The sequence below is a fragment of the Hippoglossus hippoglossus genome, chromosome 18, assembly GCF_009819705.1.
Source record: "Hippoglossus hippoglossus isolate fHipHip1 chromosome 18, fHipHip1.pri, whole genome shotgun sequence".
NCBI lineage: Eukaryota > Metazoa > Chordata > Actinopteri > Pleuronectiformes > Pleuronectidae > Hippoglossus > Hippoglossus hippoglossus.
In genome coordinates, this window is record NC_047168.1 from 14,946,386 (window position 1) to 15,017,438 (window position 71,053).

General features: G+C 42.5%; 2 protein-coding genes and 1 long non-coding RNA gene across 4 annotated transcripts; 1 reads left to right on the top strand and 2 right to left on the bottom strand.

Annotated features, from left to right (window-relative positions):
* The first annotated feature begins 6,360 nt into the window (after positions 1–6,360).
* si:dkey-172j4.3 (diacylglycerol kinase eta) lies at positions 6,361–49,291 on the top strand. 2 transcript variants are annotated; one of them, XM_034568662.1, is made up of 31 exons: positions 6,361–6,515; positions 7,306–7,591; positions 8,774–8,878; positions 33,885–33,995; positions 34,100–34,180; positions 34,510–34,614; positions 35,359–35,491; positions 35,804–35,910; positions 36,040–36,165; positions 37,016–37,118; positions 37,595–37,754; positions 37,849–37,957; positions 38,393–38,532; positions 38,718–38,805; positions 39,735–39,826; positions 41,101–41,200; positions 41,559–41,624; positions 42,224–42,395; positions 42,483–42,581; positions 42,689–42,773; positions 42,870–42,977; positions 43,343–43,439; positions 43,557–43,664; positions 43,750–43,863; positions 44,205–44,339; positions 44,911–45,074; positions 45,615–45,720; positions 46,166–46,255; positions 46,747–46,860; positions 46,942–47,056; positions 47,375–49,291. In XM_034568662.1, the coding sequence occupies exons 2-31, from the start codon at positions 7,499–7,501 to the stop codon at positions 47,422–47,424; spliced, it is 3,276 nt and encodes a 1,091-aa protein (XP_034424553.1). In that variant the 5' UTR covers positions 6,361–6,515; positions 7,306–7,498; the 3' UTR covers positions 47,425–49,291. The 2 variants fall into 2 exon arrangements, with proteins under 2 accessions (XP_034424553.1, XP_034424554.1); XM_034568663.1 differs by lacking the exons at positions 6,361–6,515; positions 7,306–7,591; positions 8,774–8,878 and adding an exon at positions 28,350–28,764.
* On the bottom strand, positions 21,712–22,155 carry LOC117751775. Its single transcript, XR_004611918.1, has 2 exons — positions 22,028–22,155; positions 21,712–21,959 (listed from the first exon to the last, which is right to left on the bottom strand). It is a non-coding gene; the product is annotated as an uncharacterized LOC117751775 (long non-coding RNA).
* A 15,629-nt stretch (positions 49,292–64,920) lies between the features above and the next one.
* On the bottom strand, positions 64,921–70,411 carry zgc:92429 (uncharacterized protein LOC445063 homolog). The gene is made up of 11 exons (XM_034568673.1): positions 70,195–70,411; positions 69,331–69,380; positions 69,189–69,245; positions 67,631–67,785; positions 67,291–67,394; positions 67,139–67,191; positions 66,651–66,721; positions 66,345–66,447; positions 65,941–66,060; positions 65,678–65,740; positions 64,921–65,545 (listed from the first exon to the last, which is right to left on the bottom strand). Exons 1-11 carry the CDS (start codon positions 70,256–70,258, stop codon positions 65,141–65,143), a joined length of 1,245 nt encoding a protein of 414 aa, XP_034424564.1. The 5' UTR covers positions 70,259–70,411; the 3' UTR covers positions 64,921–65,140.
* Between the last annotated feature and the right edge of the window lie 642 nt (positions 70,412–71,053).

The following is a 71,053-nucleotide window of genomic DNA, read 5'->3' on the forward strand; positions in this document are numbered from 1 at the left end:
TGCACTGACGTCTGGCGCTTGATGCTCAGCACGTTCAAAGCAGGTCGGCTGCATTAGGCCCGACTTTAAATGGCAGATGACTCAAATGTTCCTGATCTATGTATTGTACAGAGATATTTATAGCTTCAATAGATCCCAGAGGGAGGGGGGGGGGGCACTCTCCTGTTTTCCTCTTCTTTCTGTCTCTGTTTGTTTTTTTACTCTATTTCTTTTTTACAGTGGCTTTTTTATGTTTGTGTCATTGAGGCGGAGAAACCGACAGCAGGGGACTCCATCAAGAACAGAAACATTATTCACACATTCGTTAATCGGCTTTGAATGTTGTTTAAATGTTTGTTTTTTAAAGCCAGTGCACAGAAAAAAACGGATATTGAAACATTTACACTTCCCAATAAAGACCAAATTAAATGAGGAAGTGATATGAAGTGAAGGCAGCTGAGCAGCGATCAAATAAACTTTGAGTTGATTCTGTTTTGTCATCTGATGATTTGAAGCTAAAGACTCGACTACACCCCCTCAAGTCCCATAGCCACGTATGAATTTTAAAAAATGTAACGACCTCACTATAAAATCACTGTTTTGCAGATAAAGTATTTTTGAAATGACATAATTTTAGATTTTGTTTTCTCCCATTTAAAGATGTAAAGTAACCATCATGTCTGAAAGCAGCTCTAATGATACAGTGACAATGGAATTGATGAAATTAACTGGTTCCTTCGTTTGCTCCATTCAAACAGAAACGTCAGACGCACACGTCTACAAATGTCAAGTACAGGTGGACGCAGGTGATGACGACAGGACGGACACATGTCGGACAACGTTCTTTAGTCCCTGAATTACAACGTGAAACCAAAATGGATCAAATGGAAACAAAGACACGAGGCTTGGTTCAGACTCTCAGGTGTGAAAACTGTATCTTTAAAGGAAAACAGCTTTTAGAGGTTGAATGTCAGATCTCTGTCTCTCTCTCTCCCTCTCTCTCTCTCTCTCTCTCTCTCTCTCTCTCTTTTCTTACGCTGCCGCTCTACATCTCTCCTTTCCCGACCCTCCTCCCGTCCCTCACCTCATTAGCGTTTCCCAGTGATTAGCCCGTATCACTGATCAAAGGGGGAAATCGCAGACTACACTTAATAATTGATGCTGTCAAACAGCTTATCATTTGACTTCACCCCCGATTATCCCGCCGTCACGAACCGGTCACCGTCTTCTTCCTCTTTCATCATCTCCCTCTCGCTCTCTCTCTCTCTTTTTATTTTTTTAATTGCCTGCTCAGTCTGCGGCTGCACTCTCCAGGATCTGGATGTTTTTTTTAATGGTGGAATTAATCACTAGGTGGCAGCATAGCAGCACACGGTGCATACATTGACAGATTGTACACAGCGGATGAACTGCACTGCATCTTGTGGCCTGCTAATGGCTCAGCACACAGTATTGAGTGTGACAAGGCTGATCCCGGATAAGTGGCCATGTGGAATAACTGCAGCATCTTTTCATCCATCCCCCTCAGATCCTCTCATTGCTCGATCAATGGGCGGAGGGTCGATGGCGGATCAATTGAAATAATGCTCCCCTGACCCATTAGCGACCTTTTACGACCTTTTAAAAGCATGTTGGTGCTTGGCCGAGTCTGTTAACCTTCAGCGTCTCGCGGTCGACGAGGAGCTCGGCTCCAAAACAATTAGGAGACGAGTGTGAGGAGGGAAACAAAAACCTCCTCTGGTGTTTTTAAAATCCTCAAACATAAAAAAAACAACTTTATTCTCCCCGGTGCTGTAATATGCAGAACTCAACACACATGTGTTCCACGTCTACACTGTTTACATCACTGCCATGAAGCAGACTGAGGCTAATCTGTCAGGGTCCACCAGGAGAAATGGTTAAATAATACTTATAAGTTAATTTGAAGTACATCTTCTGCTTGACGACATTATTTGGGATGATATCTGGTTGAATCCCTTATTATACAATGTACAATTCTTTTTATATCATATCATTAGGATCCCAGTGTCTCTCACAGTTGTCTCAGAGACAAACCTTTGCTTTATTCAGTTTCACGTGGACTAAGTTTGACTTTTTGCTTGTTCGGTCCAAAGCTCTTTGACCAGAATCCTGAACAGAAGGATCCAGGAGCAGTAACCACTGTGTTTTGGGAGTTTGTTATATTTGGGCTCGTTAACAGTGTGCAGCTAATGGACCTGAAGAGATTAACTTGTGCGCTGATGGATATAATGAGTTTGAGGCTGCTACAGTATCTGACGTCTGCGGGAGCTTTTTAAATGGCTCATTTTCAAAACTCAGGTTTATTTTAGGATGTGATGTAAGATCCACTGGGGCTGTTTTAGACCATGTGTGTGTGTGGGAGCCCAGTTCGCTTGTGGGTGGTGAGGAGATGAATGGCAGAGGAATCAGGAATCTCACCTCAGCCACAGAATTGGTTTCATGAAAGCAGACGGGCTTCCCTCGCGATGTAGAAGAGGCTTTAATTGACATTTCTAACGTATAGATGGCGGAGTGATGAACCGATAGAGAATCACAGACTGTGTTTAAAGATGGACGACGTCAGACATCAGTGTGATAAGATGTCATCAGTGTGAGGCGGGGTTTGTGGTCTATACTGCCGCCAGCCACCAGGGGGTGATGGAGATATTTTGGCCTCACTTTTGGGTGAAGCGTCGTCGTCCATCTTTGTTTACAGGCTCTGACCTGAATATGCAGCTTCCCTCGGTACTTTAAAAGTCCAGATATTGAGGAGGGATAAAAACGACGGAGCTAAAAGAGCATGAATGTCGGACCTAGAATCCAACGCTCGCTCCGAATGAATGCTAACGTTGCTGGATGTGTATATAACCAACTATTTCCTAACACGTAAACAATTTCCCCATCTTTCCACTGGAAAGATGACATGCCGATGTAATCCTTACAATTTGTTTCCACTGCCGCTAAATTCCTGTTAATCTGTGCGATTACTATATGAATATTAATTCCAGCGGCTTGCCAGCTTAGCTTTGCATACATGTGTTGTTTTTGTACGTTGAATTTAGCTTGGATTAAATGAACAAGGTTGTATTTATGTATTTACGAGCTGTGGGGGGTGTTTAGGTTAAATCCTGGAGCCTCTGGGTCATTCAGCTGCAGACAGGAGAGCGATGTCAATCTCCTCATCTTGGCAGGAAAATGACCGAGGGTACAGTGTTTCCCAAAACTATTTCTTTAACACGTCACATAAGGGACTAATTAAACAAAGAAAAACCTGTTTATTAAAACATAAACGCAGCCAAAAACCAGTGTAAATCGAAAAAGTAGAAAATCAACCATCCGACGAAACTGCAAACGGCTGAAATATTAAATTGATGCAGAGGCACTTCCTGCGGTGTGCAAGCCGCCGATTATCAGAGAGATAAATGCAGGGCTGCGAAGACGAGCGCTGGGGAGAGATTAGCCCCGGATGTGCGGCGGCGGCGGCGGCGTGCTTCTGTTTGCATGATAATAACGCCGGTGCTGTAATTTGCCCTCAGTTTGATACGTAACACAGAGCTGTTAATTATCTCTCTGTTGCTCATTGCTCGGCTCTGATTGCTGCTCCCGCTGTGCGGCGCTTGGATGGGGAGGAGAGGAAATTTGACAACCTGTAAGCATCTCCCCAGGAGAGCTTGTGTGTGTGTGTGTGTGTGTGCGTGTGCATGTGCGTGTGTGTGTGGGAGACGGAGAGAGAGCTTCACTCGTTGTTATTCCTCTTTTCTGCTTTTGTCCTTTACTTTCCTTCCCTCCCACGTAGATTACAAGCCCTTGGCGTGTCGATGAGAACAAAAAAACACAACTAGCGCTCGGCTTATCTCATCTGTGTCTATTTGACAGAAGATTAATGTGATATTATGGCATTTGCATTCATCGTCTGAGCAATTTTTCATGTGCAAAAATGTAAATTCTATCCAATGTGAGGATTTGCTGCGTTTCTCTACTGCAAAGGGATATTTGCAAAACGCTGCATCTGAGGACATCAGGGGAAATGTGATGGACGTTTCTGATTTCAGCTTTATGATATTTCATCATTGATTGCACGTGTTAAAGCTGTGACGCCCGTGAGCTGCAGCGCGACATGTGATCTTTACAAAGCAGTCTTTCATTCATATGTATTCTTTGCCCTTGGTCGTCTTCGTCTCTCCATCCTTTCGCCCTTCCTTCTCCCCGTTGTCAAGGGCAACCGGAGGAAAGAGCTGAATACAGTAACACGATCACCTGATCAGCAGGGGAATCCAGCAGGTGTGTGTGTGTGCGTGCGTGTGTGTGTGTGTGTGTGTGTGTGTGCGTGTGTGCTCACTTGTTACTGTGCATGTCTGTGTTTTCCACGACACTGACCGACAATTAAACAGAAACACACACAAGTACAGGACACACACACACAGTGTAAATTAAATAACTGTTGGCAGGCTCACCGCTAATTCAGCTTGAATAGTTGATTAACTGTAAACACATTACTGTGGCACCAGTGTGTGTGTGTGTGTGTGTGTGTGTGTGTGTGTGTGTCTGCCCTTGTATTCTGTTAGTGTGTTGCACAGAAATCAGTGTGTAGGATTTGTGAGTTTGCTCAAAGCTGCAGTTTGATGAGTGAGAAGTTTCCCCAGCGAGTCTGGACAGAGGATGTGTTGCTGCCTGCAGGAGGAATGTTGTGTCTCCAGGTCTGATCCAGGAACAGAGACTTTTACCCTAATTGCAGTTTATGTCTCCAGTTTGGATTCTGCTCGGATGACGTGCGAGTTTTTCCTTCAGCGATTCTTTCGCTTGTAGGATTTCACAGAAAGCCAGTGAGTTCGAATCATGGGATGCTCGTCCTGAACCCTGAGCTGCTGGGTTTAAATATATTCTGAGATCTGCACGTTCTGTTCTGAAGGTTCAGGATGACGGATCGAGGATTTTTATTTCACTTTCTTTAACATTGCAAGACGGATCGTTATTCGACATTTTCAGACAAATTCAGAATTATGAATCAGATATCATGAGTTTGTGCAGCTTGGTTGAATTTATTGACTGTTGGTCCTTGGTGGAGGTTTGAGCTCTTCTGAAACCTTCTCCCACTGAGCTCCTGACAACATCAAGGCTCTGCACAGTAGATGTGTGTGGTGTTGCAAGTATTGATCTGCAAAGTTAAAAATCAATTAATATCACATTAAGGCGTTTCCTTTCATTGAAGCCGGCAGACTGACTGTCTGCACAGCGGGTTTAAAAGCTCTGCATCTGACCGGAAGAGTGAGTTTGTTGTTATTATATATTATTATCCGTCTGCTCTGTAGAGACTGACGAGCACGGGAAGAAGGAATTCATATTTTGAAGACTCGTTGGGATTCACAGTTAACGCGAAGATAAGGAGCTAATCATCATTTTCATCAAGGTCCATGAAATATTTTCTGCGGAATCAACGAAAATGTCCGAAAACTCTTTAATCTCACAATAATAAAAGTGAAATAAATCCAAGATCCCTGATCCAGATCCACATCTAAACTTAACGAGTTCTTCCTTGACCCATTCCACATCCGTCCACCAGGGTCGAGGTGATCCATCCCATAGTTATTGACTGTTCCTGATAACAAACAAACAAACAAACAAACAAACAAACAGACAGAAGCAATCCATTAGGACGTTTTTTTTTTTTTACATCAAGATCCATTCATCATAACCCCAAACAATTCTTGAAAATACAAAATACTAGTTAACTCCTTTTAAGTTGCGTAAAGATGCAGGCTAACTAACAAACTAACTTTCTGACCCGTAACGTCCTTTTAAAGTTTGGTGGTAATCTGTGGAGAATAGTTTTTAGTGGCGGTAATAACATTGTAATCGCGGTTATTATCGGTAGCAGCCGATATGTTGATGATATCGTCCATGATGCCTTCACTGCCTTTTGTTTTTTCTCAACATCTGTGGGGGAGGAGGGGGGGTGGCGTGCGTGCGTGTTAATTGCTGCCGCCTCGTGTGCGTTATTGTTATTGTTCGGCCAGTGTCTGCCTCGTGCTCGCGCATGCGTGACGTGCGCGCGCCGTTTGCTCTCCGTTTAACCTCAGAGCAGCGTCTCTCTCTCTCTCTCTCTCTCTGTCTCTCTCTCTCACGCACGCTCTCTCTCTCTCTCTCTCTCACGCACGCTCTCTCTCTCTCTCTCTCTCTCTCTCTCTCTGTCTCTCTCTCTCACGCACGCTCTCTCTCTCTCTCTCTCTCTCTCTCTCCATCCTCCCCTCCTCTTCCTACCTGATTCAGATCCGCTCCGACGCGATGCGCACGACCGCGTCTCCCTCTGCGAGCCGAGCACCAGCGCCACCAGCCCCGGTCAGACCCGCACGCTCCTCCCGCTGCTCCTCCTGCTGCTCCTGCCCCCGCTGCTCCTCCCGCCGCTGACCGACCGGCGAGCAGCACGCGACCGCGCCGGCCGAGGAGCGACCCAGGCCGGGCAACAGGAGCGGGAGACACCGCCGCTGGGGGAGCGAGGAGGAGGAAGGAAAGACGGAGGAGGAAACTGACGAGTGGAGGTAAATAATATCCATATTTACCGACGCATGCACACGCACACACGCACGCACGCACACGGTGTGTCTGTGCAGAGGAGGTGGCCGTGCACGTCTGTGATGGACGTTGCCCTTTCGCGAACACGCACGCGTTTAAATTGAATATTGGCATTTGTGTTTCTTATTCTGTCTGTGCGTGATGTGCGTGGAGCGGCGGGGAGCAGCGGCGATGTGCACGGACTGAATCCTGGAGCTGCATCCAATTCCGATGATTCATTCTTATTATGAAAATATTATTAAATTTCCCTGAAAGCTGCACAAACATATCGGAACAGGCTGGAAACGTGCACACACACGCACAGAGGTGGTGTGTGTGTGCAAGTTTGGGGCGTTCGTGGAGTAGGATGCAGACAGGTTTCTGTAACGTGTTGCAATCAAGGAAACACACACACACACACACACACACACACATAGCCCTACATATATATAGAGAGAGATATTTATCACGTGCACTTTTTTGGGTGCGTTCCAGCCTCATCTTCATCTTCATCGTTATACTCGTGGTTGTCCTTGTCATCATCGTCTCAAAGTGTTGTGTGTTCATGTTGTGTTGCTGTCTCACGAGACACTTTGTGATCTGACTTTTTAAAAGTGCTCTAGAAATAAATTTAAGAAACGCTGACCGAGAAACGGGAGCTCCAGAGAAATGACAAATATTTGTAAGAGTTGAGAGATGTTTATATATTTTTTAAAAACCCAAACTCCATTGAGCTTTTCTCTCCCGATCAATAATTCATCCCTCCATCTTTTCCAGAGTTGGCCCTGGATCGGGAAGAGAGGACGAGACTCTCTCTCCTCCTCTGCTTGGTGAAGCGCTCACCACACTTTTACCCCCTCCCTCCATCCCTCCTCCTCCTCCTCCTCCTCTTCTTCTTCAGCAAGTGCCAAACTTTTCCTCCATCTCCACACCTTCCCTTTCTCCCTCTGCCCTTCGCCGTTGACTCATCATGGCGTCCAAGCTGAACCCCAACGTCCTGTACGTGGCGGAGCCGAGGGAGTCGCTGGGGTCGCCCCAAGCCGACGCTGAGAGGACTCTTATCGTGAGTAGGCTCTTAAATCCTTCTCTGAACGACAGAGTGAAATGTGAAGCTGCAGCTGCGTCCGAATGCTCTGTCATGGGCCATCGCAGATTTTACTCTCTCTCTCTGCCGAGGCGTGGTATAGTTTTAACGACACGCCGTCTGAATGTATCTGTGGAGAAAAGAGGAAGTGTGGTGGCAGTTTGCAGAGTTAATGCCCGTTCACACGCATGCAGGAGAAAGTTGCAGGTTAAAGTTCACTAAACTCCGCAGGGAGAAGGGCGACCGCGGCCGCACTCGTGTGACCAGGCTCTCAAAGTCTTCTTTCTACCATCTTCTATGAAACTTGCATGTTAGTTGCACAACTTCTGCCCTGACAACGTAATTTGTAATTTGTCTGCAGCCTCGGAGGAATTTAAAAACTGTTTCTTTTAGATATTTTGAATTTGTGACCTTGGGTAAATATTGGTCCTCCGCATGTAAAGCCTCCACTTATTAGAGCACAATATAATATATAATTAAAGTCTTTTGTGAGAGTCAGTTTGAGCTTTGGGCCTCAGGAGTGTAACTGTTGAACTGGTTTTTCTATCCTACACCTTCCTGGTCCTGCAGCAAGTCTGAACACTTCTCGTCCTGTACACAGCACTTCTGGATTTTAAAGGTTAAGTTCCCTGAGGTTGCTGCAAAAACACATCATTTTATAAAGAACAGGTTTCGAAATAGTCACTACACGACAAGTTCTGTCAAAATAAAAATGAGGGAATCATCGTCGCTCACAGGAGGAGGACGTGAATCTCGAGAGACGTTACCTCCGTTACGAGGAGTTTGTCGTCAGCTCTGTCCGCTGGAGGTTAATTCTGTGTTTATACTCTGAGCATCAGACATCAGGGAAAGTGCTGTTGAAGAAAAGTTATCTTTCTTTCTTTCTGTTTCCTGTTCAACTTGATTTCAGCTGTTTATAAAAACTGTGTTTGCTCAATGCAAATACAGAGTGCCTGGAAATTTGAAGTCATTGTCCTGAGGCTGGTTTGAAAGTCAGGTTTATACGTGGTGGCTTTTTATACCTGTGCATTTTGATTTGGTTTCTGAGAGGTTTAGATAAGTTTCAGTTAATTTGCCCCTCAGGTGTTTTATGTTATTAATGTTTGACCAATATCCGACAAAAGCATCTGTATTTCTTCCTTTTTTACTTGTTGTCTTCAGTCTGGAGAAGCTGGGGAGGAGTCGTCGGACAGCGACGGGGAACAAGAAGAAACGTCCCACAAGCTGATCCGCAAAGTGTCCACCTCGGGACAAATAAGGACCAAGGTAGGGAAGAAGAGTGTGTGTGTGTGTGTCTGGAGGTGGGATTATGACCTCGCTGCTGTTTTATCCATTCATCCCAGTGTTCCCAGTGGGCGAAGAGCTTTGGGAATATTGTGTTTAACACTGGAAAAGTCAGGAAACTGGGAACTCTTGTCGAAGATCGTTTGTTTTCCAGCTATTTGAGAAAGTTGCACCTTATTTTTAAAGTTTATTTGTTTGGCTGAATACACATTAAAATAAGATTAATCTGAGATTAAAACTAATGTTATCAAACCAGGGAGGGATAACATTTTCAGTTTAATGGGTTTAACTCGGGGAGATTTTCATCAGGGAACATCTGAGCTGCTCATTTGTTTAAGAGCTAATTTAAAATGGAAAAAATCTCACCGAAGAATTGATGCGTGTGGATCCAGAGCCGTTTGAAGGACGCCTGCTTTATTAACACACACACACACACACACACACACACACGCACACGACCTTGAACTCCTCAGCTGTTGCCTTCATGCATCAGCCCACTGGAGCATCTTTCACTTCGTCTGTCTTTTCTTAAATCAAACTCTCGTCTCGAGGCGGCTGACTTCCTGCTCAGGCCTCGTCCACTTCCTGTCTGCGTTCTTCTCATCGAGTCATATTCAGATCTCAGATGTAATAGCGCAGTAACAGCTTCCGCTCCGGTCGGGCCTGTGATGGCTGCGTATTGGCCCCTGGACGGTGTTTTATTGGAAGATATTGATGCGGTGAGATTCGCCTCTTACGGGAAAATACTCACATTCACAACTGACTCATTGGTTATTGATGAGCTTGTGTTCACGATGGGAAAATGCTTCGCTTGAAATGGAAACAAACAGATGACACCACTTGCAAGCTCCATAATAATTATCCATTTCCTGTAATTCTTTCCATTAACTGTAAATCGCGTTGGGATCAATAGGAGACGCTTGATACCCGGCAACTCCCGTCGTCACGGGGGCGGCGGCGGCGGCGGTGGCGTGCCGTAATGCCACGCTTGTTCCAGGAGCAGATGATAGTCTTAGATATCAGACTGGTATTGATCGGATAATCTCATCGGGCGCCGCCATAATGTGGCACGTCGAGATGTGATGCGTGAGCCCGTGTGAGGGCAGGAAGGAGAGACAGCAGGGGGTTGCCATGGTTTCAGTTTCGGAGAATTATGGGTTAAAGCCTTGAATGTAAAGTAGATTTTTTTTTCTTTGTCATTTATGTCAAGTTATCCAGAAGAAAATTATATTTTTGAAATGATTTAACTTTTTTAAATTTAAATTTCATTGCAACTAAATTGTTTATAAATGTTAAAAAATGTATGTAATACAGGAGTAATAGTTTTCAAGTATGTAGTTATGACATTAGTTGTGTGTGTATATATATATATATATATATATATATATTAAAAAAATACTTTTATCTCATTATTTTTTCCATAATTTTGTTATAGAAGTTTTTACATTTAATATACTATGACATTTTCAACATTTAGATTTAAATTAATCGTTTTATAACTGAAATGATTAATTGATTTGTTACTCATATACTTTCTGAAATTGATTATTTGTGTTTCTTTGACAGCCAGCAGTCATGTCACATTGTTGTGTGGGAAGTTGTGATTTGTGTTTCTTTGACAGCCAGCAGTCATGTCCCATTGTTGTGTGGGAAGTTGTGAAGGACGTATTTCAACATGTCTGGTGTTTTATAGACTAAAAGATTAAGTTCAGTTGATATTGTTAATAATTGCAGCAGACAGACTTTTTTGGATCCAGGCTCCAGGGATCAGCTCCTTCACCTCTTTGTCCGGGAAGGTTGTGAGAAACCAGCGGGTTCTTGGATCGACTCCCACGATTCCCTTTCATTTGTGTCACTTTTCTTCCTCCTTTGGCTCATATGTCCAGAAACTGGTTCATGCTCACGGTGATCTCCTTCCTTCAGCTACTGTCACTCCTCACTCCTCCTCCTCCTCCTCGCCCCGGCTTCTTTTCCTGTTCAGGTGTAAAGGGACATTCTGTCTATTCACCTTCTCCCTAGTGCTACAACACAAACATGTGGTCATTGGTGGAAGGAATCTTCCGTTGTGTCGCTTCCGCTCGCCAGCTGTCAGTCAAACTCACGCCGCTGTGATTAGTTCAGTCGTGTGTGTCTGTGTGTGTTGATTAGATTGTGTGTGTATCTACTACGTGTGATTTAGATTACGTTCGTCAGGATTATGCTTCACTGACAACGATGGCTTGAGAGGATTAGTGTGTTTCCCTTTGTGTACATGTGGGCGAGTATGTTTGTGTGTTTGGGTGTGTCTGTGTGTGTACTTGCATTGTGATACTTGCAAAAGTGAGGACATGTCTTATTCAGAATAAGGTCAATAGTAGTAATATTGGTGTCAGTGTAAATGTTGTCGAAGTACAAATGTGTGTGTTTGTTGTGTATTGCTCTGCAGCGTAACGGCCTCCCTGCCGCTGCCTCGCCTCATTCTGTCCCCTGCCAGTTAGCGCACTTGTTAGCGCGGCAGTGTGTTGGCGCACTTGTTAAGGAGGTGCTAATTCTCATCAACTCTGACACGACATCCTCGACACCGTTAGATTAATTCAGCTCCTCGCCGCCGAGTCGCTAAACGGCCGTGCGGATGCGGCGCCGCTCCTCGAAGCCCGGCCTCGTCATGTCCATTTCACTGGGGGAAGATGTGGGCGGCGTAATTAAATATCTCTTGGGTTGAGAGATGAACTTCTTTGATAACGGGGCCTCGGCGGAGCAGGTTTCATCTCGCCCAGAGACCGGAGAGTCAAACCTTCTGTTCATTTCACATGTTTTCAAGCTCCACTCACACTCGTTTGATGTTTGATAGTCGGCAACGTCGAAAAACGTGAGTGTGACTCTGGAGATTTGCTAATTGTCTGACTCTGTAGAACTCGGGCTGTCGACTCTACCGATTAGATTGGATTAAAAACCCCAGGAAGGTTGAATTGTGTGTGTTTCTCTCTGAGAATCTTTCTGCTTTTGACCTCAGACTTGCACCAGCTTGTCTGTGCAGAGGTTATAAGAACTCAACTCAACCACCTCTGCTCTCGTGGTTTATTCTCAAGATGGAAAAACATGTTCTCTAGCTGCAGAGACATGTAGCTTGAATGTCCGGTTCAAGTATTTGTCTCGTATCATCTCGTTTCACTTCTGTCTCAACTGTACAATGAATAACTGTCTCTAACTTTGATTTTCAGACGCTTAAAGACAGTGGTCGTGTTACTTTGCAAAGGTCAAATTAGTGTTAGTTTCTAATTTGACTGATATTTATGCATAATTTATCTTTTATAAAAACTGTGTTAGTGCCATATTAGTATTTACTGTAGTGCTAAGACCTGATATTAACAGTCTGGGATCATTATCTTTTGTTTATAGTAGTTTAAGCTCCAAACGCACATCTGCGTGGTCTTATGCCTGTATCCATAAACCCAGAGAACATGTTGCAGCCTGTCGATATCATAGAGTTCATCCAGATATATGAGGTTTTATTATGGTGGAGTGCAGCATAATTCACAGTCCAGCAGAGATGATCAATACAGTGATGCATCCGATCGATGGGGCAATAATCCTGTTTTACCCATTTACCTCCACTCACCATCAAACAACTACTTCTGAGGGACTAAAAGCCCTGAGTGGTAAAATATAAATACAAAGCAAATAATCTGAATGATCCACATTGTGATTATAGAAAGTACGACGTCCTTCTCGTGGCTCCAAACTGTTAAGAGATGCAGAGTGACGATAAAGTCGTGTAAAATGACCACTAAGAGAAACAAAGGGACGATTGAGACAATTTAATGCAACACAATGACTGGGGGGGGGGGGGTCTTATTCAGGACCCTCCGCCTGCACGCCACAGAAACCGTCCTGCCTGATTGAAATGTTGCGTTGTCGCTGAGTCAGTGTTGTTTGTGAAGCAGCAGCTTGTTGAAGCAGTTTAGGGAAGTGGACGCCCTTTTTTTGCTGTGTCACTCCTCGTAGCAGAAGTCTGCAAGTGGTGCGTCCCGCTGATCGTCTTCCTCCGCCTGACCCGTGATTCCCGTCCTTCTCATTGTCTCTTTACCTGCGGGGATTATTTACACTCTTTCTTTTTTCCATCGTCCTCCTCTCGTCGTCGTCCTCCTCATCCTGTTCGCTCTCATTTGTCCTGGAAAATAAAGGAGACGCAGGAAGAAGAATGAGGCCAAAGAGCAAACAAGCTTCTTTGAATTGTGTGTGTGTGTGTCTGTCTGTGTGTGTGATGCGTACACACTCTAATGACCGTGTGAAAGTACACACAAACAAACACACAGAAAAGGGCAGCACCTTCATTGTGGTGCACAATACGTCTCCTTTCCTCCTTCTCTCCATCTTATTCGTCCTCCTCCTCCCATTTCTTGGATTTTCTCTCTTTATTCACTTCTCAGCATGTGTTCCTCTCTCCGGGTTGTAAATCTTCCATTTTGTGTGTTTTCCAACAGTCTCCGGAGAGTTTTTCCTCCCAAACTTGGCTCTTAAAAAAAACGATTAATTCAAGATTTAATTGAAAGCAACACATGCAACCTCTTCTGTCTCGAATCCAGCTTGTTTCTCTGTATCGATCCTAATATTTCTCTGCTTTTTCACATTAGTTTTTTCGCCTTGATGTCATTTTTAGATGTGCGAAATCGATAATTCTTACGTTTTCTCTTCCTCCCAAGCGAACACATTCCCCGTCTAATTTCTAAAATAGCAACACCACCTCAGATTATATAACCAGTCGTATCTCTGGCTGTTTGAGTGGTGACCAACGAGTAACGCTTTGATTTTTCCCGTGGATTTTCCTACACGGTGCTTTAGAATCACACTGGCTATATTTGTACTTTTTTATTTTATCTGCATCTCACTGCTGGTACAGAGATCTGTGTGGGTGTTCACCGCAGTGGTGATGAGGACGAGTTATAGTGTGTGTGTGTGGGACGGTAAACAGAAATGGCTTGAGGAGAGTGTGTGTGGGATGGTCAGCGCTGTGTGTGTGCGCTGTGATTTATGCCCTTGGCTTGATGCGATACAGCTGCTATAGTGTGTGGGTCAATACTGAGAGAGAGAGAGAGATGGAAAGAGATGAGGAGCGAGGGATGGAGGAGAAATAAGTGAGTGGAGGAGAGAGAGAGAGAGAGACGGAGGGGGAATGAGAAAGTAGCTCTAATTCACTTACTCACCGTCAGTCGTGTTGGAGCAAAATTCAAACCGAGGGGTTGAAGTCCGGCTGCTCTCGTCTGTTTCACGTGATAGAAATGTTCAGTTTAATTCTTTGTTCTGATCTTTATTAGCTTCCACAACAGGGTGACTAGTCTCTGACTGTTGAGATGAAATCATTTTAGAATTAAACAATAACACTTCTGAACATTAATGGTTGACATTGCAGTGGATTTGTCGGGTGAGACAAAGGGAGGAGCTTTGAGAAGTAGCTGCTGAGGTCGGGTTTCGTTCACCGTCACAGACGTTGTCTCCGACTTTAAGATATGAATCGAAAACGTTGCTTCCTGTGTTTTTAAAATGTTCTTTGACCTGTTTCTTTTCAAGTTTTGTGTATAAAACACATCTATATATATCAGTTTCACTACATAAATATCGCAGTCTGCAACCAAATTTAATGAATTGAAACCAAATGTGGACAGAAGTGTCATTACCAGAACTCGTTTCTATTTTTGGAGAGACAGTTTACAGTATTTTAAAAAAGAGGAAGCCTTTTCTAAGTGACACGTTCACTTCCTCTCTGTCGTTCTCAGCGTTTTTATCTCTCGTGTCCAGTCTTACTTGGATTCTTCTCGTTTCATTGCTTCCCCCCCCGGTTGTGTTTTATTTCTCCTGCCTTGATCTCTTCGTCCTCTCCGACCTCCATCGTCCTTCATCCCGTCTCTCATATCTACGTCTCTGTTTTTAGTTTCCTGTGACATTAACCTCTTCTCTGTCTCACTTTGTCTCTGTAACTTCTCCCTCACGGCCACGATCAGTCTTACTTACGTCCTTAATTTGAAACTAATCGATATCCTGCAGCAGACCAGGGTGGAACCTGAGAAGAGCCTCTTCTTTCGTACTTTCTTTCTCAGATTTAATACCATTATTTACATTATTTGTGATTAATTTAATCAGTAGAAGATGCATAAAATGAAATGAACGGTCGTGAAAAAATGCCTGAATAATTGTGAATGTGCAACTCCTGGAATAAAGTGAGGAAGTGGATCTTGATTTCACAACGTTCTGTCAGTTGTCAGGAGAATCCGCCCGCCCGGTGCTCCAGGGCGACTAAGAGCTAATTACAAATGCTGCTTTAAATCCAGAAGAATCATATCATTGATCCCGCATCAGTCAATAAAGGCTTTAATTACATGTCAACAAGAGTCCTGGAGCAAAAAGAAGAACTGAAGTCTTTTTCCACCTTTTATTCTCATTGTTGTTGTTTCCATTTTGATTATTTGTCCAAAGAAACTTCAATAATACTTACTCAAATACTCACAGGATCCTTCTTGCTAATTAAACTGGCTGCTTATAATTCAAGAATAAAAAAACCAAGTGGAACATAGTGGATGTTATCTCACTGCAGTAATATAATATATCAGTTTCCGTATCAGTTTTTAAAATCCTGCGTTGGTTCAGTTACATTTTTTTAGTCATTTCTGTCAAAGAGCAAATTAGTTTTGCTCTCTTTTGACACCCACCAAGGAGGTTATGTTTTCACCCCCGTCCATTCGTCAGCAAGATAACGCAAAGGGCTACATGGACAAGTTTCCATGGAACAAGAAAGAACTTAAATTTGTTTTCCGCTTTAATAAACATGGTGAAAATGGATGTGGACTAAAAATAATGGGACGTATTTCGGGGACAGATGTTCACGAGTGTGTTTAACGTGGATCCAAAGGGGCTGCTGGGTTGTGGCGGTGACAGGAGCAGTTACTCTCCGAGATCCTCCAGGCCTCTGTTGTTCTGACCAGGTTGTTTGACCTGTGTCCTGTATATCCTCTGTATCTATTCAGGTTATCTACAGCAAATAAAAGGTTGGGCAAACAATGGCCTGCAACAGGAGATCATCCGAAGGCAAACGACTATGAGGAGTCGGGTGTTTGCACAGCAGCTGAAAACACGTGTCGAGTGTCGAGCGTTTGATTTTGTTCCGGGACGACGAGCTCCCTTGTTTCTCTTCGTCTTTCAAAGTACTTTTTTTTAAACTTTAAAAGAATCAACACCACAGAGATTTCTATCAGCAGCAGGAGGAGGAAGTGACTGGAGGTGAATTTAGCGTCTCTTTCTATTCTTGTCTTTCTCTAATTCTTTCACTCGTCCAGTTTCACCATGCCTGTCTTTTCGTCATCCCTGCATGAGGAGGTTGTGTGTGTGTGTGTGTCTGTGTGTGTGTGACAATGTTGAGTTATCTTTGTGCAACATAGTGACACTCACTGTGGAAATGTGCTAATGACGAGGATACAACAATATCTTGTGTGTGTGTGTGTGTGTTTGTTTGTGTGTAGACTAATGAACCAATGTGTCCTCTCAGTGAGGAACAGCTGTTTGCTGCTTGTGTGTGTGTGTGTGTGTGTTATCACTAATGAGCAAACATGTTTCAGTCTTGACAGGTGTGCGTTTGTTTGTGTGTCAGGCTGCTAACGTGCTAATGTGTGTTATCAATCTGTGTGTGTGTGTGTGTGTGTCTCTCCGTCTGCTGGCTAATGGAAGCTGACAACACAAAGGCTGATTTCTGACGCGTTTGTCTCGAGCTGAAATGTCTTCGTCTGTTTCCGTCACTCAGGTTTTACTTTGTCAAAAATAAACAGCGACGTCAATAACTTTTTTAACGTTTGAACGATTCTGGGGAAACGACAGAATAAATCATTAACTGATCAAAGTTTGACGCTGATCCAGGAATGTTTTATCACTTTCCCAGGGAGTAGTTCATGGATCTTGATGGGGGGGGGGGGATCCGGCACGTTTAGGGAACTCGTTTTCTTTCTTTTATGACTGAATAAGAATAAATAAAAGACAGGAGAAGACTCTGTGAGGTTTGAAGGCTGCAGGTCTTGTGACATCAATGAGACGCGGCGGCCGCAGTGTTTCCTGTGATGCTCGGCTGCTGGCGCCCGGTACGGTGGATCCTGTCGGGGGGGGGGGTGTCGGCCTTCAAAACACCACAACAGGCCGAGAGAGAACCGTTCACACTCGAACTTCCCTCTCTGCTTCGCTCCGTTTGCTGTTGTTTTTGTGCTTTTTTTTTTTTTTTTTTTTTCAGCCCCTCTGTTTTGTTTGTAACGCCTCCGTGCGGCTCGTTGTTATTTTAACCCCGTGAAGCTCTTCAGCTCGTTCCCTCTGCTGCCAAAAATAGACTCACGCTGGGGTTTTTCAGCCCCTCTCTCTGGAAAGCTCTTTAACAGGAAGCAAGAGACTGTCGCCACACACACACACACACACACACACACACACACACACGTTGCTTTTGCAATACTTTTTCTGAGAACGCAGATACATTTTATGATTCAGTTTAGTCTTTGTGACTGCAGCTTGCACAATCAGCAGTGTGAGTTGTGTGTTTATGTATGTGTGTGTGTGTGTTTGCTTGCTTGCGCTGTCACACCCTGTGACTTGACGTACCACATGAAGAGTGACAGCCTGAGTCAGCAAAAGCACATCTGTTAATGCCACTCAATGTAAGAACTCTGCACCCTGTGTGTGTGTGTGTGTGTGTGTGTGTGTGTGTGTGTGTGTGTGTGTGTGTGTGTGTGTGTGTGTGTGTGTGTGTGTGTGTGTGTGTGTGTGTGTCTTTCAGAGAACGAGCAACACCTCTTTTACTGGTATATGCAGGTTTTTTCAAACGGAGGTAAACCCTCTATACTCACCAGTTGTTGTTGTTTTTAGTTCCCAGACCTTTAGCACAAGCCACTTGTTGCCCCGTCACAGTATGTCATCACATTGTGTAGATGTGTGTCCGGGGTCAGAGGAACAGTCGGGGTCGGCTGGTGGGAACAGAAAGCCGCGTGTTTGCGGATGTGATGTGTTCACTGGTTTTCGATGGGTCACATGTTGCTGCTGCCTCAGAAAATCATTGATCGGAGGTCAGAGAAGGTTTGTGACTGGAAACAGTGAAATAACACACTTTGGTTTTATGCCGCAACAAGTGTCTACTCTAGTCTGGATGAGGGATGATAGATGGATGATAGATGGATGGTAGATACAGGATTGATGGATGGATGAGAGAGGACAGATGATAGATAGGCTGACCTCTAATGACCTTTACTGCAGCCAGCCACCAGGGGGCAATCGAGACCCTTTAGCTTCTTTTTTGCTGAGCCGTCATGTCGTCCATCTTTATTTACCGTCTACTTAACGAACAGTCACTTTCTGTCCGTTGGGCTTCCTCGCTTCCTGCCGGCGTCCGTCCTCAACACCTTCGTTTCACAGATGGCGTCCGTCTCGCGTTGATCCAGCTCCACTCTGTGACTCTTTTATCTCACAGATGTCTCCCTGTGTCCAGCTTCTAAACGCCCGAGTGTCCTTTTAACCTCCGCCAGCAGCGCCTCCTCCGTTTTTATCTATCTTTTTTTTTCTAGCGAGCACTTAGCGTAGTTGGCCCGGGAGGCGTTTCCAGGCCCGGAACACGGCTTCTCTCCCCTCTGACTCAGGCCAAGGACGCGACTGGCACAGAAAAAGATGCGGAGAAGACAATTTATAATCATATTAGGAAGAAGCTCTCATCCAGCCCGAAGACGTACGAGCGCCAATTCCTCTCCATTTCCATCTCGCTCCCCTGACTCGGCCTTTTGTCTCTGGCTGCCGCTGCGTCTGCCACTCTCTCTCTCCTTCGTCATCAAGCCGAGCGCCGAGCCAGACCGTGAATCATACTTTTTTTTTATTGGCAACTTATCAGAAAGACAACAACCCCCCCCCCCCACTCCCCAGCTCCTTTTTTTCATTTCTCAGCTTTCCAATCTGGGTAATGAAACCGCCGCACAAACACAAACAAATTGGCCTCACATACTCAGACACACACACACACAAAACACACAGCGTCCAACCTATCACACACACACACACTCGCACACACACACACACACGCACGCTTCAAATGTACAAAGGCTTATTCCAGGAAAGAAACTATTGTTTGCAAGTGCGAAAAAAAAAAAGCCACATCCTACGAAACCCAGAGCAGACGTTGAGTTTTCTAAACACAGATCCGATCGAACGTCGCTGAAAGAAGTGAGAGAGGAAGAGAGAGATTGAGAGAGAGGGGGGGGGGGGGGGGGGTGAGAGAGGTGAAAGAGAAGAAGAAGTGGGTTGAGAGTGTGCGACATGAAAGATGTGTAATGGAGGAGGAAGGTGGCTGACGAGAGGCCTTTGCATTTAAAGTAGGTGTGTGTTTGTTTGTGTGCGTGTGTGTGTGTGTGTTGTTGTTGCAGGATTCCCTTCAGTCTGATGAACAGACGAAGGGAATCAGAGACTCACAGATGGAGTGCTGAGAAAAGACACACACACACACACACACAGAGAGAGACACACACAGTTTGTCATGCTTTGTAACAACTCGGCGAACTCTTTGTAGAAAGTCTATTTCTGTCGTGTGGATGTTTGACAGCAGCCTCTTACTGAATATGGTAAATCCTCTCACTGTGTTTATTCCTCCGCTTCCTTCTCCTTCTTCTCTTTCTCTCTGATTTGTATTTGTTTCTCTCTTTAGCATTTTGACTTTTTGGTGTTTCTCTTCTTCTCTCATACGTCGTTCTTCTCCGTCTTCTTTAGTTTTCTCTCACTTTCTTTTGTCTTTTATCTCACTTTATGTTTAATTTAGCTCATTCTTTCTTTCTTTGTCGTTCTTTCTCCCTCTTTCTATCTTTCTGTCTCCATCTCTTTTTCCTGTGCCCTTCTCTCTCTCTCTCTCTCTGTTCCAGGTCAGTGTGAGTGTTCCTGCTGTGCAGCGTTCTGTTGCCTCACACAGACGAGAGCTGATCATGTTGTTATCACACAGTCACAAACTTGAACACACCTCGTTCTCTCCATCTGCCTCCTTCTTCTGTTCCTCGACCTCTTTGTTTGCAGAAAGTCTCTAAAAAACATCATCTACATAGTTTTTATGGTTTTGTTGGATTTAAAGACACGATTCAGTTTCAATTTAAATTAGAAATTAAAACAGTTTGTGTCAAATGTTCTTTATTATAAAATAGTTGGTAGAAATATAATAAAATGCAATGACATTTATCCAGAATCTGTAAATTTGCACGTATATATTTTGACATTTTATTACAAGACGTTGAAGTTTCTGCTCTGGAGGTTTTATCTTCTCACTGAACCAGAACTGGCTCCAGACCAGTTGTGCTGTCACTATGTTTGCTGGTGCTGCCACTTGTTGAATGTGAAACTCATTCTGGTGTCGTACGTCACAGGAACATTCAGACAAAGACGGAATGAACACGCACGACTAAAAATAATGAGCACACGCCCCACTTTGCATTTGAATGTAAAATGAAAACCAGTCTAATGCAGCTTCGCTTTGCATGTGTTACGAATCACTTCCTCCTGCGGTTACACAACATTGTTCCCAGTTAATGTGACGTGACCATGAAACGCTGATAAGACGCAGAAACCCTCCCAGTTAATATACAGCAGCCGCCCACCCGTGTAAACACCACAGGCTGTGATCCCTCGCCCTCCACACCTCCACTATCGGAGCTGCACACATGCCGCTGGACCCGACCCGTCGGCGGACTTGAGCTCTCGACGCGTTCGGAGCCAGACAACAACAGAGAATGAATAAAAAAAAAAAAGACATGAAATATTCGTGCTGAGTGTCCAGGGGATGACCGCAGATGCTGTTGTTGGTTCCGTCCTCTCCAAACCAGAGACATTTCTGTCGTGGCCACAAGAATGTGGACATGTTCACTGCGAGACGTGACCTCAAACAGATATTATAAGAGTTGCCACAGACACACAAGCGATTGGCTCCATTTTTAGCCTCCGCTGGGACACGGGGTCTAAATTTAGAAGGTCTTTTTGTTAAACAAACACAGCATCAGCACGTTGGAGGATTGTCAAGACACGGCGGCCATGTGTTTCCGTCAGCGCGCGTGTTTATGTATGTTGATTTATCCTCTTGTGGACACTACATGTGCGTGCAGAGCGAGGTTATTTTAACTTTGCGAGTTTTATGTAAACAGTAAAAAAAAAATCCAGAAGGGGAAAAGTAATGGAGGCAGAGAAGGAGCGAGCGGAGAGAGGGAAGAGAGGGATGGAAAAGGTTCTCGAGGGGCAGTTCAGTTTGGTAGTAGTGAAAATGGAAAGCAGAGAAGTGGACGGAGGGATGAGAGAGAGAGAGAGAGAGAGATGTGTGGGAGGAGGAGAGTTGTGTTTCATTAGCAGCTCGGAGAGAAGCCCTCTTGAAACCATGCACAGTAACTGCTCTGCTTGTGTAAGTGTTTCAACAGAGTGCAGCAAAGTTCACTGTTTCATAATGACTCCGCCCGGTGGCTGTGACACAACGACCGGGCGACGTCACGATGCATCGACATTTGCTAACGAGTTAATTAATCCTTAGATGCTCGTTCGCGTTTTCCAAAAAATCGAGTTTGAAAAAAAACAAGCAATGCACTCGAAAGGCCAAGCTGACAGTGAGCGCCCTCTAGAGGAGCTGTATATTCTGTATTCAAGTCATTGCTTTTCAAATATTAACCTCCCCCCACATTTGAATGAATGTTTGTTTTTGTGATACAACTTTGTTATTTTATGAATTTCAAGCAGGCCAACGTTTTCCCAACAGAAAAGCTTTATCGTGCGTATTTTCATCTGGTTTGTTTTTATGTTCTGGGGTCAAACCAGGCGTCCGTCTGATGAAATGTCCCAGTGACCGACAGAAGTGGATAAAACAGTCTCAACTTTGATGAGTATCACACTTGCAGAGCAAAGTTCGGATCAGGAAGAGTGCCGCTAATCCTCTGGGCCAAAGCCCTTTAGACCACCAGACTGTGCAGGATGAATTTTAGTGGGTAAATCACACACAGTGAAAAGAGCAGATTATTATGGTCTAGACAGACCGAGATCTGCTCCGTCCATCACATTACAAAACCTAACAGAGACGGAGGAGAGCGGCGCCGAGCCGGGTCACCTCAAGTCGGCGCGTTTCCTTTTTTTCACGAGACAAATCCTGTAAGTCAGACACAAACTCTTGAGTAATGTTAGACTGACGAGATCCCCGTGGACCAGTTAGTGTAATGGTGGGATGACAAGAAGAGGAAGACAAACTGCCGGTTGAAGGAATGGCGGCGGAAGGGGCGGGCGGTCCAGCGGCTGAATCAAAACCGGCTGAGGACAGTGGGAGGTGAAAAGAGGGTTAAAAGAAAGAAGAAATCAGTGTTTGAAGAAGAGGGCGGAGGAGGAGGAAGAGGAGGCATCGATCTGGCCAGTAAACAGACGGACTGGGCAGAGGAGGAAACGGGCGAAGGGATGAGATGGAAGAGGGATATTGATCCGAGGCAGAGAATGAGAGTTCATGTGCAGGGAGAAGAAAGGAGGGAGCGACAGGAAGTGAGATAAGAGATTAAGTGCGAGGTAGAAACGGGAAGAAAGAAGAAGTGACCAGCGATGTACTGCAGCACACCACTGTGCCACAACAACACACAGTAAAACCACCTCTTTGTGTTAAAATGCATCTTACGTCACAAACACGGCCTCCTCCATGTTAGTGGATAGGACGTGGACCAAACTAATAAGTCAAACCACATGTCAAATTATGGCGACACCCATATTTGGGATATTTTGGCTTCAATTTTGTACAATGGGAGGAAGTGGAGATGCGTCTGACATGATCATTTCTGGCTTCAGAATAAAAGCATTCACACACACACACACTGGCACCCACATGTTGAAACTTGAGCGGAATTATTTCGGAATAGTGTTGAACTTCAGCCTCGTAAACTGGGCCTGTTGCTGCAGTGAGTTCACACTGACGTAAACTGGGTCTCTGCGCACAGGAGCAGCGTGTTCATATCAGTTTTCATCAGCTTATGATTCATGGAAACTTCTCGGGGGTGGTCGTTTTGCCGACCGTCCCTGAAGGTGTCACGTGCACGTCACCGATGTGGGAGCAAACATCTGCAGGTTATAGATTAAACTCTTTTTAATGATATTAAGAAAAGTCTGTTTCCTTAAGTCTATTTACTTTGCATCTGTCATCCCACATCTCATCCTGCAGAATGTGTAAAGAAAGGTTTGAGAATTAAACAAATCTTTATTTCAAATAAGTTTTGAAAGGGTTTCCGTCTCGGCCATCTGCACAGACACAGTTGCCCTCGTGCTGAATCCTTAACTTGATCCAGAGCGACTTGACCCCGGTCTGCCGTCGCCGAGGCCGCGGGCTCCGAGCTACTCTGTCACATTTAGCAGCAGCAGCAGCAGCAGCGGAGGAACTGGAGCTGCACAAACGTTTTTCGAGCCCGGAGCTTTTCTCCGTCGTGCTCGGATCCGTCACTTCTCGCAGCCCGTGTTTATGTAATTGACCCACCGACCAGTTCAAGGCTGAAGGCGCTTTTCTAAAGAGCCCGGCAGAACCTGGTGGTAACGTCCGTCCTGAGAGATCCGACTGCAAGTGGCCGGCGCTAAACACGACAGTTCGGCCCCCGACAACGTGAACAGGCCCCTGGTGATGGTGATGTGTTTACTGTCGGTGGTTACAGTGTGTTCTGAACGCGGCTGTAGGGGAATGAGTCAAGAGGCAGGAAAAGCCCCCCCCCCCCCCCCCCCCCCACAGGTTGCCGTGGAAATCTCCCATGACAACGACTTTGTGCCAATGACCGAGAGAGAGAGAGAAGGAGAGAGAGAGAGAGAGAGAGAGAGAAGGAGTAAGCCTCCATTTCTGTTTGCTTACTGTGTGTGTGTGTGTGTGTGTGTTTGTGTTTGTGGGAAGAGACAAATTACGGCCTGACAGCACAGGGACATGAAAACATTGCAGCGCAAACACACACACACAACTTGATGCATTCACACACACCTACACTGTTTTATTCAGTGTATTTTTTAATGTCTTCAGAATGCATCACAAATTTGTTTTAAAATGCATCGTTTGCACACACACACACACACACAGACACACACACATGTGCACGTGCACGTGAACACACGGGCTTCCACCACATCTGACGTGCGTGAGCGTCGGGAGACGAGATTAAACCGCACTGTGTGATCATCAGGGATAATCACCAGCCACAACACAAACACACACACACTCACATTTCCTCTTCACTTATCTCCTCCCATCTTTCCTCTCCTCTTTCTGCCCCACCTGCAGTACATCCTTTCCTCTCTCCTCCCTTTTATTCCCTATCACCTCCTTTTCCCCCTCTCTTCTCCTTTCCTTTCCTCCCCTCTCTCCTCTCTTCCTCTCCTCCTCCTCCTCCCTTTCACATCGAATCACCTTCTCTCCTCCGTATCAAATGTGAAATCTTTATTTGCAGGATTGTTGCAAACATTTTTAACATGATTAGCATCACAAATCCACGAAGGGGGCGACGCACTAATCACTTCCTCCCACCTCTTTCACGTCTATCTCATTCTGACTGAGACTTATCTCTCCATTCCGCAGCGCTCGTGTGTGTGTGTTTGTGTGTTTGTGTGTGTGTGTGTGTGTGTGTTGAAGGATTACGCAGCATCAGAGCCAGATTTTGTCCGTATGCTCGGAGGCAACCCCACCGCCAGCACAAGCAGCAGATTACACGTCCTTCAGTGCACAAACCTCACAGGCAAAAAACTGGACGGTATTTCAAAAAGCACATTAACATGCAAACTGTGGCTAAACTCGAAGAAGTGTGTGTGCGTCTGTGTGTGTTGCATTTGTGTGTGTGTGTGTTGCATGTGGCTGTCTCTACACATCCGTCCATCTGAAGAATGACAGGGTGTCATCAGATTCTCTCTGGCTGTTTTTACATGTATCTATGTGTGTGTGTGTGTGTGTGTGTGTGTGTGTGTGTGTGTGTGTGTGTGTGTGTGTGTGTGTGTGTGTGTGTGTGTGTGTGTCTATTAATAAACGCACAGAGGTGCATGAGACAGGATGTGGTCGCCATGGTGCAAAGTCCTCCCACGCCGTGTTCTGACTCCGCGCGCACGTGTGTGTGGTCAGGCGTTGTGTGTGTGTACTTGACGGATGAGACAAGCAGTTCCTATTTCAAATGATGCTTCTCGCCGTTACTTGCTGTTTCTTGCAGAACAAGTTTGTCAAGGACACACACAGACACCCACACACACACACACACGCACCCACGCACACACAGACACCCACACACAGGAAGCCTTGTTAACTTCCTGTTTGATGAACAGCACAAAAATATCCAGGTGAAAACGTTGATGAATTCAACTTTGTGTGTGTGTGTTCGTGTCTTACATTGTCAAGCTCAAGGTTGATTTCGAAAGTTGTCACCATGGCAACCCCGCATGCCGTTGCGTTTAAAATGTCAGGAAGCGAAAAGAGAGAAAATTGTGTGTAATTAACGACACACCAGACCTGGGGTCAGCTGTTGTCTGCAAATGAGGTTTCACCCACCTCCGAGCACCAGATGGGGGGGGGGTTTACAGCATCGGGATGAGCCTGTGTGTGGGGGGGGGGGGGGGTAAAGCCCACCTGTGTGAAGTGTTGAAAACAAACAGAAAACTGATAATTTGTAGAACTTTAAAAACCTTAGAGGAACATGGTTTGAACGTAGAGATGGATTCGTGTTTTTCTCTCAGGGAAACCAGTGCACGTTTCTATTTATAAACCTCCACACACACACACACACACACACATCTGACAGTTACTAATGACTGCACCGCTCCATCCTCTCGTCTTCTTTCTCTTTCACTTTACTCACTAGTGTTTTCTCTCCTTCCTCCTCCGTCCCTCGCCCCTCTCTCTCTCCGCCTGCCCTCTGCTGGAGGAAATGAACGTCTGCAGCACTGTTAAAAAAAATAAGAAAAAAACAATCCAAATCACAGCTGGTGACATTGGTCCGAGCCTCGTTTGGCATTCCGACGGCGTCCGTCCGTCCGGGCACGGCGGCGCCTCATGATTACAAAAACACGGCCGTGGCTGAAAGGTCGGGGGGTTCGGTGTCTGCGTCTGTTTTAATTAGCTCCGGCAGAGACGCACCTGAACGTGTCTCTGTCTCCGTGCCGGTTCCAGGAGCTCATGAATAAACAGCTGCTGCCCATTGTTTCAGAAAAACACCGGCTTGGCAACATTTACATTCGGTGACTTCGACGCGGATTGTTTTTGCCGTTAAAACACATTGTTCTGGAGATTTCTCAAGGGAAATGTTTCATAATAACGATTCATTTGGATTCATTTGCCGGCTTTTCAGAATAAGGAACAGAGAGAAGGTAATAAATAAAAAAGAGGAAATATTAAAGGCAACTCCTGTTGGAGATGATGTGATCTAACCCGTGATGGGGTGGGGCGCTCCACATTGAAAGTCGTGCCCCTGTAGGTTCTCAGGCTGGTGCAGGAGAAGGAGACCTGAGGAGGAGGATCTCAGAGGAGGAGGAGGATCTCAGAGGAGGAGGAGGAGGATCTCAGAGGAGGAGGAGGAGGATCTCAGAGGAGGAGGTGTAGAGTTTTGTAAAGGATGCAATATTTCATCAGCAGCCGGTGAAGCTGCAGTGGTGTGGGATGATGTCCTGCCTGAGCTTTGATGACAAGACGTATAAATTCCTCTTTTGAGAATTTCAGCTTCGGCCATTATCGAGAAAAAGTTGTTGAATCTCGTTGTCTTTCCAAGTTGAACCAAAGCAAAGGCTCATCTCTTCTGCGTTGTTTATTCTGTACAGGAGGGGCGTGTCTTTTGAAAAATGTTTCTTTCTTTCTGTCTGATTTTCTAATCCGTCTTCTCTCTATCATATTTCTTTAAAGACAAATTCAATTAAGCAGTTTAACTCCCTTCGCTCCAGTAAAACAATTAGAAATCCCAGTTGCACCTAATTATGTTCTCAGATTCAATGTGGCGAAGCTATACTGATTTTGACATTAGCATAATTAGCTTTCTGGGCTAAGAAACTGACCCTTTTTACCTCTCGGGAGAAAAACAGTGTTTTAATATCGGAGTCAGTTCACATCAGTGACTCCGCTGTCGCTCGTTAAGGCTGCTGATGAAGCTGTGACCTCGTTCATGGATTTAACCAGGAGGAGAGAGAGAGAGAGAGAGAGAGAGAGAGAGAGAGAGACAGACAGACAGAGAGAGAGAGAGAGAGAGAGAGAGAGAGAGAGAGAGAGGTTACGAAGAAGAAGAAGTTGTGGAGAAGAAAGGTGGGAGAAGGAGGAATGAAGGGAGGAGAGAGAGAGGGATGGAGAGACAGACACCGATGAGAGAGAGAGAGTGTGTGTCTGTCTGCAGGGAACAGCATGTTTCTGCTCATTAAAGACACAACGATATGCAGACTGGAAGAACACACACACACACACACTTGTTATAATTTGCCTTGGCAGATGAGACACTGATCTGACATTGAAAACTCTCCGATGACAGTGCGTAGGAAGCAGTGCACACACACACACACACACACAGACACACTAACCTCCCTGAACGTGTGTGTGTGTGTGTGTGTGTGTACTTTTATCTTTGTAGGGGCCGTGTTGAGTATTGACCTGACACAGTGAGGACATTTTGCCGCCCACACTTCGTCGTGTTAACTCCGCTGCGGAGATCCCGTCATTTTGTTCTCATCCAGAATCACCATCGTCGGCTCCTATCGCCACAAACTCTCTCGACTTCTTCGTCCGCGTCTTCACAAACTTTGGAGGCCTGAAGTCTGAGGAACATCCGGAGAATCCGTGTGTCTGGAAGCAGCTTTCCTGTCAGTAACGGTTCCACCCGGTACGAGAGGAGAAAGCCCTGCTCGTACTCTTCGGTGGCGTTCTCTGTAACTAAGCAACTGCACACTATGATCAACGATGACGAAATATGTGTTAGCGTTGAAGGAGATCATCACCGAGCGTGTGGATGGAGATCGTTTCTGTCTTCAAAAGGTGTTTTTAAAACGAAACCATGTTAAATTGGATGTGGTGTTGCTTTAATGGTGGAATTTTAGAGTAAGGTTCAAGGTTCGGGGCTGGGAATGCATTATGTCACTGAGTGTCCTCACTAAGGTAAAAACGTGTCTGTGTGTGTGTGTGGTCAGACTGGTTCTGTGAGTTTTATAAATAGCCTCAAGGAAATGGAGTTGTTCTTACATGACCACACACACACCTCCTCATTTGCATACCACACCTTTGTTTGTGTGTGTGTGTGTGTGTGCGTGCGAGTGTGCGTGCGGGTGTGTGTGTGGGAAAGAGAGAGACACACACACACACACAGACAAAAGAGGTGTGACCTGCAGCACACCTGAGGAGGCGTGGCTTCCTGACTGGGGCCGTGTGAGAGTGAGGAAGTAGGTTTTGTGTTGTGCGAGGAGCCGCTGGTGTGGAAGGAGAGTCCCAGCTGAGGGAGGAGACGCAGCGAGACCAGGAAGACAGCTCAAAGAAAAGTTCATGTCGATAAAGCTGAGAACATTTCAGAACTTTTTTAAAAAGTTGTATGAGAAGAACATGGGAAGGGTCCAGTTCAAATAGCACCAGAGAAAAAGGCCTCAGGAAACCAGCAAGGAGCCGGGGATAAGCACCGGTGGGATTCTTTTTTTAAATTTTTTTGCCATATTCAGAAGGACATCACAGAAAGTGAGGTCATCAGCGTGTGCTGCCAATGACGTGGTTGTGTCAGACCAGTGGCTGCTGCATGGCGCCCCTGCTGTTCCGCTGCGAGGGGGCCGGGCAGGGGGACGACGACCAGCTCAGCCAGGACGACCATCTGGAGTCCAGCCACAACAAGAAGCTGCAGGAGAGTGGGCTGGAGGAAGAGGACAGACAGCACGAGGTCAGGACGGCTCAACGCTGCGATTTCATTGGTTCATTCCCCTTTTTTTAAAGGGTGATTCCAGAGTGTAGGAGGCTACATGAGAGCGTGTGTGCTGGTTTTGTGTTAAACTCTTTTTACACAGTGTCTGTGTGGTCTCACACATTTGTCACTTTTCAAATCTCACAGTAAAAGCCTGGATAAAGTCTTTATTATTCTCATTTTCCAAAAGTCCCCCCCCAAAAAACCATGTATTTACTAATCCCTCAATAGTTTCTGACTGTCTTCGTGTCCGTGGCCCTCAAGACGAGTTGATCCACAGTGAAATGTCGACAAATATTTACTTTACATCTTTCTAAAGGACTTAAGCAAAACAGCTGAAACTATTATTTTAGTCAACAGAGAGAGAATTATAATCTAAAAGAGCAAGACTGATATGGATGAAGGGGGGGGAGCAGATACTGATATTAGTGGTTAATCATTTTCCAGTTTCCAGTTTCCAGTGTATTGTTTGATATATTTACTAAAGACAAAGTTCGCAATGTGTCAAACCAAGAAATGTCCTCAGAGTCTTGATATTTTACAGTTTAACCATAAACTTAGTTATGAATTAAAAGGAAGTGAATACAAAGAACTAATATCTAGACCTTGAACATAGAATATAAACATATTTTCTCAATATTCACGCAAATGTATCTAAGTTGTGTTTATTATTTTATAAAAATATACATTTATAATGTCGATAATTATTTAAAGTCAGTGAAAGATCTTTGTGTTGATGAGCACATCTTCTTTTCTAAATACAGCTTTGTCAACATTACACAAAGTCACACTTCAACAGTTCAACTTTAATTCCTCTCTAAACAAAGTTGATGGACGTGCACATGTTTACTTGAGGGGGGGGGGGGGGGCTGCAGGAAAAAATCGTCGGGAGCAGGAGACTCGGAAACCTGCGATAGTGTCAGGGAAATGTCTGGACTTGTGCGACAGTCGTTACACGTGCGTTTGTATGTAAGTGTGTGTGTGTGTGTGTGTGTGTGTGTGTGTGTGTGTGTTTTCAGTTGAGTAGAGAAAGCTGAAAGGAAGAAGGGGGCATAACAGAGAGAGAGAGAGGGAGAGGGTTGAGTGAGTCAGAGTTATCTGCGGGTTCACGTCACAGCTCTGTTTGGTCTGTGCATGCATTTTGCAGATGAGTAAGTATGTGTGTTAATGCGCTCGGTGAACATCCTCTGACAGCTCTGTGGTGTGTGTGTGTCTGTCTGTGTGTGTCTGTCTGTGTGTGTGTGTGCTCAGGTCTACAGGGGCTGATTGTTGTGATGTAATTAGCTCCGCTCTAATGAACACACACTGATCTGTCTGACAACATCTCTCAGCTGGAGAGCAGCGCGGTCAGAAAAAAAACGCCGCCGCGGGTTGGAGCCGTTGCAGAACCTGACCTTGGCACAGATTACACGTTGTGTTCGTGGTCGTATGTACTGAACCCACGTGCTGTTTGCCCGAACTGATACGCCTCTCCGCCTCTGCACCGCTCAACCTCTGGAAGCCTGACATTCGAATCCATTATTCAGGCCTGGAGGAAGTGAGAGGAGAAGGTCACACATGTTGATACCACAAGAAAGTTCAGTTTATTTCATATCACCAGGAATCCTGCGTGTGGGGTTAGACCTCGAATACTGCTGGAAAGTAACTCTGGTGTAATTTTGGTGTATTTGAAGTTGAGTATTTCCATTTATTAGAGAGAGAAATATAGTTTGTTCTTCAACATATATTCGAGGGTTAGGGTTAGGGTTAATTCTGCTGGAGGAGATAAATTATCTGGTCTTGGGATTTGAACCAACAACCCTCTCCCACCTCGATCACGACATCCAGAGTCGGCTCTAACTTCCAGTAACTTCTTCATCTACATCAGCGTTGCTACGTCATCATCCAATTAGCTTCTTGAGTGACGGCTCCCGTTGCTGTTGTTGTGGCAACCAGGGAATCGCCTGATTGGTGGTCGAGGGATGTTCTGCTGTGTCAGGTGGTTCGGTCGAAAGGGAACTTCACACCTTCTTGTTTGTGTCTTTTCTTCTTTCTTCCATCCCTCGGAAGTCAGAGTTTCTTTCTTCTCCTTGATCTCAAATCCCTGTTTTCCTGTATTTGACCTTTTTGTGTTGTTTGTTTCTCCTCCTGCTCGTCAGTGCCGTCTCCGTCTCTTTCCTCTCTGCCCTCGCTAACGATCCTTCAGGACGTCTATCCGTCTTTCTACCTCCGTCCCTTCCACTTGCCTCTATTTCTCACCCACAGTGTGACAGTATGAGATTTTCTATCCCCTCCGGCTACAACAGCACATTTATTGGAAGAAAGGAAGACGCACAACGAGCTGTACGTTTCATTGCAAGGCGGGACACATGTACACAAACAAACACACACAGCTGAGGAATGAGATTGCGATGCAGTGATGAATTGGATTCACCACTGGTCCGGAGGTGCCTCTGTCTTTGCTCGGGCAGCCAAGGCCATTACTGCAAAGACAGACGGGCGGAGAGAGTGAGACAGAAACGAGCACAATGAAGTGGAAAGATGGGAAAAGGAAAAGATGGATGAGTGAGTCAGAGATAGAAAAGAAAGATGAGGAGGAAGAGGAGTCATGTGGCCAAATGAGAGAGAGGAAGGAGAAGCGAGAGATTAATGGACGTGAAGAAGATGGATTAGAAACAGAGGGTGGATGAGGAGAGGCTGGAAAAGAGGCAGGGAAGATATTTCATAAGAAACTTGGTTGTTGCACCAACAGCTCTTAAAATAACAGAAACCATCTTTGGGAGTTTGTTTGACGTGAATTTTCACTTTTTATGTTGTTATCATGTCCCAACAAGTAACAAGGAGGAGGTGGGATTAACATTTAGAACATTAATGACATTATTCTCTGCTAGTCGTCTTTTGTTTCCTGCGTTCCAGCTCTACGACGACCTATTCTTATCTGTGGCTACGCTTGACCTGTTATTCGTGTAATCGATGATCTAAACCGCGAAATATCTCGTCAGTCCTGAATTGCTTTCCCACGCACACACTTTCACTTTCTCCTTTTTACTGTAAAGGCCTCACGCACACTTTCTCTCCCGTCCGGCTGGCAGCTTGTCGGCCGCTGGTCGTTGCCACGCAGGCGGCGAACCCCCCCGTCTTAGTTAGGCCCGGATTGCAACACCGTTTTACACAAGAACAACAACATGTGTGTGAAATGGAAAAACACCGGAACAGGTTTTGTCCTTTGTTTTTATTACAGTGTAATCAGAACTGCGGATTCAGAGATAACAAACCCAATATCCTTTCCCCCTCATTCCCAATTTCCTTTTAGCACTTGTTTGTCAAGGCAATCTGTGGTCGGAGATCGGTGTTACACATCAAAACAAGTCTGACCTTTGTGCTCCTGAAGAACGAGAACGTTGTGTGTTTGTCTTTTATTCGTTTTGGCCTTTTCCTACGAACTGTGGGAACCTGCATATCTTGAAATAAGCAAACTTAAGGTTGCAAATAGTCGTCTGTCCCCACTGGTTCCACGTCTCTGGCACATGTTTGCATTGCTCAACACAGCGTTTACCTTTGCCCGCAGGGTTTCAGTGGCGCTGCAGGTTGTTCGAGCTGATTCATTACACATGACGTAAAAGAATCTGGAGTCTGGGATGATTAGACGAGTTGACTCACACGCCCGACCACAGGCATTCTTCCACATTTCCAGGTGTTACAGAAACGGGACGAGCATGTTGATGTTATTATCGTCTCTTGAGTTCTGTGCTTCTGCTGGAAGTTTGTCGCTTCCTCCTTCCTGTTTTTGAGGATATATCTGATGTTGCTACACAAACACTCCCAGTAAAGTCCAGCTTTATGGGGCTGTGTGCAGTAAACACGGGTTTCTGGTGTGAAAGTATGCAGGCGCCACGTGTGCACACGCAGACACGTGGTTATCCACGGGAAATTCACTGGCGTGTCATACGAGCTGATCTAATGAAAATTGCCGCGTCGGCTCGTGCAGGAATGTTGCTACACAGGAGGACGAGTTTTAAGATCGTATCTCAGCCTGTGTCCATGAGAATCTCCATGGCGACCCCCTGACATCCCATCTCAAATTGATTACCCACAGTGCATCCGCTCCCCTTAAGGCTTGTGCTCATAAATAGAGAAAGAACAAGTGTTGGATGAGCGGAGGCCCCGAGGAGGTTTGAAGGAAAACAGCAGTAGAACCTGAGAGTCTCAGCAAAACAAACCGGTGTCGTCAAATGGAATCATGCATTCTGAGCGTGTGAATAATTCTCCTGCAGCTGCGGATGATGACTCCTCCCCCCCCCCCCCTCCTCCTCCTCCTCCTCCTCCTCCTCCTACCTGCTGCATCACTTCATCACTATTGCTCCGTAAAGACATTACCTCATTGCCTCGGCTGTCCAGACACTCTGCATTCTGACACTCGGCCAAACTTCAGCATGACTTCGTAACAGGAATTTCAGAAAAATCCCTCTGAAGTGTTTTTTAAATGCATCAAAAACACTTAACAATTATAATATATGATGATGATAATAATAAGCTTTATGGATTAAGCACCTTTCAAAACACACGGTTACAAGGTGCTTTACAAGTTAAGAATTTAAACCGGTCAAGTCAGAAAGTTCAGTGTTTTCGTTTACAGCAAAGCTCTGGAATCTCGTCGTCTTTCCAGGTTTTCGTTCTCTATTAGAATTGTCGTAACACATCCACTCGCTTGCTGTGACATTTTCCTGCTGTATTCTCACGTGGGCTCACTCAGACATTCTCTGGACATTTTACTCGGAGGCTTGAAAAGTTCAGGAAAACGTCTGGATGTCAGTGCCGGTGTGAAAGCAGCTCAAGAGAGGATTTAAAAGTGGAAGAGAATCTTAAAATCATAGAAATGTGCTGTTGATTGTTTCCGTGGTTGTCGAGTCACCTGACGGATTCAGTCGACACCTCGCCGCTCATCTGCTGCGTGTCTCTGTCGTCTGTCTGACAACAACAAGAAGTCCCACTGACACGAACCGGTCTGTCGCCGTCTGCAGACGTGCGAGCGGCAGGAAGAATAAACCGTCTCTCCGAGGATCTGAAGGCACTAACGTCTGCTTCCTCTTCCTCGTGTCTCCCCCTCTGACTCACAATAGAAAAGTGTGAAGGAGGGAATCCTGTTGAAGCAGACCAGCTCCTTCCAGAGATGGAAGAGGAGGTACTTCAAGCTCAGAGGCCGGACCCTGTACTATGCCAAAGACTGCAAGGTACAGGACTTTGTTTTTCTTGTTCTTACGACGTCGCAGAGACGTTCAAAAGGTGAATAAGTGTCGAGCGTTTGTCATGTTTTGTCTCTTTCTTCCCTCGTCAGTCCCTGATTTTCGATGAAGTGGATCTGTCGGATGCAAGTGTGGCCGAGACCAGCACCAAGAACATCAACAACAGCTTCACGGTAAATAGTCAGAAACCGGCTGAAAACTGATAACTGTTATTATCAGTTTTTGTTCTTGCTAGCCGCGACCACAGACTTGGTCGCGGTCGCGATGGACAACATGACAACTTGGTCGCGATGGACAACATGAAAGTGACTAGTAGTTAGTAGACGGGACATGGAGTAGACGTTAAATACATTTTTTCTCTGTTTGCTGGAGCATCATCCACGACACGACTATAAGAAATGAATAAATGAGGAATAAACTCTAGATTCCCTCGTAGATCAGCTGTTTTGTAGCTCGGATCGTTTCTTGTGCGATAACTCTGTCTTTTCTCTTTTTTCCTCAGGTGATCACTCCCTTTCGCAAACTGATGCTTTGTGCCGAGAGCAGGAAGGAGATGGAGGACTGGATCGGGGCGCTCAGATCCGTCCAGAAATGGGAAACCTACGAGGTGAGATTCTGTGTTTATCTCCTCAATCGACTAAGAAATGGGCCAAAGCTCGTCGGGAGCTTGTAGTTTATTTTGACGAGCGTGTCCTTCACGTCTTCCTCCATCTTTCTCCTCCTCCTCTGCATTCCCTCGGTCTGTCTGTTTTTCTCATGTCTGCGTCTCGTTCCAGCGGCAGATTGATGCGCCTCGTAAAAAAAATCACAGCCTCTGCATTAACAGGCCATAAAAAGGGGGGATGAGCGCTGGAAGCTGAGATCTGAGCCGAGCTTCTGAGTTCTCACTGTACATCATTGTCTGATCCCTAGTTATTTCCAATTCATGGGATTCAGCTGCAGTTCAGATGATGGAGAGGATCTTGTAGAGTTATGAAAAATCTCTAAAAATAGTCATTTTCCACTGGGAGTTCTGGTTCGACGCCTCAGACTGTTCCTGCCGTCTTTTCAAACGCTCTGTGTCGGCTGCTCGGCGGCGGCAACGATATCTTAGTCTGAACTTCCTGCGTCTCTCTCTCCTGAGGCCGCAGAGTTTAATTTGTGCTGCTGATGTCATTATCTCATCCCTGCCTCCATGTTTCCTCTGGCTGAAATAAAAAAGGTCGCCGACCCCCGTCCTGCAATATCTCCACGTTCCTCTTGGGGCTGTTTTCATTTGTGATGTAACGCTCTCGGGATTCTCGTCCTCCACCTCCGAGCCCCAGACGGTTGAGCGAGGAGTTTCTGACGTGGTGGTTTCTTCCGTCCTCAGGCCAGCCAGTTCAACATGGAGCATTTCTCCGGGATGCACAACTGGTACGCCTGCTCGCACGCCAGGCCGACCTTCTGCAACGTGTGCAGAGAGGCGCTGCCGGGCGTCACCTCCCACGGCCTGTCCTGTGAAGGTGCACAGACACACACACACAGACACACACATTTCAACACACATTCCTTGGAAGAAATATATTTACAGCTTGTGACTGTGAGAGTGAAGAAGTAGGATTATTGCTCCAAGCTTCAGGGAGAGGTTCTGACACACGGACACTTTGGAATTGTGAAATCATTTTCTCACCTCTCTCACACAAGCAGTAAACATTACTCAATACACACGCGTTTCATAATCGTTTCATAATCGCTGATACCAACATATGTACGTGTACGTGTAAAAGACTCATATCGGACAAACTGATAAATCTGTAATTATCTGTCCTCTGCAGTTTGTAAGTTCAAGGCTCATAAGCGCTGCGCAGTCCGCTCCACCAACAACTGCAAGTGGACCACACTGGCCTCCATAGGAAATGACATCATTGAGGACGAGGACGGGGTGAGTGTTTAAACCCGGCCTCCTCCGTGTTAGTGGATGGGACATGGACCAAACCAAAAACATTTGGTTTCTCTCACTTGTATGATGACGCTCTGCTTTGGCTTCCTGCTCTATTTTAATTCTCCCCAGGTGTCCATGCCTCACCAGTGGCTGGAGGGAAACCTGCCCGTCAGTGCCAAGTGCGTCGTGTGTGACAAGAACTGCGGCAGCGTGCGGCGGCTGCAGGACTGGCGCTGCCTCTGGTGCAAAGCCATCGTGAGTGGGATTGATTTTTTGCCTCCGTACAAAAAGCTGTCCTGTCAAATCACCGTTGGTTTTCACTCCAGACGTCGCTGCGAGCCCAGAGTTATTTTCAGTTTCGCTCTGACACTAGAGAGTGTTTTTACGAGATTGAAATAAAACAAGTTGACATAAAGGCACTGATATTTACGACGATGGTGCTGAACTAAGTTTGATCCAAACCTCTGTCCGGCAAGAAGTCAGGATAATGTGTGAAGTGATAGAACGATAGAATTAGAAAATGTATTCTTTTAAATTAACTCCCGAGCTTTGTCCCATTCTTGGAAACATGACATGTAAAGAACGCCTGGAGGGAATCTCTTGAAATGTGGTTCCACACTTGAGATGGAAGCACAGATGCATCTCTGTCAGCTTCAGACCTGATGCTCGTCTCATGTCGTGTGTGAGGCCGTTAACAGGGTTAATGACATTAACCTCTTTGGTCGTGAAATGTAGTGAAAAAGTCCATTAAGACACGATCACAGGACAAAACATCAAAGAGAGGAAAGAAAGATTCACTGAGACAAATCTATTTATCAGGGTTTAGCTGATTTCATGTTTAATTTAAAGCTGCACGAGTCTGTCGTCCCTTGAAGACACAAAGTCAAACACGCGTGTGCAGAGATGTTACTTCACTCACTGTTCTGGTTTGATTAGAGCAAAGTAAAACCTAGAATGTAAAGTGTGATCATCAAAACACACAGAAACAGACACACACTAGTGAATCAGGGGGATGTTTGTAAAGGTTATAGGGCCGGCATTTGGTGGGTTTCACAGTAATGACCTTCTGTTTCTACTGTGTGTGTGTGTGTGTGTGTACTTGTAGGTCCACAGCAGCTGTAAAGAACAAATGGGGAAGGTTTGTCCCTTGGGTCAATGTCGAGTGTCAATCATCCCCCCCACTGCACTGAACAGCATCGACTCAGATGGTGAGACACACACTCACACACACACACACACACACAGTATCACATGTTCAGCAGGTTCAAAGTTCAGCTGTGACTCCTCTGAACTCCAGTTGTGTGACTCTGTGACGGACTCCTCCCCTTTTTTTTCTATCTTTTTCATTTTGTTGTGTCGGAGTTGAATTTCAGTTTAGTTGTGTTTTACATAATTTATTCACGCTAACATGAATGTTGATGACGTTTGAGGTGGAGAGTCACAATCTCAGTTTGCATCAGCACAGTTAAATCAACACTTTGTCTGTTTCCTCCTTCATCCCCTGAACGTCTGTTTTCTAAATCAAAATGATTAGATTTGTTTGAAGTCCTTTACAGTTCCCTGGCTTTCAGGATCCATCACATTACTTTTCTCTTCATCTGAACTTGACTCTTAACGACTAAAAACTACTCTCCAGGCTTTTTCTTTTTCAAAACCTCAAGTCACAGCAATCCTCCTCCCTCAGGCTTCTGGAAGGCCACCTCGGCGTCGTGCTCCAGCCCCCTCCTCGTCCTGGTCAACTCCAAGAGTGGAGACAACCAGGGCGTCAAGTTCCTCCGCAAGTTCAAGCAGCTCCTCAACCCGGCTCAAGTCTTCGACCTGATGAACGGAGGACCGGAGCTCGGGTACGTGGGCGTGTGACCTGGAACGCCGTCGTGCTCTGTAGAGAAACAATTAACAAGCGTTAATCCGCCTCTTCCTCTCCTCTTCCTCTCTCAGCCTTCGTCTTTTCCAGAAGTTTGTGACGTTTCGTATCCTGGTGTGCGGAGGAGACGGCAGTGTGGGCTGGGTGCTCTCGGAGCTCGATAAACTCAACCTCCATAAACAGGTGAGAGCGACGAAGAGGAGGAGGAGGAGGAGGATGATGTAATACTGATGCGTGAGGTCGCTGTGGAGAACAGAGAGTTACCTGTTTTGCTAATGTTACGAGATAATTAGGCTGTTGAGAAAAGAAGCTGTAGAATAAATCTATTTTCTCCTGGGATTCATCGTCTGTAAGTTTTCTGTCATCACTGGATCTAAAGTGTAAATATTGTTTGACCACATCTGGACTGTATCCAGAGTTCAGCTTGAACTGATTCATCAATGTCTCTGAATTAATCAGGATTAATGAACGCCCATGTTTTCTAAATTGGCCTTTAATTAAAGTAAATACCAGATCGAATCAGTTTGAATCGCTTCAGGTGAAACCAACCAGCGTGTCCAGAATCAGCCTCTGGTGATTCTCCACTGACTTCACCCTCTTGTGCTCGTTCCTCCGCAGTGCCAGCTCGGCGTGCTGCCTCTGGGCACGGGGAACGACCTGGCCCGCGTCCTGGGCTGGGGGAGCCTCTGCGACGACGACGCCCAGCTCCTGCAGATCCTGGAGAAGCTGGAGAGAGCCACCACCAAGATGCTGGACCGGTAAGAACCTGAGGGAGGGGGACAACTTGTGTCCAAAGGTTTAGGTCTCTCTCTGTGTTGAGGTTAAAAACTAAGTTAGAATCAAACTGTGAAGCCTGAGTCCTTTGTTTTGTGTCGAATAGTAAACGTCACGACTTATTTCTGCTGCGTGACATCGATGTGTTTGTGTGTTTGTGTGTTTTCAGATGGAGCGTGATGACATACGAGGTCCCGGCCACCAGCAAACACACGCCAATCATGAAGGAGGACGACGGCCTCGACTCTCCGCTGCAGGTGAAGTAGCTCCGCGTCCAGGAAGCCGTCCGCTCTCTGAGGCAGGGTTTCCATAAATCAACCCCCCCAAAATAAAAACAGATCTCACACAGGCGCCGAGAAATTATTATGTAAAACCTCCGCTGAGAATCAATGGAGGCCGGCAGCTGGACGCCGAAGCAATCAGACCACAGCCACGGGGGGGGGGGATATCGAGGAAGGGCAGCTCTGAAGTTTTTCCAAGTCACCGTGACTCATCATCTGCATGACCACCTCCTCACCTTCCCTTCGGTCAGAGTCTTATTGTGGCGAAGACGTTTTGGATTCATTTCTCGAGTTCCTCCAGGCGACAAACGTTGTGTTGCAGCGTTTTTCAGGATCGCTCACACAACAGCAGGGTGGAGGACTGTGGACTGTGACTCAAGCAGCAGGGGTTCAGGTCCGGCTCCAAGAGGGGGGGGTCACAGACGCTGTTCTGCAGGAGTTGTTGTGTTTTACTCAGAGGCAACAACTGGAGAAGACGGCGCCTGCAGAGCGGGAGCGAAGAGAAAAGGTGTCGTGTTGACGTCACAGCAGGAGATTAAACGCAGCTTCACACCTTCGCTCCAACGACCTGTTTAACATAATGACTCTCAACATGGGAAAAGGCCCCGTTCACACCTGGTTTAACATCTGTCCCGAGAGATAAGATCACAAGGGTTCAGCTCAAACGGTCTAGTTAGTGGACAACCCGCTCTCCCCCCTGAGCCACAGCCGTCCGGCCCTGAATGTGTCCCTGGAGCGCAAATTATGTTTTTACATATTCCCGTTTGTTTGTTAACCCGAGAGAGAGTAATTTAATAAACCTGACCACCGAACCCGCACCGATGTATTCTTCTAAAATCATATTCAGGGTTTTTCTTGTCGTTTTCAGTCCCAGGAACTAACCTGCTCCCTTTCCATTTCCCCAGGTCCACATCACTCAGTATGCAGACTCCGTGGCCTCCCACCTCGCCAAGATCCTGGACTCGGACAAACACAGCGACGTCATTTCCTCCGCCAAGTACGTGACGTGAATGCGTTTTTAAAAAAAACAAAAGGAATGGGAGTGAGGGAGTGAGGGGGAGGAAGAGAAGGTGAAGAGGATGAGGGTTGAGTGAGTGTCTGGTTAATGAGCATTGATTGTCTTTGCTCTGCTCACACACACACACACAGTAAATGTCTCTCGGCTGTAGGTGAGAGATGAATCAGTGTTTAGTCGTCGTCCTCGCTGCATTAGCACGTCAGCAGCCGTCCTTTGAGAAAAGACGTCCTGCTCGTTACAGAGTTTATCTTCTGTTGTGAGTGTTTTACTGCAGCACATTTACATCACCACAGGGACTTTAGTTCAATGTGCATTTCAGTGGGATTCGAACACGTGTCAATTTGCGGGGGGGGGGTCAAGAAAAAACATCGAAAGTGAAGCCAATGCACCAATGACACTTGTATTCTCGCAACCGACCAACAGGGGGCGACTCCACTTCTCACTTTATAACGTCAGTAAACATTTTCCAAAAGAGTTTATGTCTCAATCTCTCGTTTCAAGTCTTCTTCAAACAGCTGATGTTCATTTAGTAGATTATGATCATTTAGAGTCAAATAGACCATAAAGCACCGGATGTATTGGGGGGGGGGGGGGTTACCACAGTGTGATTGACAGCTAGTATCATCCAATGGGTGCAGGTCTCAGGTGCAGGTGGGCGTGCTCTTCCTCCAAATATGTTCCCACTTCTTATATTTTGAACGTTTTCGTCAGTGAAAATCGTTTTTTACACCAAACAGTGAAATCTAAAACCTGCAGCTGTATTAACATCTGCATGAAACCTCCAGTTCTTCACCGTCACACTGAGAACAGCAGCTTCACCCTCTGAACAACGAGTGTTCACGCTAACTTCTGTCATTTCCTCTTTAAACAACCTGCCGAGCTGCACAGGAGGACGACACTTACATCAATGAGGCGTGTTGTGTTTTGGTTTTTAGCGATAATCACTTTACAGGATCTGCTATTTGCTGAAGGAGAGTGTGAGTGTGTAGAAAGGTCTCTGCTGAGTCATGCAGCTGCACACACACAACAAACAATACGTTTAGCTTTAATATTCTTAACTCCTTTGTATTTGTATGATGTATTTATTATTCCCGCAACGAGGATCAATAAAGGATCATCTTATCTTACCTTAAATAACAATATGTCTATGGACAGCTCATATCGGATGAGTTTTTATCAAACAGCGTCTCTGACTCACCGAACCTGATAATGACTAACACCCCCCCCCCCCCCCCCCCCCGTGCTCCCTCCAGGTTCCTGTGTGGGACGGTGAACGATTTCGTGGCGGAGGTGGGGAAGGCGTACGAGAGAGCCACAGAGAACAAGGAGGAGGCTGACGCGATGGCAAAGAAGGTAAATGCTTCTGTGTGTGTAGTCGTGTGTGTGTGTGTGTGTGTTATGTAAGCGCTTGTGTAACAGTGGCTTAGTGGGCGAGTGTAGGTGTGTGTGTGTGAGAGAGACGGAAATAGTTGAAGGTTCAGTGTCGCTCTGTGGCCGTCACTGTTTTCAAGTGTTTGACTTTTCATGAGCGTTTTGAAGGAGACGCTGAAGAGGAGGATGAGTTTTATAACCAATAAGTGGGATAAATTTGTTCCTCTGGCTAAAGTGCAGCCTTTTCATTTCACCACATCCTTAACTCTTTAGTATCTTCAGGTTTCTCTCGTTATATAAAACCTGATACTAGCGACTGATACTTCTACTTTTCTCACAGTGTTCGCTGCTGAACGATAAGCTGGACTCCCTCGTCAAGGCCTTAAGTGAGGAAGCAGAGGCTCAGGTAATAACCAGTGAAGTTCATCAGTATGTAATAATCAAAGCTGTAGATCTGTGGAGTCGTAGGTAGAAGGTTTTGCCCAAAATGTAATTTTAACACTTCAAATTCAGGTTGACGTCTTCTCCACTTCTTCTCCTTTTTGAAAATGTCTGAAAACAGCCTATGATTCTGTTTTAACCTCAGAGATAAAAAAGGTAGACACTTTTATCCTCTGCGGTGGAAATGTTTGAATCCCTCTGGACTCGACCTGTGCAGCAGTGGAAGTGAAAACACAAAAAGAAGCTTGTTCCCTGCAGAGTCTTTTATTCACAGATTGATTTTGCTGCTTTAAAAGAAACGGCTCAGCCCTCGGAAACGTCCGAATGATTTACGCCTCGTGCTCCAGAAGAGAAGAGGCAGAGAATTTGAATCAGGCTTCTATATCTTATCTATATTTCATACATAAAATATGGATAATCCTCCAGCAGCTCGGCCTGTAAATGAATATTTACTGCAGCCTGAAAGGCTCCACAGAGTCAAGTTTATGAATGAGGTGACGCTGCCTGGTTCCCACTGCTCCTAAAGTGAAACAAATCTTATTTCCCTTCTCTGTGTTCATGCAGGTTGTGCCGGCAGGTTCGGTGCCCATCCAGGAGACCGGCGGCTCGAGCCCCGGGGAAAGTGGCGGCGAGTCGGGGTCAGAGGGCAAATCGTACCGGTCCAAGGAGCAGCTGATGCTCCGAGCCAACAGCCTGAAGAAAGCCCTGAGGCAGATCATCGAGCAGGCGGAGAAAGGTACGAGCGACTTTACCCCTTGAACCGGTCGGATATATTTCTGTTTTTAAACGAAGTGACTGACGTGTGGAGTCTCGTTTGGTTCAGTGGTGGACGAGCAGAACCGACACACGCAGGTGCAGAGGATGTCGTCCTCGTCCTCCATCAAGAGGGAGAACAGCGAGGAGCTGAAGGAGGCCGAGCCACGTACGTTTGAATTTGTATATTTTATAATAACTCATTTAATGACCTTTTTCTATGAGACATTTGCTGCATGAAGACGTTTTAATTTTACCCATCATGCCTCACTCCAGGTCCGGGCAGCTTAAGTCCCACCTCCCCCATCGTCCTGGAGAAACCAGAGAGTCTCCACACCGTCACCTTCAACGAGGACTCAGTGTAATTCAGTGTTTAACCTCAGAGCTTGATTATTATTATTATCATCAACAAGAGGGATTACGATGTTTTAACGGTTGATTCATATTCTGTGTGTAGACACTGTTCAGAAAAGTGCGTGATGAACAACTACTTCGGCATCGGCCTGGACGCCAAGATCTCCCTGGAGTTCAACAACAAGAGAGACGAGCACCCGAAGAAATGCAGGTATGAACACACACACACAGACACACAATGTTCACAATTATAACGTTGTACTTTGTATCTCCATGACAACGGCACCAGCGACTCATTGTTATATTTAGTTTCTGTCGATCAGAAGAAAACAGGTTGAAACAGGTGGTTGAAGAAAAAAGCTGCGATTATCATTGTTTTTCTTATTATTACAGTTTGTTATTAATTATCCGAGATGCATCACTTTTACGTGTGAAGTGACGTTAAAGACGATGTTTCTAGAAACTATTTCCACCTTCGACTTTGCTCCTCAAACCAGTTTACGTCCATTTAAAGTTCTAATGTGATGAAGTTAGAAACCCCGCTGATTGGTTTCTCCGTCCCGTCTCCTCCTGCAGCAGCCGCACAAAAAACATGATGTGGTACGGAGTCCTGGGAACCAAAGAGCTGGTGCAGAAGACGTACAAGAACCTGGAGCAGCGAGTTCAGCTGGAGGTGAGAGACACACATGTATTTATATCTCCTGAAGAATGAGGAACAGAAAGTCGCTGCTTCTGTTGTGGAAAAACAAACTTCTCTCTTCCGGGTCTCACTTCCTCTCGTGTCTCTCAGTGCGACGGCGTTCCCGTGCCTCTGCCGAGCCTGCAGGGCCTCGCCGTGCTCAACATCCCCAGCTACGCAGGCGGCATCAACTTCTGGGGCGGCACCAAGGAGGATAATGTGAGGAACGAACAAACATGTCCGACTCGTTCATCCACATCCAGAGAAACTCCACTGACGCCCTGTTCTCTCGTCTCCTCCTCAGAACTTCGGGGCGCCGTCGTTCGACGACAAGAAGCTGGAGGTGGTGGCCGTGTTCGGCAGCATGCAGATGGCCATGTCCCGAGTCATCAACCTGCAGCACCACCGCATCGCACAGGTAACACACACACACACACATGTTAAACTCACCTTTAGGATCAACTGTCACAAGGTTGCACAAGCTCCTCCCCCTGACAACGTGAAAAATGGGAATATCCACAGTTCAAATAATAAATCGAGAGTCACATCACCCTGTTGAACAGATCTACTCCTGGTTGATGGAGATAAGTGTAGAATCAACATGTTCTGAGACACGGTGTTTTTAATCGTATCTTTAAATCCGCGTGTTTCACAGGATTGAAGGAACTGTTCCCTGCAGGAGGTCGAGCAGTGACAACATCTGGTTTTAAAACAACTCCTCGTCTGACAGCTGTTGTCTTGTGCTCTGTTGCGTCTCAGTGCCGTCAGGTGAAGATCACCATCCTGGGGGAGGAGGGCGTCCCGGTGCAGGTGGACGGAGAAGCGTGGATCCAGCCGCCCGGCATCGTCAAGATCGTCCACAAGAACCGGGCACAGATGCTCACAAGAGACAGGGTAAGACGTTTTATACTCAATAAAAACAACCTGGTTTGTGGGTGTGTATATTTCTGTTATACATTAAAACCCACAGCTCTGGCCTTGAGATTCTCCTCCTTTCATAAATACTGCAGCTGAAGATCCGCTCTGAGCTCCTGTTTGTTCTCTCTTCTCACCGCTCGAACCTCTGAGAGCTCTCTTGAGCCGAGCTCGGTTTGTTTCCATGGTTTCCCTCCTGAAGCATGGAGAGGAGAGGCTCAAACGGCGACAGTCCACAAGCGGTTCAACTAAATGATTTTTCTTTATTTCCCTCAGTTCTACAGATAAAAACGTTGTTTATTCTCTTGTATCTCAGTCCAGATCTCTTCTGTAATCGTTTCTTATTTCTGCACAAACACAATATGTGAAGAATCATCTGGACTCAGGCGTCAGGAGCCTCGTGACCTCAGCTGCTTCCTCTTCTTCCAGGCACCAACTCGAGGAGACGAGTTTCCATCATGGAAAACTAGAACGTCTTTAATTAGAGCTCATCAATCAAGATCTATGAATTATATTCCTGAAACTTCTGCGTCTTCTCCGTCACGTTCAGGCGTTCGAGAGCACGCTGAAGTCGTGGGAGGACAAGAGGAAGTTCGACAGCTACCGCGCCTCCCGGCCCCGACTCAACTCCCAGCAGTCCATGGAGTACCTGACCGACGAGGAGTGCGCTCAGGTCCAGCAGCTCGGCATCGTGGCCGACACGCTCATCAACAAGTGAGAGGCAGCTGAACACAGTATTACAGTAGTTTACTTGTACATAACAACAACCTTCCTGTTTGATCTGCTCCATTTTTTCTCGTGTGTTAAGATGCTTTAATTGTCGAGAGAGTAATTACTTCACTCCGCTGCGATCAGCTTTTCTTATTTGTCTCCTGCTGCACCGATGAACCGTTTGTGTTCCTCTGCGAAGCCCGATTCTGTCTTTTTACGATGATAAATATTTTAATCACATTTATAAACTCGTCTCCGAAGTTGAGAAATATTCATAAAGGGAAGTGGGGAATTTTCCAGCTCAATAAAAAGCAGACACGGTGTAATTTCCACCTTCCGACATTTCCTTAAAACAACTTGAACAAGATTGAAGTGATACAGAAAGTATAAACGTGGTTTTCTGAATATCTTCAAACACAAACAGATGAAGGAACCAGACGTTTGCTCCATCGACACTCGTTGGAATAATCCCCATAATTACTTCCTCTCAGAAATAATAACCACATCTCTCAAGTCCGTGATCTGCTCCCTCGTTCCCCGCAGGATCCGCGAGGCGGCCAAGACCCACAAGCTGGTGGAGCAGGAGCTGGCTCACGCCGTCAACGCCACCGCCCTCGTGCTCACCGAGGCCAAAGTGTCCAGCCCGGAGGTAAGACAGCGAGAGGGACAGAGGGACGGACAGATGGCCGGTTTGATGCCACGAAGCAGAGAAGTGAAGCTCGCAGAGTTTGAGAAAACCCCAGCGGGTCTCATGTCCGTTTATAGGCGGTTAATTCTGGATCCCATCAGTGGCTTCAAGGACACGGCAGAGTTCAAAATGTATAATTAGAAAGATAATTACACGACTAATTAATCCATTATCAAAATTAATTAATCTATTTATTTAAAGGAGAACTATATAACCATGACATTCTTATTTAATCCTTTTCACAACAACTGTAAAATCCAGTGCTTCACAAATCGTGCAGTTTGGATCTATAAGTCATAAACTGTTGTTAATGATAAAGTGCAAAGGTAAAACGATATCAAAACATAATTGAAAGCACATTTTATTGCTGAGCGTCTTGTGATGAAATGTCCTGGTTTCTCCTCAGTGTCTGAGTCGCAGCACGGCGGTGGAGATCGTGAACATCAGTAAAGTTCTTCAGGCCGAGACCAGGATGCTGCTCGACGGGAAACTACTGGTACAACTCTTCATCTCCTCGTCTTCTCTCGGGTGGTTTCTGTGTTTGTGCTGCTGTAGCTTCATTGAGCCTGTGAGGGAGTTCACCTTCTGAACAGGAGATGAAATGAAAATGCTTTTTCAAACCCTGACGTGAAATTGCTGCCTCCAACAAATTTCCTGTGTTACTCTGCAGACTTAATTATTCGGGTAGAACATCCTCTGATGTGTCTTCAGGTCGTGACTGATTGAGATTAAATGATTAGATAAATAAAGCAGCACACAGAATTTGTATAAGCACAACATGCAAATAAGTTCTAGTTTGAAAGATTTGCAATATGCCCCAAACTGCTTCCAGCTGTTTGATTCTTTGGGTGTTAAGTGTCCTTCATCTTGAGACGACACTAAAACCCAGCAGATGTCCGAGTTTTTGTATTTTCAGATATGATGCTTTCTTTTTAATCTCATGCCTCTAAACTTTCTTTTCATCACATCCTTTCTCCTCCTCGTCAGTCGGAGTCTCCAGAGGAAGAGGAGCTCCGGGCGACCCTCAACAGCCTCAGTGCCGAACTCCACAAGCTGGACGACATCCACTGGATCTGTCCGCTCATGCAGTGCTCGGAGGAGGTAGCAGCCGATCGCAGCACTGCCTCTCAAAGTGTGAACATATCCCGGCCTCCGTATTCACCATCTGTGCGTCTTTCACAGGACTCGGTGAGGAGCAGTAAGAGCGGCGGCAGCAGCTTGAAGCTGAAGATCATCCCCAAGGTGAAGAAGGACAGAGAGAAGCTCCACAAGCAGAAGTCCAACAGTTCTCTCTCAGGTGAAACTTCATCTCGTGTACGATGCTCGACCGTCTGAGAAAATCTGTCATTAACTGTCATGCAACACAGGAAACGAGGAACCAGCTGTAAGACCTTTTAAACGCAAAAGAAAATCAGTTTTCAAAGAACGTCCTTGCTTCTAACATCTAGTTTCTTTATTTCCTTCTTATTCATTGTGTTTTCTTCAGTTGTAAAAGCCGCTGCTGCTCTGCCAAGGAACAAGATATTGGCCAATGAATCATCAATAATCAGCGAGGAGACATTGGAAGCATAGTTATCTGTTGTTTGTAAATTAATTTACTTTCTCTGTCTGGCAGGAACTTGGGAAATCAAAGGTGTCGCTGAGGCCGATTCCTCAGGAAACTGAAGTCCTGCGTGAGGAGCTTTACCGTCACCCGGACCACCAGGGGGGAGGAGTGAGGAAGGAAAACCATCTTCCAACTTTTTACGCTGTTTCCTCCCTGTGTTACTACTTCGTCCTTTTTTGAAACAGGGAGGAATCTTCTTCCTGTTGTTTGAATTAGTTTGAAGGGGGCTTGGCTTTGCATCGCTTCACCATCGGCGTTTTGGTTCTGTTTACCTGCTCCGGCCGCCGAGTGGGCGTGGCCAACAGCGAGTCCGACGGGATGAGGGAGGCGTGGAACAACGTCGCCAACGTGTTTACGTGGCGCTCTCCTTGCATGTTGAGTGCAGCCATCTTGTTTTATCTATTATTGCAATCGTTCAGTTTTTTCCTCTTTAGCTTCAGTTGTTTTGTTTCTGAACTTCTGAAAATCCTTTTTGTTTCCTTCAGACTTTCTAAGAGTATTTATTTCTCGTCGCTGCTGCCGTGAGAACTGCGACAAATCAACAACATGAACAAACATCTCAACCTTAACGTCTACTGAACTGGAGAATATCTTAAATGTTGCAAAAAAATATATACTGAGGAATGTACTTCGTGTGGACTCGTATTAACCTGGAGATTATAACGTTTAATGATAACTCGCATATGATTTCACAAAGGTTCTATTGTCGTGGTTCCTGATAAGCTGTTGTGTGACTTGTGTGGTCCGAGGCTGCAGAGGAAAACGTTCTCAAGTCATTTCATCCGTGTTTCAGCCTTTTGAAAAGATCCGATCGAGGGATCTTAAAGTTCGGTACGTCGCTCGGTTATTATCACGTTTTAAAAATGACTCGATAGGTTCGATGTTTTTTGACAGTTTACGCTGAGGAAGCATATTTCTTACTTTGCCATACTCTTGATTGTAAATGTAATATAAGAATAAGAGTCAGTGGATATTTGATTTTTGCCTTGTCTGTGGTTAAAAGCTATTATCAACATCAAATATATATATATATATATTTTTTAGTATATCTTATTTTCCCAATGGTGACGTGTGAAGCTTTGCTGCTTCGCCTTCTGACAAACTCGGCCACTGTGCATATACATGAAGCCAATTCCTGCTGTTGTGTGTCCCTGCATGTGAACTCAGTCGCCTCATCATCACAGATCTTTAGCCTGAGTGTTCCGACCAGTGGCATTTGTGCAATTTAAATATTTTATTATCTGCTCCAGATTATTGCAGGAGAACACTGGAGAAGCGTATTATTCAGCAAAGAAAAACAGATGAACGTCCATGTTTTCAAGCGAGTTATTAGACTTCATATGTCATATTAAGTTTATGTGGCTGCAGCCTGAATTACTACATGAAGTGAGTAACATTTACACCCAGGTTTTACAGGAAGGGCCATTTAGGAAAAGTTATTTTGCGATAATACAGCAAAAGTGTGAATTACAGGGTATCATTTTAAAAGTTAGAATAGTTAGGATGCAACGAACTAATCAACATGAGACCTGAGTCAGAGAGTAACCACAGAAACTTATTATTTTATCAAGACAACACATGAATCAGAAATCCACTTTGACTCAGGTCTGTTATTTTGAAGTTTAAACTCATGAGGGATCATTTCTGTGCTTCTTGATTTTCTGTCATTCAAACTAACCCTTGAGGAGGCGGAGTTACTGTGAGGCGTTGTAGATTTAGTTTTTTTTTTAGATCTGGTCAGATTGTGCTAGTGTGTCCATCGTGTGCCGGCTCTACACCTTCGAGGCTTTAGTGGTGTCGTGCCAAGTTCGTACCGAGTTCAGTGGATTATGAGAGTGAGCTTCAGATGCAAAAGACGTACGTCGTACATTTCAAAGTTTACTGTATCTTGCCTTGCACTTTACAAAGAAGCAAACTTTACGGGGGGGGGGGGGGGGGGGGGGGAGACATTTTACTGTACGTGTGTGTTTAAGACTTCGAGTGGGTACGAGAGTTTTTTTTATTGATTTAATGATAAGATCTTTTATTTATGTCAAAACGTATACGGACAAACGTGTGTTGATGAAATGTATTATATCTAACCAAGTGTAAAAGAATGATAAATGTTTCTTACATCAGTGGTTGTACATTTACTCCCACAGCGACCCCTCCCATATAACACCAATATGATTGTCATCCCACAGCACTGCCTTTCAAATCGTACAAGTTCTTCAGCGTCACAAGAGACGACTACACCAAAAAGAGTGATGTCATGTACAGCTTTTGTTGAATTGCTTTGAATTTATTAATATTTTTATTGTTAGAAATGGACCGGAAGCCAATACCAGGATAAAAGCAAAGTGCTCAATGATATTTTAACCAAAACATTTCACGGTTGTTTATCTTTTTAAAGCATCTGAGTATAATCAACTTTATTTAAAAACTTTTTTTCTTCAAGTGGAGAAAAGAGATTTTGGACCAGAGCTCAAAAGACACATGACCATAAACCACATTAGTGACCACGCCCCCTGGTCCGAACGGCCTCTACATGAAGACTGTGCGCAGTGCTGGACGCCAGACTCGATGTTGCACGACCCTGTACGTTGCGAGGTGTTTTATTGTGTAACTGTGTGCAGTGTGTAACAAAGACAAAGTCAGTGCAACCCTTTGGAGATTAAATGAATAATTGATGTGAAGTGAATAATCGACTGGTGTCGTGTGTTGCTGGTTTTCATTGTTTACCTTCCAGGTCGAGAGATGTGAAGGACTAAGTACACGTCAAACAACCTCACTCGCACAATGTGTTGAAAGGTAAAAGTTAGAAAAGCATGTCGTTCTAAATACGATGAAAAAGTCATAGGTTTGCATGTCGTTCTAAAAATTATAAAGAGTCATAGGTTTGCATGTCGTTCTAAATACGATGAAAAAGTCAGGTTAGCATGTCGTTCTAAATACGATGAAAAAGTCAGGTTAGCATGTCGTTCTAAATACGATGAAAAAGTCATAGGTTTGCATGTCGTTCTAAAAATTATAAAGAGTCATAGGTTAGCATGTCGTTCTAAATACGATGAAAAAGTCAGGTTAGCATGTCGTTCTAAATACGATGAAAAAGTCAGGTTAGCATGTCGTTCTAAATACGATGAAAAAGTCATAGGTTTGCATGTCGTTCTAAAAATTATAAAGAGTCATAGGTTAGCATGTCGTTCTAAATATGATAAAAAGTCATAGGTTAGCATGTTGTTCTAAATATGATGAAAAAGTCATAGGTTAGCATGTCGTTCTAAATACGATGAAAAAGTCATAGGTTTGCATGTCGTTCTAAAAATTATAAAGAGTCATAGGTTTGCATGTCGTTCTAAATATGATAAAAAGTCATAGGTTTGCATGTCGTTCTAAATACGATGAAAAAGTCATAGGTTTGCATGTCGTTCTAAAAATTATAAAGAGTCATAGGTTTGCATGTCGTTCTAAATATGATAAAAAGTCATAGGTTTGCATGTCGTTCTAAAAATTATAAAGAGTCATAGGTTAGCATGTCGTTCTAAATATGATAAAAAGTCATAGGTTTGCATGTCGTTCTAAAAATTATAAAGAGTCATAGGTTAGCATGTCGTTCTAAATATGATAAAAAGTCATAGGTTAGCATGTCGTTCTAAATATGATAAAAAGTCATAGGTTTGCATGTCGTTCTAAATACGATGAAAAAGTCATAGGTTTGCATGTCGTTCTAAATATGATAAAAAGTCATAGGTTTGCATGTCGTTCTAAATATGATAAAAAGTCATAGGTTTGCATGTCGTTCTAAATACGATGAAAAAGTCATAGGTTTGCATGTCGTTCTAAATATGATAAAAAGTCATAGGTTTGCATGTCGTTCTAAATACGATGAAAAAGTCATAGGTTAGCATGTCGTTCTAAATATGATAAAAAGTCATAGGTTTGCATGTCGTTCTAAATACGATGAAAAAGTCATAGGTTAGCATGTCGTTCTAAATACGATGAAAAAGTCATAGGTTAGCATGTCGTTCTAAATACGATGAAAAAGTCATAGGTTAGCATGTCGTTCTAAATACGATGAAAAAGTCATAGGTTTGCATGTCGTTCTAAATACGATGAAAAAGTCATAGGTTTGCATGTCGTTCTAAATATGATAAAAAGTCATAGGTTTGCATGTCGTTCTAAATACGATGAAAAAGTCATAGGTTTGCATGTCGTTCTAAATACGATGAAAAAGTCATAGGTTTGCATGTCGTTCTAAAAATTATAAAGAGTCATAGGTTAGCATGTCGTTCTAAATATGATAAAAAGTCATAGGTTAGCATGTCGTTCTAAATACGATGAAAAAGTCATAGGTTAGCATGTCGTTCTAAATACGATGAAAAAGTCATAGGTTAGCATGTCGTTCTAAATACGATGAAAAAGTCATAGGTTTGCATGTCGTTCTAAAAATTATAAAGATCATAGGTTTGCATGTCGTTCTAAATATGATAAAAGTCATAGGTTTGCATGTCGTTCTAAATACGATGAAAAAGTCATAGGTTTGCATGTCGTTCTAAATATGATAAAAAGTCATAGGTTTGCATGTCGTTCTAAATACGATGAAAAAGTCATAGGTTTGCATGTCGTTCTAAATACGATGAAAAAGTCATAGGTTTGCATGTCGTTCTAAATACGATGAAAAAGTCATAGGTTTGCATGTCGTTCTAAAAATTATAAAGAGTCATAGGTTTGCATGTCGTTCTAAATACGATGAAAAAGTCAGGTTAGCATGTCGTTCTAAATACGATGAAAAAGTCATAGGTTTGCATGTCGTTCTAAAAATTATAAAGAGTCATAGGTTTGCATGTCGTTCTAAATACGATGAAAAAGTCATAGGTTAGCATGTCGTTCTAAATACGATGAAAAAGTCATAGGTTAGCATGTCGTTCTAAATACGATGAAAAAGTCATAGGTTAGCATGTCGTTCTAAATACGATGAAAAAGTCATAGGTTTGCATGTCGTTCTAAAAATTATAAAGAGTCATAGGTTTGCATGTCGTTCTAAATATGATAAAAAGTCATAGGTTTGCATGTCGTTCTAAAAATTATAAAGAGTCATAGGTTAGCATGTCGTTCTAAATATGATAAAAAGTCATAGGTTAGCATGTCGTTCTAAATATGATAAAAAGTCATAGGTTTGCATGTCGTTCTAAATACGATGAAAAAGTCATAGGTTTGCATGTCGTTCTAAATACGATGAAAAAGTCATAGGTTTGCATGTCGTTCTAAATACGATGAAAAAGTCATAGGTTTGCATGTCGTTCTAAAAATTATAAAGAGTCATAGGTTTGCATGTCGTTCTAAATACGATGAAAAAGTCAGGTTAGCATGTCGTTCTAAATACGATGAAAAAGTCATAGGTTTGCATGTCGTTCTAAAAATTATAAAGAGTCATAGGTTTGCATGTCGTTCTAAATACGATGAAAAAGTCATAGGTTAGCATGTCGTTCTAAATACGATGAAAAAGTCATAGGTTAGCATGTCGTTCTAAATACGATGAAAAAGTCATAGGTTAGCATGTCGTTCTAAATACGATGAAAAAGTCATAGGTTTGCATGTCGTTCTAAAAATTATAAAGAGTCATAGGTTTGCATGTCGTTCTAAATATGATAAAAAGTCATAGGTTTGCATGTCGTTCTAAAAATTATAAAGAGTCATAGGTTAGCATGTCGTTCTAAATATGATAAAAAGTCATAGGTTAGCATGTCGTTCTAAATATGATAAAAAGTCATAGGTTTGCATGTCGTTCTAAATACGATGAAAAAGTCAGGTTAGCATGTCGTTCTAAATACGATGAAAAAGTCATAGGTTTGCATGTCGTTCTAAATATGATAAAAAGTCATAGGTTTGCATGTCGTTCTAAATACGATGAAAAAGTCATAGGTTTGCATGTCGTTCTAAATACGATGAAAAAGTCATAGGTTTGCATGTCGTTCTAAATACGATGAAAAAGTCATAGGTTTGCATGTCGTTCTAAAAATTATAAAGAGTCATAGGTTTGCATGTCGTTCTAAATACGATGAAAAAGTCAGGTTAGCATGTCGTTCTAAATACGATGAAAAAGTCATAGGTTTGCATGTCGTTCTAAAAATTATAAAGAGTCATAGGTTTGCATGTCGTTCTAAATACGATGAAAAAGTCATAGGTTTGCATGTCGTTCTAAAAATTATAAAGAGTCATAGGTTAGCATGTCGTTCTAAATATGATAAAAAGTCATAGGTTAGCATGTCGTTCTAAATACGATGAAAAAGTCATAGGTTAGCATGTCGTTCTAAATACGATGAAAAAGTCATAGGTTTGCATGTCGTTCTAAAAATTATAAAGAGTCATAGGTTTGCATGTCGTTCTAAAAATTATAAAGAGTCATAGGTTAGCATGTCGTTCTAAATATGATAAAAAGTCATAGGTTAGCATGTCGTTCTAAATATGATAAAAAGTCATAGGTTTGCATGTCGTTCTAAATACGATGAAAAAGTCATAGGTTTGCATGTCGTTCTAAAAATTATAAAGAGTCATAGGTTTGCATGTCGTTCTAAATATGATAAAAAGTCATAGGTTTGCATGTCGTTCTAAATACGATGAAAAAGTCATAGGTTTGCATGTCGTTCTAAATATGATAAAAAGTCATAGGTTTGCATGTCGTTCTAAATACGATGAAAAAGTCATAGGTTTGCACGTCGTTCTAAAAATTATAAAGATCATAGGTTTGCATGTCGTTCTAAATATGATAAAAAGTCATAGGTTTGCATGTCGTTCTAAATACGATGAAAAAGTCATAGGTTTGCATGTCGTTCTAAATATGATAAAAAGTCATAGGTTTGCATGTCGTTCTAAATACGATGAAAAAGTCATAGGTTTGCATGTCGTTCTAAATACGATGAAAAAGTCATAGGTTTGCATGTCGTTCTAAAAATTATAAAGAGTCATAGGTTAGCATGTCGTTCTAAATATGATAAAAAGTCATAGGTTTGCATGTCGTTCTAAATACGATGAAAAAGTCATAGGTTTGCATGTCGTTCTAAAAATTATAAAGAGTCATAGGTTTGCATGTCGTTCTAAATATGATAAAAAGTCATAGGTTTGCATGTCGTTCTAAATACGATGAAAAAGTCATAGGTTTGCATGTCGTTCTAAATATGATAAAAAGTCATAGGTTTGCATGTCGTTCTAAATATGATAAAAAGTCATAGGTTTGCATGTCGTTCTAAATACGATGAAAAAGTCATAGGTTTGCATGTCGTTCTAAAAATTATAAAGAGTCATAGGTTTGCATGTCGTTCTAAATATGATAAAAAGTCATAGGTTTGCATGTCGTTCTAAATACGATGAAAAAGTCATAGGTTTGCATGTCGTTCTAAATATGATAAAAAGTCATAGGTTTGCATGTCGTTCTAAATACGATGAAAAAGTCATAGGTTTGCATGTCGTTCTAAAAATTATAAAGAGTCATAGGTTTGCATGTCGTTCTAAATATGATAAAAAGTCATAGGTTTGCATGTCGTTCTAAAAATTATAAAGAGTCATAGGTTAGCATGTCGTTCTAAATATGATAAAAAGTCATAGGTTTGCATGTCGTTCTAAAAATTATAAAGAGTCATAGGTTAGCATGTCGTTCTAAATATGATAAAAAGTCATAGGTTAGCATGTCGTTCTAAATATGATAAAAAGTCATAGGTTTGCATGTCGTTCTAAATACGATGAAAAAGTCATAGGTTTGCATGTCGTTCTAAAAATTATAAAGAGTCATAGGTTTGCATGTCGTTCTAAATATGATAAAAAGTCATAGGTTTGCATGTCGTTCTAAATATGATAAAAAGTCATAGGTTTGCATGTCGTTCTAAATACGATGAAAAAGTCATAGGTTTGCATGTCGTTCTAAATATGATAAAAAGTCATAGGTTTGCATGTCGTTCTAAATACGATGAAAAAGTCATAGGTTTGCATGTCGTTCTAAATACGATGAAAAAGTCATAGGTTTGCATGTCGTTCTAAAAATTATAAAGATCATAGGTTTGCATGTCGTTCTAAATATGATAAAAAGTCATAGGTTTGCATGTCGTTCTAAATACGATGAAAAAGTCATAGGTTAGCATGTCGTTCTAAATATGATAAAAAGTCATAGGTTTGCATGTCGTTCTAAATACGATGAAAAAGTCATAGGTTAGCATGTCGTTCTAAATACGATGAAAAAGTCATAGGTTAGCATGTCGTTCTAAATACGATGAAAAAGTCATAGGTTTGCATGTCGTTCTAAAAATTATAAAGAGTCATAGGTTTGCATGTCGTTCTAAATATGATAAAAAGTCATAGGTTTGCATGTCGTTCTAAAAATTATAAAGAGTCATAGGTTAGCATGTCGTTCTAAATATGATAAAAAGTCATAGGTTAGCATGTCGTTCTAAATATGATAAAAAGTCATAGGTTTGCATGTCGTTCTAAAAATTATAAAGAGTCATAGGTTTGCATGTCGTTCTAAATATGATAAAAAGTCATAGGTTTGCATGTCGTTCTAAATACGATGAAAAAGTCATAGGTTTGCATGTCGTTCTAAATATGATAAAAAGTCATAGGTTTGCATGTCGTTCTAAATACGATGAAAAAGTCATAGGTTTGCATGTCGTTCTAAATACGATGAAAAAGTCATAGGTTTGCATGTCGTTCTAAAAATTATAAAGATCATAGGTTTGCATGTCGTTCTAAATATGATAAAAAGTCATAGGTTTGCATGTCGTTCTAAATACGATGAAAAAGTCATAGGTTTGCATGTCGTTCTAAATATGATAAAAAGTCATAGGTTTGCATGTCGTTCTAAATACGATGAAAAAGTCATAGGTTTGCATGTCGTTCTAAATACGATGAAAAAGTCATAGGTTTGCATGTCGTTCTAAATACGATGAAAAAGTCATAGGTTTGCATGTCGTTCTAAATACGATGAAAAAGTCATAGGTTTGCATGTCGTTCTAAAAATTATAAAGATCATAGGTTTGCATGTCGTTCTAAATATGATAAAAAGTCATAGGTTTGCATGTCGTTCTAAATACGATGAAAAAGTCATAGGTTTGCATGTCGTTCTAAATATGATAAAAAGTCATAGGTTTGCATGTCGTTCTAAATACGATGAAAAAGTCATAGGTTTGCATGTCGTTCTAAAAATTATAAAGAGTCATAGGTTTGCATGTCGTTCTAAATATGATAAAAAGTCATAGGTTTGCATGTCGTTCTAAATATGATAATTCATAGGTTAGCATGTCGTTCTAAATATGATAAGTCATAGGTTTGCATGTCGTTCTAAAAATTATAAAGAGTCATAGGTTAGCATGTCGTTCTAAATATGATAAAAAGTCATAGGTTAGCATGTCGTTCTAAATACGATGAAAAAGTCATAGGTTTGCATGTCGTTCTAAATACGATGAAAAAGTCATAGGTTTGCATGTCGTTCTAAAAATTATAAAGAGTCATAGGTTTGCATGTCGTTCTAAATATGATAAAAAGTCATAGGTTTGCATGTCGTTCTAAATATGATAAAAAGTCATAGGTTTGCATGTCGTTCTAAATACGATGAAAAAGTCATAGGTTTGCATGTCGTTCTAAATATGATAAAAAGTCATAGGTTTGCATGTCGTTCTAAATACGATGAAAAAGTCATAGGTTTGCATGTCGTTCTAAATACGATGAAAAAGTCATAGGTTTGCATGTCGTTCTAAAAATTATAAAGATCATAGGTTTGCATGTCGTTCTAAATATGATAAAAAGTCATAGGTTTGCATGTCGTTCTAAATACGATGAAAAAGTCATAGGTTAGCATGTCGTTCTAAATATGATAAAAAGTCATAGGTTTGCATGTCGTTCTAAATATGATAATTCATAGGTTAGCATGTCGTTCTAAATACGATGAAAAAGTCATAGGTTAGCATGTCGTTCTAAATACGATGAAAAAGTCATAGGTTTGCATGTCGTTCTAAAAATTATAAAGAGTCATAGGTTTGCATGTCGTTCTAAATATGATAAGTCATAGGTTTGCATGTCGTTCTAAAAATTATAAAGAGTCATAGGTTAGCATGTCGTTCTAAATATGATAAAAAGTCATAGGTTAGCATGTCGTTCTAAATATGATAAAAAGTCATAGGTTTGCATGTCGTTCTAAATACGATGAAAAAGTCATAGGTTTGCATGTCGTTCTAAAAATTATAAAGAGTCATAGGTTTGCATGTCGTTCTAAATATGATAAAAAGTCATAGGTTTGCATGTCGTTCTAAATACGATGAAAAAGTCATAGGTTTGCATGTCGTTCTAAATATGATAAAAAGTCATAGGTTTGCATGTCGTTCTAAATACGATGAAAAAGTCATAGGTTTGCATGTCGTTCTAAATACGATGAAAAAGTCATAGGTTTGCATGTCGTTCTAAAAATTATAAAGATCATAGGTTTGCATGTCGTTCTAAATATGATAAAAAGTCATAGGTTTGCATGTCGTTCTAAATACGATGAAAAAGTCATAGGTTTGCATGTCGTTCTAAATATGATAAAAAGTCATAGGTTTGCATGTCGTTCTAAATACGATGAAAAAGTCATAGGTTTGCATGTCGTTCTAAATACGATGAAAAAGTCATAGGTTTGCATGTCGTTCTAAATACGATGAAAAAGTCATAGGTTTGCATGTCGTTCTAAAAATTATAAAGAGTCATAGGTTAGCATGTCGTTCTAAATATGATAAAAAGTCATAGGTTAGCATGTCGTTCTAAATACGATGAAAAAGTCATAGGTTAGCATGTCGTTCTAAATACGATGAAAAAGTCATAGGTTAGCATGTCGTTCTAAATACGATGAAAAAGTCATAGGTTTGCATGTCGTTCTAAAAATTATAAAGATCATAGGTTTGCATGTCGTTCTAAATATGATAAAAAGTCATAGGTTTGCATGTCGTTCTAAATACGATGAAAAAGTCATAGGTTTGCATGTCGTTCTAAATACGATGAAAAAGTCATAGGTTTGCATGTCGTTCTAAATACGATGAAAAAGTCATAGGTTTGCATGTCGTTCTAAAAATTATAAAGAGTCATAGGTTTGCATGTCGTTCTAAATACGATGAAAAAGTCAGGTTAGCATGTCGTTCTAAATACGATGAAAAAGTCATAGGTTTGCATGTCGTTCTAAAAATTATAAAGAGTCATAGGTTTGCATGTCGTTCTAAATACGATGAAAAAGTCATAGGTTAGCATGTCGTTCTAAATACGATGAAAAAGTCATAGGTTAGCATGTCGTTCTAAATACGATGAAAAAGTCATAGGTTAGCATGTCGTTCTAAAAATTATAAAGAGTCATAGGTTTGCATGTCGTTCTAAATATGATAAAAAGTCATAGGTTTGCATGTCGTTCTAAAAATTATAAAGAGTCATAGGTTAGCATGTCGTTCTAAATATGATAAAAAGTCATAGGTTAGCATGTCGTTCTAAATATGATAAAAAGTCATAGGTTTGCATGTCGTTCTAAATACGATGAAAAAGTCAGGTTAGCATGTCGTTCTAAATACGATGAAAAAGTCATAGGTTTGCATGTCGTTCTAAAAATTATAAAGATCATAGGTTTGCATGTCGTTCTAAATATGATAAAAAGTCATAGGTTTGCATGTCGTTCTAAATACGATGAAAAAGTCATAGGTTTGCATGTCGTTCTAAATATGATAAAAAGTCATAGGTTTGCATGTCGTTCTAAATACGATGAAAAAGTCATAGGTTTGCATGTCGTTCTAAATACGATGAAAAAGTCATAGGTTTGCATGTCGTTCTAAATACGATGAAAAAGTCATAGGTTTGCATGTCGTTCTAAAAATTATAAAGAGTCATAGGTTTGCATGTCGTTCTAAATACGATGAAAAAGTCAGGTTAGCATGTCGTTCTAAATACGATGAAAAAGTCATAGGTTTGCATGTCGTTCTAAAAATTATAAAGAGTCATAGGTTTGCATGTCGTTCTAAATACGATGAAAAAGTCATAGGTTTGCATGTCGTTCTAAAAATTATAAAGAGTCATAGGTTTGCATGTCGTTCTAAAAATTATAAAGAGTCATAGGTTAGCATGTCGTTCTAAATATGATAAAAAGTCATAGGTTAGCATGTCGTTCTAAATATGATAAAAAGTCATAGGTTTGCATGTCGTTCTAAATACGATGAAAAAGTCATAGGTTTGCATGTCGTTCTAAAAATTATAAAGAGTCATAGGTTTGCATGTCGTTCTAAATATGATAAAAAGTCATAGGTTTGCATGTCGTTCTAAATACGATGAAAAAGTCATAGGTTTGCATGTCGTTCTAAATATGATAAAAAGTCATAGGTTTGCATGTCGTTCTAAATACGATGAAAAAGTCATAGGTTTGCACGTCGTTCTAAAAATTATAAAGATCATAGGTTTGCATGTCGTTCTAAATATGATAAAAAGTCATAGGTTTGCATGTCGTTCTAAATACGATGAAAAAGTCATAGGTTTGCATGTCGTTCTAAATATGATAAAAAGTCATAGGTTTGCATGTCGTTCTAAATACGATGAAAAAGTCATAGGTTTGCATGTCGTTCTAAATACGATGAAAAAGTCATAGGTTTGCATGTCGTTCTAAAAATTATAAAGAGTCATAGGTTTGCATGTCGTTCTAAAAATTATAAAGAGTCATAGGTTAGCATGTCGTTCTAAATATGATAAAAAGTCATAGGTTTGCATGTCGTTCTAAAAATTATAAAGATCATAGGTTTGCATGTCGTTCTAAAAATTATAAAGAGTCATAGGTTTGCATGTCGTTCTAAATATGATAAAAAGTCATAGGTTTGCATGTCGTTCTAAATATGATGAAAAAGTCATAGGTTAGCATGTTGTTCTAAATATGATGAAAAAGTCATAGGTTAGCATGTCGTTCTAAAAATTATAAAGAGTCATAGGTTTGCATGTCGTTCTAAATATGATAAAAAGTCATAGGTTTGCATGTCGTTCTAAAAATTATAAAGAGTCATAGGTTAGCATGTCGTTCTAAATATGATAAAAAGTCATAGGTTTGCATGTCGTTCTAAATACGATGAAAAAGTCATAGGTTTGCATGTCGTTCTAAATATGATAAAAAGTCATAGGTTTGCATGTCGTTCTAAATACGATGAAAAAGTCATAGGTTTGCATGTCGTTCTAAATATGATGAAAAAGTCATAGGTTTGCATGTCGTTCTAAATATGATAAAAAGTCATAGGTTTGCATGTCGTTCTAAATACGATGAAAAAGTCATAGGTTTGCATGTCGTTCTAAAAATTATAAAGATTCATAGGTTTGCATGTCGTTCTAAATATGATAAAAAGTCATAGGTTTGCATGTCGTTCTAAATATGATGAAAAAGTCATAGGTTTGCATGTCGTTCTAAATATGATAAAAAGTCATAGGTTTGCATGTCGTTCTAAATACGATGAAAAAGTCATAGGTTTGCATGTCGTTCTAAAAATTATAAAGAGTCATAGGTTTGCATGTCGTTCTAAAAATTATAAAGAGTCATAGGTTAGCATGTCGTTCTAAATATGATAAAAAGTCATAGGTTTGCATGTCGTTCTAAATACGATGAAAAAGTCATAGGTTTGCATGTCGTTCTAAAAATTATAAAGAGTCATAGGTTTGCATGTCGTTCTAAATATGATAAAAAGTCATAGGTTTGCATGTCGTTCTAAATACGATGAAAAAGTCATAGGTTTGCATGTCGTTCTAAATATGATAAAAAGTCATAGGTTTGCATGTCGTTCTAAATACGATGAAAAAGTCATAGGTTTGCATGTCGTTCTAAATACGATGAAAAAGTCATAGGTTTGCATGTCGTTCTAAAAATTATAAAGAGTCATAGGTTTGCATGTCGTTCTAAAAATTATAAAGAGTCATAGGTTAGCATGTCGTTCTAAATATGATAAAAAGTCATAGGTTTGCATGTCGTTCTAAATATGATAAAAAGTCATAGGTTTGCATGTCGTTCTAAATACGATGAAAAAGTCATAGGTTTGCATGTCGTTCTAAATACGTTGAAAAAGTCATAGGTTTGCATGTCGTTCTAAATACGATGAAAAAGTCATAGGTTTGCATGTCGTTCTAAAAATTATAAAGAGTCATAGGTTTGCATGTCGTTCTAAATATGATAAAAAGTCATAGGTTTGCATGTCGTTCTAAAAATTATAAAGAGTCATAGGTTAGCATGTCGTTCTAAATATGATAAAAAGTCATAGGTTAGCATGTCGTTCTAAATATGATAAAAAGTCATAGGTTTGCATGTCGTTCTAAATACGATGAAAAAGTCATAGGTTTGCATGTCGTTCTAAAAATTATAAAGAGTCATAGGTTTGCATGTCGTTCTAAATATGATAAAAAGTCATAGGTTTGCATGTCGTTCTAAATACGATGAAAAAGTCATAGGTTTGCATGTCGTTCTAAATACGATGAAAAAGTCATAGGTTTGCATGTCGTTCTAAATACGATGAAAAAGTCATAGGTTTGCATGTCGTTCTAAAAATTATAAAGAGTCATAGGTTAGCATGTCGTTCTAAATACGATGAAAAAGTCATAGGTTAGCATGTCGTTCTAAATACGATGAAAAAGTCATAGGTTAGCATGTCGTTCTAAATACGATGAAAAAGTCAGGTTAGCATGTCGTTCTAAATACGATGAAAAAGTCATAGGTTTGCATGTCGTTCTAAAAATTATAAAGAGTCATAGGTTAGCATGTCATTCTAAATATGATAAAAAGTCATAGGTTAGCATGTCGTTCTAAATACGATGAAAAAGTCATAGGTTAGCATGTCGTTCTAAATACGATGAAAAAGTCATAGGTTAGCATGTCGTTCTAAATACGATGAAAAAGTCAGGTTAGCATGTCGTTCTAAATACGATGAAAAAGTCATAGGTTTGCATGTCGTTCTAAAAATTATAAAGAGTCATAGGTTAGCATGTCGTTCTAAATATGATGAAAAAGTCATAGGTTAGTATGTCGTTCTAAATACGATGAAAAAGTCATAGGTTTGCATGTCGTTCTAAAAATTATAAAGAGTCATAGGTTTGCATGTTGTTCTAAATATGATGAAAAAGTCATAGGTTTGCATGTCGTTCTAAATATGATGAAAAAGTCATAGGTTAGCATGTCGTTCTAAATACGATGAAAAAGTCATAGGTTTGCATGTCGTTCTAAAAATTATAAAGAGTCATAGGTTTGCATGTCGTTCTAAATATGATAAAAAGTCATAGGTTAGCATGTCGTTCTAAAAATTATAAAGAGTCATAGGTTTGCATGTCGTTCTAAATATGATAAAAAGTCATAGGTTTGCATGTCGTTCTAAATACGATGAAAAAGTCATAGGTTTGCATGTCGTTCTAAATACGATGAAAAAGTCATAGGTTTGCATGTCGTTCTAAAAATTATAAAGAGTCATAGGTTTGCATGTCGTTCTAAATATGATAAAAAGTCATAGGTTTGCATGTCGTTCTAAAAATTATAAAGAGTCATAGGTTAGCATGTCGTTCTAAATATGATAAAAAGTCATAGGTTTGCATGTCGTTCTAAAAATTATAAAAAGTCATAGGTTAGCATGTCGTTCTAAATATGATAAAAAGTCATAGGTTAGCATTGTCGTTCTAAATATGATAAAAAGTCATAGGTTTGCATGTCGTTCTAAATACGATGAAAAAGTCATAGGTTTGCATGTCGTTCTAAAAATTATAAAGAGTCATAGGTTAGCATGTCGTTCTAAATATGATAAAAAGTCATAGGTTTGCATGTCGTTCTAAATACGATGAAAAAGTCATAGGTTTGCATGTCGTTCTAAATATGATAAAAAGTCATAGGTTTGCATGTCGTTCTAAATATGATAAAAAGTCATAGGTTTGCATGTCGTTCTAAAAATTATAAAGAGTCATAGGTTAGCATGTCGTTCTAAATATGATAAAAAGTCATAGGTTTGCATGTCGTTCTAAAAATTATAAAAAGTCATAGGTTAGCATGTCGTTCTAAATATGATAAAAAGTCATAGGTTAGCATTGTCGTTCTAAATATGATAAAAAGTCATAGGTTTGCATGTCGTTCTAAATACGATGAAAAAGTCATAGGTTTGCATGTCGTTCTAAAAATTATAAAGAGTCATAGGTTTGCATGTCGTTCTAAATATGATAAAAAGTCATAGGTTTGCATGTCGTTCTAAATACGATGAAAAAGTCATAGGTTTGCATGTCGTTCTAAATATGATAAAAAGTCATAGGTTTGCATGTCGTTCTAAATACGATGAAAAAGTCATAGGTTTGCATGTCGTTCTAAATATGATAAAAAGTCATAGGTTTGCATGTCGTTCTAAATACGATGAAAAAGTCATAGGTTTGCATGTCGTTCTAAAAATTATAAAGAGTCATAGGTTAGTATGTCGTTCTAAAAATTATAAAGAGTCATAGGTTAGCATGTCGTTCTAAATATGATAAAGAGTCATAGGTTTGCATGTCGTTCTAAAAATTATAAAGAGTCATAGGTTTGCATGTTGTTCTAAAAATTATAAAGAGTCATAGGTTTGCATGTCGTTCTAAAAATTATAAAGATCATAGGTTTGCATGTCGTTCTAAATATGATAAAAAGTCATAGGTTTGCATGTCGTTCTAAATATGATAAAAAGTCATAGGTTTGCATGTCGTTCTAAATATGATGAAAAAGTCATAGGTTAGCATGTTGTTCTAAATATGATGAAAAAGTCATAGGTTAGCATGTCGTTCTAAAAATTATAAAGAGTCATAGGTTAGCATGTCGTTCTAAATATGATAAAAAGTCATAGGTTAGCATGTCGTTCTAAAAATTATAAAGAGTCATAGGTTAGCATGTCGTTCTAAATATGATAAAAAGTCATTTTTAGAACGACATGCAAACCTATGACTTTTTATCATTTTTAGAACGATGATGAAGTCATAGGTTAGCATGTCGTCTGAAACTGGTAAAAAATATTGCTAGTGTAGTATATTATATTTGAGCAAAAGTCCAAAAATATCACTGTATAGTCAGATACAAATATGTCAGAGAAGAGTAAAGAATACAAATAAAATGTTAGTCTTGTATAAAAAATTACAACTAAAACTAAAAAGTAAATATATACATTTGACAGGAAATAAATACAAAAAAAACACCATTGTTTAGTGAAGCATAAATTCGTAAGTGATATTATAGGATGTGAAAATGTCAGAAACTTGACGGTAAAGATCCGTAAAAAAGATGCTATCATAAAGCAAACAGGCAAAAAGGTCATCGTGGCAAAACTTAAATCTCAAAACATAGTCAAGAATAACAATTCCACTGTATATTGCTGTGAAAAGACAAAATATCATTGTATAGCTAAGAAATGTTATATATACATGTTTATTTTCCCACATACAGAGCAACTAGGAAACAGCAGCCAATGAGAAACCAGCGGAGACTCAAATCATCACCCAGTTGTCATGTTTGAGTTTTTACTAATAATTCTGTCAACGTAGACAAAATGAGACAATTTGACACAGAACTCGTTAAAAAAAGTCTTTATTTCTCTTTTGAAATTTGCATTTCATGGTTTCTGGTTATATTCATGTTATAGAAGACCTCAGTGTGTCAACGACATCACTTCTACAAGATTACATTTCATTTGGATCTTGTAACTTTACGTTGATCTTCACAAAAACTTATTACAACATTTTTAGTTTCTGCCGAGCGTGAACTCAAATCAGATCTGATCCACATCTGGATTTTCGGAGTCACTCCAGATCGGGTATGTCCTCGTATCCTTCGGCTTCTTCCTTCCTCCTCTGCTCCTCCGCCTCCTCCTCCGCCTTCCTCCTCTGCTCCGTCGCCCTCTTCATCTCCTCCTCCACCTCCTTCCTCTGCACCTCTTCCGCTTTCTTCTTCTGCTCCTCTTTGTCCTTTAACAGCTGTTTATTCTCCGGCGTGTCGTAGGCCCACTCTTCGTCCGAGTCGCTGATGTCGTCGTCGGCGATGTCCCAGTCGGGCTGCTGGGTCTCGGCGAAGTTCTCCTCGGGCTCCGGCTCAGGTTTGTGGTTGGGATCCTCCAGTTTGCCCCAGGACACCTGGTCGGCCTTACGCAGGAAAACCTCCACCTTGGTCGGCACCATGTTGACGGAGCTCTGCTTGACGTCCATCACCTGAAGAGGGACGTTCAGATAAATCGTTCAGATACAGTTAGATGGGATTTTCTATAACCGTGAATCTAAATGGACCAGTGGGAAGAGAGAGGAGGCACTGGTTTGATTAAGCTCCTCCCTTTGACTACTCACCCCCCACAGGTGGAAGTCTCTCTTGAAAAGCTTGTTGCTCTCGAACTGGATTTGACACGAGAGCTGCGGGTAGAAGACGCAAAGTTTGAGCTTCAGCACATTTCTGCTTCAACATTTCAATGAATAAATTCAACATTGATGCTTTGAAGATCAGGAGCTTTGGTCTATTTATTAATTTAAAGCTAAATTAGTTAATTAACTAGAGATTAATTCGAGGTTTCAGATTCCGATCGATGTCGTGATTGTTTTCTCGTCCCACTCACCACGGTCCCGTTCGCCTCGATGCAGGTGAACTCAGGGTTTGCGTTCTTGGCGTAAATCGTTACAACAACATTATCTTCAGTTTGGTGCCAATCATGTCGACACGCCACCTTCTTCTTGTCCTGTCAACACACAGTCACACAAACTGAATGAGTCCAAACACGAGATAAAAACCAGGTTCTGGAACTGATAAGAAATGACTTCAACACATTTAATTCATCTTGATGTATAAGAGTTCAAATTCATTCTCCACTGGCCACAAAGATTTCCATCCTTCAGTGTCTTTTACTACTATACTAAAGGCGGAGGGTGTTTCTGAGTCATCTCTTTATTCCACTCAAACGTCCCTGCAGACTTCGATCCCTCGTGTCCCAGCTGCCATTTGAATGTCAGCCGGTGGAAGTACCTGCTTGGGGATCCAGCGATGTTTCCCTGTGGTGCAGCCCTTCTGGTCCAGGAAGGCGTTGAAGTCTATCGTCCTGATGCAGCAGCAGCTCCAGTACTTGTACCTACACACAAATAATAAGAAGTATTTATCTACTGTTCTTAGAAAAACACATACAAGATCTTCAATTGACCTTTTTATTTATATTCCAGCTTTAATGATACGTGCTTTTCTTTCATGACCTTCACATTCCTCTTTTGTAGAAACCGTCTAATTATGGTTTAAAGACTCTAAATACTATAGAAGTGATGTGTTGTGGTCTCTCACCCCTCGTGGAAGACGGGTCCACCCGGGTGGTGGGTGCACACCTCCAGGTCCGTCTCTGGACCGTCAAAGGTCTGAACACACAAACATTCATATTTTACTAGATGATTATATGTGAAATTTTAATCTGCAAAGTATTTATGTCATTACTTTCACAGTGATAAAGATAAAGATATTTCATTAAATATTTCCTTGTAAATTTGTATAAAATCAGGCAACCAGGATAAAAATCTCTCAAGTTTATAATTTAAGTTCATTTAAATATAGTGTGATTAGTTTTTTTTTTAAACCTCATGGATCCAGCACAGTCATGGATCATGTTCAGTTACCAGCCTCCTCCACTAGATAGCGCTGTTGCTAAGCGTTACAGGACTGAAGTGGAGGAACGTGTGTGTCTGTCTGTCTCTGTGTGTGTGTGTGTGTGTGTGTGTGTGTGTGTGTTAGACAGAAAAGTAAACAGGACTTTGTGAATAACAGATCCGGACACTCACTGTTTTGCATCCTGAGTTCTTGCAGCGAGTTCCCTGCATCACAGTCTGACTCTCTGTCGCAGGAGAAACAGTCAAATAAAGGTTCTTACACAACAAGTGAGAAAATTCATGAATCTGACTGAAAGGTTTTTGTTCCACAGACGCACTCTGACCTTTCTGCTCCTTGTCGGCTCTGTCATTGATCTCCAGCTTCTCCAGAACTTGAGCCAGAGACGCCGACACTTTCTGCGGCAATTTGGTCTTTGGCTCCTCTGAACTGTGCAGACACACACACAGACACACACAGTGTTAACACAGAAGGAAGTACACAAACTCAGACACACACACTGATTCGTGACTTTATCGACTGAATGTTTGATCCCAGGGATGCGACCCCGTCCCGACCTCTGAGCACCGAGCGGCTGCATCAGGGAGTTTCAAGGTGACGTGAGCAGAAAGACTAAGTTCTGGTTATATAAAATATATTTATATATAAACTACACACACACACACCTGGGTCTCTCTCTCTGCAGCGTCTCTGCAGACTTGGGTCCCTGGTAGATTATCTCTCGGTCGTTGGCATGTTTGATTTCTCCTTTATCTGAAGTCACCTCCGGCCGGAGAGGCTCCTGGGGCTGCACATCGCTGTGACGCCCACGGGTGCAACCCTGTTCAAAACCAGAGGAGAGAGAGGAGGATGAGAGAGAGGAGAGAGACAGAGAAGAGAGAGAGGAGAGAGACAGAGAAGAGAGAGAGGAGAGAGACAGAGAAGAGAGAGAGGAGAGAGACAGAGAGAGAGAGGAGAGAGAGAGAAGAGAGAGAGAAAGAGAGAGAGAGACAGAGAGAGAGACAGAGAGGAGAGACAGAGACAGAGAGAGAGACAGAGAGAGGAGAGAGACAGAGAGAGAGAGGAGAGAGAGACAGAGAGAGAGGAGAGAGACAGAGAGAGACAGAGAGAGAGGAGAGAGACAGAGAGAGAGAGAGAGAGGAGAGACAGAGACAGAGAGAGAGACAGAGAGAGAAGAGAGAGAGGAGAGAGACAGAGAGAGAGAGGAGAGAGAGACAGAGAGAGACAGAGAGAGAGACAGAGAGAGAGACAGAGACAGAGAGAGAGACAGAGAGAGGAGAGAGACAGAGAGAGAGAGGAGAGAGAGACAGAGAGAGAGGAGAGAGACAGAGAGAGACAGAGAGAGAGGAGAGAGACAGAGAGAGAGAGAGAGAGGAGAGACAGAGACAGAGAGAGAGACAGAGAGAGAAGAGAGAGAGGAGAGAGACAGAGAGAGAGAGGAGAGAGAGACAGAGAGAGACAGAGAGAGAGACAGAGAGAGGAGAGACAGAGAGAAGAGAGAGACAGAGAGAGAGAGGAGAGAGAGACAGAGAGAGAAGAGAGAGAAGAGAGAGAGAGACAGAGAGAGGAGAGAGACAGAGAGAGAGAGGAGAGAGAGACAGAGAGAGAGGAGAGAGACAGAGAGAGACAGAGAGAGAAGAGAGAGAGGAGAGAAACAGAGAGAGAGAGAGAGAGAGAGACAGAGAGAGAGACAGAGAGGAGAGACAGAGAGAGGAGAGACAGAGAGAGAAGAGAGAGACAGAGAGAGAAGAGAGAGACAGAGAAGAGAGGAGAGACAGAGACAGAGAAGAGAGGAGAGACAGAGAAGAGAGACAGAGAGAAGAGAGAGACAGAGAAGAGAGGAGAGACAGAGAGAGAGAGACAGAGAAGAGAAGAGAGAGGATATTGATTTATAGTTATTGATCATAGAATCAACTTGTTTACTGTTACAAACACTGTTTTGTTTTAATAAGCATTTATTAGTAATTTAACAGAAAACAGAACCAAGAAGAATCCGGTTAATGAGGCTTCAACTACATGATTTATCTGCTTTTAATAATAAAATATACATGCATCAATATTCATATCCAACAACATCTAATTAGTTCTGTTGCTCATCCTCAATGTTCAAGTATTTCCCTGAGATGTAATTTTTACAGTGTCCTCGCTCCTCGGCTTCAGTTCAACACTATAAAACATACATTCACAGGAGCATGAACTTCCTGTTTGACCCCGAGCTGTTACCTTGATGGAGAGGAACTCGGAGAAGTCCGTGGTTCTCTTCCTGCAGCAGGACCAACCCTGCAGGACAACACACACACACCTGGTTGGTACCAGCAGAGAAGTAAAGGTGTTGTTTACTTGTTTACTTGTTTGTTTGTTTTACCTTCAGAGCGTCGTGGAAGATGGGGACGCCCGGGTGGAAGAGGCAGGAATCTGTTGGGAGGAGAGAGAGAGAATCGCTGAGTCTGGATTTAGACGAACTGGGTCAGCTGCGTTCAGCTGTCGTCCGAGGTCACGGGAGCTCAGAGTTTGTCCCGTACAAGGAAAACAGTTCCAGGATCAGAGTCGTCCACAGACACGTGGTTCAACGTGGTTCGACCGGCGACTGAGGCTCAGACGACCATAAGGACATTTTGAATCCTCATGCAAACAAAGACTGGTTCATCCAGATTCATCTCTAATCATTTGCAATATTTGTCTCAATGTTTTACTGTGAATTTGTCCATTTTGAACTTTGTTATTTTATTTTATTTGCTAACAAAGGAGAAAAAACTAAACAAACGAGCAGTATGAGAAACCTTTCAAAATAAAAGCAGTTGTTAATTCAATCTTCTTGATTTATGATTGAACCCAGCTATAATTGTGCAATAGGCTTGTGCAATTTACACATTTTGGGTCCTAATTTTAAAATATTACAAGATTATCACAGTTCTTTTAGTTCAGGAGTCACAAACCTAAATCTCTAAATCTATTGTTTTCATAGAGGCTATTACTGTTTTCTACAACATGTACTTTTACATTTTATATTTATGTTGTGAAATAGACCTAAGTAAAATCTAAACTCCTCTAAGACAGAATGAAACCAAATCTGTAAACTACAAGAACAGAAGTCACAATAACTACTGAATTAAAGATTTCTTTCCTCGACCGACTTCCACCGAGGCTTCAGATCCAGAATATCAAAGCAGAGTTAAATTTAAAAAGTCTTTTACAAGTCCAGTAGCAGAAAGAGGCAGCAGGATCTCACCGGCCTTGTTCTGGTCGGCCTCATATTTCTCTCCACAGCCTTTGTTGTAGCAGAGCAGAGTCATGTTCTTCTTCTTCTTCTTCACTCCACAGTCACAGGAGGTTTAAATCTGCTCTGAACGCTGAGGCCTCGGCTCCAGAAGTTTCTGTCGAGGTTTTTCTGGAAGGAGCAGAACGCTTCTCTCTCTGGTTTGGGCCTGACTGAATGAAAAGATAAAAATAGCAGCTCACCTCCCTCTTCAATCCCCCCACCCCCCACACACACTACCCCCTGTCTATTTACAGCTGTCAAAACTTATCTGAAGTGGGGGTGGGGGTGGGGGGGGGACATTCCTACTGGTGAGTGTCGGTTGTCACATCAGGCCCAACTGTCACTTCCACCGGATCCACGTCAGAGTCGACCAATCACAGGTCTGTATAATTTCTTTTTTATTGACATTTATGGTTCAGTTGTAAAATATCAAGCTTCAACTACATATTTTTCAAAAAGGGTAGACTGGAGAAAAATATATATATGGTAAATTCTATAATTTAACGTATATAAATCAATACTTTAGGAGAAAGACTGGATTCGTAAAAAGGAGTTTTTAGGTCGTTTGGTCTGAAAATCCATCGTCTGAGCAGAGCGACGACAGCAGGAGGCACAAAAATAAATTATTCAGTAAAAACCAAACGCTGCCGTTTCTCAGACTCAGAGAGTTTCATCTCTTACGAAAGAACCACTTAGTCAAAAAGGAAAAACCCTGAAACACGAGCAAATAGACGGAGGAACAAACGTACACAAACAGTTCCATCATCGGAGTCAGGAGGAAGGAACCTGCGTTTAAACCCCTCAGCTGTTCTGCAGTAACACAACAGAA

Bases quoted from the DNA above. Each gene is read 5' to 3' on its own strand.
- si:dkey-172j4.3 (XM_034568662.1), top strand. From the start codon at position 7,499: ATGGCGTCCAAGCTGAACCCCAACGTCCTGTACGTGGCGGAGCCGAGG. The intron at 39,827-41,100 runs GTACGTGACGTG...TGCTCCCTCCAG, and splicing joins GACGTCATTTCCTCCGCCAA to GTTCCTGTGTGGGACGGTGA. The intron at 47,057-47,374 runs GTGAAACTTCAT...TCTGTCTGGCAG, and splicing joins GTCCAACAGTTCTCTCTCAG to GAACTTGGGAAATCAAAGGT.
- zgc:92429 (XM_034568673.1), bottom strand. From the start codon at position 70,258: ATGACTCTGCTCTGCTACAACAAAGGCTGTGGAGAGAAATATGAGGCC. The intron at 67,192-67,290 runs GTCAGAGTGCGT...CTCCTGCGACAG, and splicing joins AGCCGACAAGGAGCAGAAAG to AGAGTCAGACTGTGATGCAG. The intron at 66,061-66,344 runs GTACTTCCACCG...GTGTGTTGACAG, and splicing joins ATCGCTGGATCCCCAAGCAG to GACAAGAAGAAGGTGGCGTG.